Source organism: Cryptomeria japonica, chromosome 1 (genome assembly GCF_030272615.1).
Source record: "Cryptomeria japonica chromosome 1, Sugi_1.0, whole genome shotgun sequence".
Lineage (NCBI taxonomy): Eukaryota > Viridiplantae > Streptophyta > Pinopsida > Cupressales > Cupressaceae > Cryptomeria > Cryptomeria japonica.
This window is the reverse complement of record NC_081405.1, coordinates 523,303,340-523,375,428: the sequence shown is the minus strand read 5'-3', so window position 1 is coordinate 523,375,428 and position 72,089 is coordinate 523,303,340. Positions and strand designations below refer to the sequence as shown.

Here is a 72,089-nt window from a genome sequence, read left to right as displayed (position 1 = left end):
GGATTGCGAATCCTACCAAATATCAAACCTCACACTTAGCCTTTCAAATTAACAAACTACTTTGATTGAGCATGATTCAAGTACATCCAACAACCATGAAGATAACTTATGAAATTTGCAACAAAACACCATAACTTCAATATTTTATTGATTTCCAAGTCATCATATACAACAATTGCTTGAATTTCTCTTTTCAAGACTCAATCTTGCTACAAAATAAAAATTGCTTACAATTCTAATCTCTCTATTTCACTCTCAACTCTATTCTCTATTAACTGACTCTAAGTAAAATGAAAAATGGGGGTATAAATAGCATCCCCAATTACAATGAAAGGTCCAGATTGAAAGTAAATCAATGGACAAGATCATGACACCTAAACCCTAATTAGGGTTTGTTACAAATGACCTCCTTTTTACTGAACAATATTAAATACATAGCCAAATATTAAATTTGGCACAAAAATCTAGGAGGTATCAACCAATGAGAAATAAGATGTCATGTCATTTGTAACAACCTTTCATCTAGAATCTTATTCCCTTTCCAATTTTCTTTCTTAGCATATGCAATGAATTTTGTCACGATTCCTTCGATTTCTGTGATTGGAATCTCGAGAAGATTCTTGATACTCTCTTCTAAGTGGATAACCTAATCAAATGCATCTAGAAGAGCTGTGTCCCAAGTAGGTTCAAGTTCCTTTGTTCTATCAATCAGGAGCATGGTGGCATACATTTGATCATACTGCTCATCTGTAACATCTGCGTCCTTGCGAAAGATGATCGTGATTCTATCCTCAAATTCTTGTAAATCCACATCTGTCTCGACCTCGATCCCTCTGCCAAGAATGGTACGAAGTACCTCAAATACTCTGTCCTGGATCGGATTGATCACCTCCTCAACTTGACCACATCTAACACTGATGTCCTCAAAGAGAACACTCTTTATATGGAGTAAGGTTGACCACTGAAACAAACTGTGAGAATCACCTTCTAAGATCTTCTCTTGTGCTAAAATTCTTCTAGATGTATGTCTTATAACTTTCAAGACAGGGATGACAACGTCCTTGGTATGGGCAAATGCAGCTACTGTTGCCATCAATCTGTGGATTATCTCAAGAACTTGGATAGCCTGGTGGGTGATTTTCGACATCCTTGTAATAAACTCAATGGCCACCGTGTGAGATCTATCCATCCAATTACATGTACGCTGGACCATATTCCTGAATCTTTCTGCTTCATTGATTGATTGAAGGGGCAATGCCTGCAATGGTGATCTAACTGGATCCTGACGTCCCAAAGGTTCATTGATGTGACTGAAATATGTCCTCCATGCACCGACCTCTTTCTCAAGCTTTTTATTCTTTTCTACTTCTTCTCTAAACTTATCCTTCAATGCCTCAAATGTGTCGGTGGCATCATCTAAAGTCTGCTCTGCTGTGGATGGTCCTAACTCAATAGTCTGTATATGATAGTCCTCTGCTAGGATCTCACCCTCATATTTGTCTGCTGCCGGTGTAGCTATCTGCAGTTTTCTAGATCCAGTCTCATCTCGAATCATCTTGGACATCTTTATAGCCTTCTTCTTTTCTGTTGTCATATGTGAACGTCCAACAAGGCTCTCTAAATCAATTGCACTGTCCTCGTCCTCAATTGCGATCACCTTAGTCAATCTTTCCTTCAACCAATCCGGGATATTTGATCTTGTCTCTTGAACTTGAATTTCTTTGTGTACTACTTCTTCTTGTCTGGGAGGAGATGTTACTTCATTATCATTATCTAAATCATAGTCTTGGAGAGATCCATCGGATGAAACATGCTGTGCCTGTCCTTCCTCCTGCCTATCATTCTGTACCATTGATTCCATGGATTCTTCCACTCGAATTGTTCTATCCTCTGGTCTGGAAGAAGTACCTGGCGTTTGATCTTTATTAGCACCTTGCTTTTTCTTGGAAGGCTCTTTCTTTTCTGATCTTTCCTTTCTCTTTGAACCTCTCGAATGGAGGTTGCCCTCACTGGCACATCGAAGGTTACCTTCACTTGAATTCCTAGGATTAGGATTGCCTTCACTAACACTGGCTCCACCTTCGGCTGGCTTTTCTTCCAAAGTAAAAGACATGGCTATGCCTTGTTCTCTCAACTTCTGATGTTGAACATCTACCCATCTGCGAGTACAAGACAAGACTGGTGCCATCAAATCATCTAAATCCACGGCCTCGGGCTCATTCCAATTCAAACTTATTGTTTTGCTCTCTCTATCATATGAAGATTGGATGTGCCTGCCGTTGTCCTGAGCTTGGTCGGCTACTCTGTAAATCTTACATTTCCTGATAAAATCCAAAGGCAATCTAGAATGTATCTTACGTTTCACTTCAAGATCATCTAGGAGATTCATCATAAAATCTTCAATTTGGTATTCATGTCTAAATCTTCTACCGACTGTCTCCTCTAAATGTCCATGAGGGTCAAAACTATTCCTCCAAGCAAAAGATGAAAAAGGATACAAGGCTAACTCCTTCTCTGCGTCATCCATGGCCAAGACAGTAGGACATACCTCAACTGAATTACCCAAAATAATAGGTACCTGAACTCCATTCTGATGCCTGTGTCTGAATGCCTTCACATATGCTGCCAACTGCCTTGTTACTTCAAGTAACACAATCCTGTCTGTCGGGTATCTCGGCAACATGTATGGAGGTAAAGGACATCCATACACTCTGATGTAAGTGAACTTGGGAAACTGAATGAACCAAGCACCGTACCTCTTGATTAACTCCTGGGCATCCTGAGATAATCTGTTGTGAATCCCTCCTTGCAGCGTCCTGGTGATGTTCATCGTGAAAGTATCATTGATTAACTTGTAGTTCTTCCCTGGTGGATGATGCAAGTAGGTATAGGATTCACAAACTCTGACCTCGCCGGGTCCTCTTCCAGTCACTCCTCTGTGAGGTAGTCCTGCGTACTCAACGCTCCTGATTAAGGCATAGATGACGTATGAACTCATGTGGAAGGACTTAGTAGCCCTGAGTCTTCTCAACTGTACGTCTAAGCAATGGCTAATTATCCTAGCCCAATGTATTGTACCCTTTCCTTGAACAATCACCTGGATGAAATAAAACATCCATTTCTCAAAATAGAAGGCATGAGGTGCTCCTGTAACTCTGTTGAGCATGGTGATCAAATCTCTGTACTCCTCTTGGAAATCAATCCTGTGTGGTGTGTTCGGTACTTTGCTCAGACGGGGACGACTCTTAAGTAGCCAGTTCTTGTTGATTATGCTTAGGCAAGCATCTGGATCATCATCGTACACTGATCTGGCTCCTTCAATGCTCTTGTATATCATGTCCCTGTGCTCTAGAAGATGAAAGGCTTCACTTATGGCTTCCTCTGAAAGGTACGCCAAAATGTTTCCCTCATTGGACACAATTGTCCTGGACTGTGGATTGTAATGACGGGCACACTCGATCATCAACTCGTGACACTGAATGGCTGGAGGAAAACCGGCCGCCTTAATGATGCCACTTTCTATTATTCTCCGGGCGACAGGTGATGGCTTGCCGATGTAAGGGACCTCTCGGAACTTCTTCGTGCTAAAGTTCCCCAAGTTTGTATCTCCAATGTTGCTCCACTTGGACACGATCTTGGTCTCCACTTCTTCAGTCTTCTGATCTTCTTTCATGAGAGCCGAGCGACTGGTGGATGCTCCCGCCTTTGGGGTCGCCATACCTACACAACATTTCATTATGAGAAATAGATTTTTGCAATAAATAACGTAGATAAGAGAGATAAATTTTAGGAAACCTTATGATAAGTCTCTAGAGTTATCATTTCCTAAAATACAACGATTGAGCTAAGAGATTTAAAATTCAAAATTTGAAATAAGACGATGAATGAATAAAACAATAATAATTAAATCGTCATACCTCGATAGAGAGCTAACTCTAGAATGCAAAAACAAAATTTGCCTAGGCAAAATTGAGGTATAAAGATAATCTTCAATATGATCCCCTCAAATTTGATTTCGCCACCTCTGGAGAGAATGTGATCTTCAAATTCGCCCTTGGTGTGGTCTTCGAATTCATACCACCTTTGATCTTCAATGCAATTCGCACCTCTTCAAACACACTTCGCACGCCTCACACCATCTTGGGAATGTCTACGCCACCTTTGGTTTGAAGTCGCACCACCCTTGGAATGTCTAAGCGCGCCACCCTTGGTCTTCAATGCAATTCGCACCACCTTTGGAGTGTCTTCGCCACCTTGGATAATATTCGCTCTATCTTTGCTTTCCTCAATTCGCATGAAGGATAAAAAAAATGATTATGTAAAAATGATATCTTCCACCCTCAATATATAGCGCTTTCACCCTTTCATCCCTTAGGCCGACTTGGTAAATAAAACCATTTTTAAATGATTTGCAATGAAATGACAAGGCCGACCTCCTTAAATGAGCGCTCCAATTTGATTTTTCTTTATTAATTAATTAAATAATTATTTGATGCCTTGCGTTTTTTATTGCAAATTTTGATTTTAAATAAGGCAAAAATAATTAATAAATGTTAACGCCATATTAAATGCCAATAAAAAATGGATTTTTGATTTTTAAATTGATTTAGCATTTAATGAAATTCGAATTGTTTAAATTTGGCGCCAAAGATATGAAAATAAAAGGACGTACCTCATCGCTCTGGTCCCTTGGAGAGGGACGGGAGCGATCCATGATTTTGGTCTAGATTCTTGCGTTTTTGACGTTTAACTCCTTCATTTTCACCTCCCAAATCGATCATCTGGTGGTCCTTCGAATTAGAATGCCTTTCTTGTGCGAGCAAATGTATCTTATGATCATTATCGCCCTGGTCCCTTGGAGAGGGACAGGAGCGATCTCCATGTTTTTGCTTGAAATTCCTCATTTTGGTATGATCCTTTCCTTGCATTAATTTTTTGAATGTCATTTAAAACCCTGTGCGCCCTTGATTTAAAAGAATATCATGCGCTTTGTCTAACATCGCCCTTGTCCCTTGGAGAGGGACAGGAGCGATCTCCATGTCCTCACGTTCACCTTGCATTTTTGACCTTCGAACTTATCAATGCTTGTGTCCTTTGCGCACGTCCCACTTGCTTTTGCAAGGTACCTTCGATGTTATAAGGATCATCGCCCTTGTCCCTTGGAGAGGGACAGGAGCGATCCACATTTCTCCTTGGTCTTGGCGATTTTAAACTTCGATCTCCTTTGCAATGTCCTTCAAACGTTGTCCTTCGCACTTCATAACCTTGTTTCGCCTTGATCTTTGAAGGAACGGGAGTGTTCTAATAGTATCGCCTTGGTCCTTGTCCAAAGGACAGGAGCGATGGGAGACTTTTACCTTGATTAGCAATGTTTGGACGTTTAAAACCCTTGCAAATTATCTTCAAACGATGTCCTGGAGCATATGTAACCTTGTGTATCTTTGTCTTTACGTAAATCTTGCATGGATTAATCTAATATATCAATATCGCTCTAGTCCCTTCCTGAAGGACAGGAGCGAAGTTTATCATTACATGCTTGTTCTTGTTTGTACCAACTTGCAATTATCTTCATTGCGTGGAATGATATCCTTTCGACCCTTTTGGTAACTTGAAATTTGTTTGCCTTTTGAAATTTACGCCATCATGTAGATATCGCTCTGGTCCCTTGGAGAGGGACAGGAGCGATCTAGGTCTTTAGAGTGCAAATCCTTCCATGTGATGACCTTTGCAACGTTGCGCTTGATGGAAATGCCTTGAGATGTCTTCGCCACCCTTCGTCCTAACTTGGATCGGCCTTGAACCTTGGAGGGACAACCTTGAACTTTGGAGGGACGGGTCATCACCATTGTATCGCCCTGGTCCCTTGGAGAGGGACAGGAGCGATCCTTCCCTTGTGGCCTTCATCTTACTTTGCCAAGTTCCAAGTTTATATTCAACGGAATCGTCCTTCTTCACTCTATCCACCCATGCCTTTACATTATTCGTAACTTTGCAAGAAAAGCAATTATATCAAAAATCGCTCTGGTCCCTTCCTGAGGGACAGGAGCGAACTAGGCATTTAACACTGGTATGGACGTCCCAAAAATCTTCAATTTATATTCAATGTGCTCATCTCATGTTTTCCCTTGTTTTTGAACGTAAACTTGCCTCGACCCTTGTCTGGATTTTGCAAAATGAAGGAAATCGCTCTAGTCCTTGAGAGAGGGACGAGAGCTACAAGGTACCTCGCCCTGGTCCCTTGGAGAGGGACAGGAGCGATTTAGTCAATATAGGTCATTTTCCTTCGTTTTTACATCTCAAATTATATTCATTTGGCAAAGCATCTTCCCTTAGACGTCCTCAAATTGCTAAGCTTTCAAAATCTTGCAAGGACAAGACAAAATTTGAATTTGTAGCTCCGGTCCTTCACTGAGGGACAGGAGCGATTTTCTTCCTGGAGGCCTTTCTGTGCTCATGAAAATCTTCAATTTATATTCAATGGAAAGATCTTGTCGTTCTCCATTATTTCAAACGTAAAATTTGTCTGGACTCTGCAGGGACGATGAGATATTTGAAATTGAGCTCCCGTCCTTCACTGAGGGACAGGAGCGATTTTGCTCCTACAGGCCAAAATAACAAGATTTTTCACATTTTAACACTTCACGAGGCGAAAACAAATCAATTCCAATGCCCAGGATCAAACTTCAAAAAAGTCAAAATTTGGTCAAAATATTCAGTCAGACAAAAATTCATATTGACGGTCAACACTTAGACAAGTTTAAGCTCTGCATGAACATTCCAATTGAAAATTAGACCATTTTGGCGAATTCATTGCATTCAAAATTTGCATTCTAGAAAAGAAGCTTAAAAGCTCTCAAAAAATGACTGGATTTTGGCTTGAAAAGGCAAAATTTAAAACCTTAAGGCTTGGCCCTAAATCCAGACAACTAACTGACTAACAAAACCCTAAAAACGAAAGTGAAAACAAGCGAAAAACAAGCAAAAAGAGGGGGTCCCCATTTGCGATGGGGCGATGTGTGAAATGGTCACAACATCTGGCGACACCACTGAGAAATGTTGCAAAACATTTGGGAATCAATCTTTCTAAAGGAAGATCCAGAAAACCTCCCTCAACAAATCCAGGAGTTAAGAAACACTTACAAGAAGAGACCATCATATTGAGACAAAGTATCAAGTCCACAGTTACCCATGTGTGTGCAAATGCGTTAATTCCCCTCAACAAGACAATCATGATCTTCAGGTTCCCCTGTGATAAGCTACGTAGTTCGTCTAATCTCCAAAAGCATCCTGGATAGAGCCTCGCTGCCAGTCAGACGTCTATAGTCCCGACGAGGTTATCGCCGCAAGCTCACGAACATTGCTCCATTGCCAGTCAGGCGTCTATAGCCCCGATGGAGTTATTCGAAAATTCCCTTTAGCCAATTTGATATTTCCTTTTAGCTCATTTCTTTTCTTTTGATTTTTTTTTTCATTTTTTCATCTTTTCTTTTGATATTGCTTTTCAGTTCTGTCAATTCTTTGGCTCGTGAGTAGTGAAACTCACTAGGGTTTGAGGATTGCGGTGGCGCTGAAGCTAGACTTTAGATTTTTCACTGATCACAGCTTCGCCTGTAAACCATAATGACTCGGAGATTATAAGTATGTGAAAATATAATAACTGAATGGACAAAAATACGTGAGTCAATAAGCTAATCTACTTCAATGCAAATACGTCCTGACTCAAAGCTTCATTAAAAGAAACTCCCTTGGTAATTCCAAAAGACCTCATGATTTTCCAAATGCATCCAACAATCCGGCAGGAAGTCAGAGCGTTACATAACAAAATCACCCACTGTCAAATGGATACCCCTCAGGACAAAACAACTAACCTAAAAACAAAACACTTAAACTAAGAACGCAAAACAAGAGGCAAACCCACGCGAGAAAAACAAACAAACGGAAAACGACGAAAGCAAACTAAACTAGCTATGTACAAGGGAAGGCCTTGGCATTTTAGGATTGGAAATAATGTTTGAGATATCTCCCGTTGACAGGCAACGGGATGTCCTCTCCAATTAAAGTCTGCAACCTAAATGCATTTTCTCCCAATATCTCTGAAATTTGATAAGGGCCTTTCCAAAGCCTATCAAACTTATCATGTTCTCCTCTTTTCTCATGTGCTTTGTCCCAATACAGGACGAGATCTGAAATTCGGAACGCCGTGACTCTTGCTTGTCGATCAAACCATCTCTTCACCACTCCTTGGTGTTTAGCAAAGGTCTCTAGTGCTTGATCTCTTTTCTCTTCTAGGTTCATCAACTGTGTCAACCTGGCTTGCACTGCATCTGTGTCTTCCATGTACTCCTGAATGAATCTCAAGGTTGGAATCCTGAGCTGCATGGGGAAGACTGGGTCTTGGCCATAAACTAGAAAATAAGGCGAAATGCCTAATGCGTTCTTTGTTCTGATTCTGTCTGCCCATAAAGCAAATCTCAACTGGGTGTGCCATTCTCTGGGGCTTCTCTCTAATAATTTCTTGATAACACTGAGCAAATTTTTGTTTGTGGACTCTGCTAATCCATTACCCTGAGGATAATAATTTGATGAAAACTTAAGGGTTATCCCGTACTCAAAAGCCCAATTCGAGAATCTCAATGATGTGAATGCCGATCCATTGTCGCAAACCAACGCATAAGGGCATCCAAACCTCGTGATTATGTTCTCCTCTAGAAACTTGATTACAACTTCAGTGGAACAAACCTTAAGTGCCTGTGCCTCTGACCATCTGGTACAATAATCTATAGCTGTAATGATGTACTTGTGTTGTGCTGAGGATGTGGGGTTGATGACACCAATAAAGTCCATTCCCCATTTAGCAAATGGTCTGGCTTCAATCACCGGATTTAGTGGCATGGCAGGATTTCTCTCTCTTATAGCTGCGACTTGACATGTGTGGCACGTCTTAATGTGATCGAATGTATCTTTAAAAAGCGTAGGCCAGTAATATCCTACTCTTAGGATCTGGTGAGCTATGGCGAGGTTGGCTCCATGTCCGGTTCCAAACTTGGAATGGAAATGTTCAATTATCTGCTTTGCTTCGTCTTTGCCAACACATCTCAGGTACACTCCTTCATAGTTTTTCCGGTATAGGACAGATCCTTGAAGCACGTAATGTTGACACTTTAACCTTAATGCTCTCTTTTGTGTAGGTGTCATCTGAGCAGGACATCTGTGATTAAGCAAATATGTCACAATGTCTTTGTACCATTCATCAGGTGTGACATCTTCTAATTCATAAATTTGTTGGACTAATCCTGGCCCATCTATTGCTAATGTCTGTGCCAAAGCTTGTCCTCGGACAAGTTTCATGGGCTGTATCTCAATATCAAATTCTTGGATAATGGCGACCCACTTTCCTCTTCTCTCTCCTAATTCATTTTGCATGAGAAGAGTCTTGACTGCCGCGTCAGGCACTATTGCATAAATCTTGGCTCTCAGGAGGTAATGTCTGAATTTCTTAACTGCCTTTACTAATGCGTATGCTTGCTTTTCAATGTTTGGATATCTCAATTCTGCATCTTTCAACGGGGTGCTCATGAAAGCAATGGGATTTTCATCCCTCTCTTCACTTCTTTGGGTGAGAATGGCGGCACAAGTGTAATCAGAAGCGAAGGAATATAAATAAAATGGTTTGAGATAATCAGGACTAATCAAAACTGGCGCTTCCATGATTGCGGTCTTTATTTCTTCAAATACCCTTCTGGCTTGTGGAGTCCACTCGACCTTTGCATCTTTCTTTAACATTTCATTCAATGGCCTGACAATCTCGGCAAATCCGGTAATGAATTTTCGGACGAAGTTGATCTTGCCGAAAAACGATTTAAGCTCTTTCTTGCTTGCTGGCAAATTGATAGTAGATATGGCCTTCACCCTTTCAGGATCAATAGATATTCCTTTCTCTAAAATGACATGCCCTAAAAGCTTTCCTTCTGTGACTCCAAATATGCATTTCTTTGGATTGAGGGAGACACCGTACCTTCTACATCTTTGGAAGACCTTTCTCAAATCATCTACATGATCTTCTCTCTGTCTGGAAAAAACTGTGATGTCATCCATATATATAATAATGCTTTTACCAATTAAATCTCTGAAAGCGATATCCATAGCTCTCTGGAATGTGGCCCCGGCGTTTATGAGTCCAAAAGGCATTCTCTTATAGGCAAATGTTCCCCATTTGGTGGTGAAAGCAGTCTTTATTCGATCTTCAGGTTCGACTAGGACTTGATTGTATCCTGAATATCCGTCTAGGAAGGACATCATCTGCGATCCATTGACGATCTGCAGTACTTCATCTAATGATGGGAGCGGATAGTTATCTTTCTCTGACGCTCTGTTAAGATTTCTGAAATCCACACACAATCTGATCTCTCCATTTTTCTTTCTAACAGGTACCAGGTTGGCGACCCACGTCGAGTGTCTTACTGGGAAGATGATTTTAGCTGTGAGTAACTTCTTTACTTCTTGGTATATCAGCGGTTCCAACAAAGGATTGACGGGTCTTTGTCTTTGCCTGAATGGCTTGCTTCCTAGCTTCAACGGGATTGTGTGAGTGATAATCGCAGTGTCGTAGGTCTTGAGATCTTCGTAGCTCCATGCAATGACATCTGGGAAGTCCTTCATGTTCTTTAGGATTCCATCTTTTTCAGTCGCTGTGCAGGACTTTCCAATGAAAACATTTTTAACTTGTGTCTCATCACCTAGATTGATCGCGTCGCACATATTGCCTTCTATACTGTGATTCTTCTTTTCTTTCAACTTGTCAGGATCAAAAATCCTCTCTAATTCAACCATTCCTTTCGGAATAGTGTTTGTCTTTAAGTTCAGGACTCCTTCGGCATCGAACTCAGCTTCACCCACTTCATCTTCATCTATGATCTGTGTTAAGAAGACGTCCGTGCTGGTTAGGAAGTCTAAAATGTGCTTGTCGTCTTCGAAAACCTGGAAATTGGTAACGTTATCTGGGACTGAAGGGATTGATATTAACTCGATGGTAAACTTCTTTAATCCTTCCATTGCTAATGGAATCAATGAGCTCGCGGCCTGTGCAAGTGAATTGGCCACTTGATTTTGATGTCTATAAATTGAGTTGATATTGAAAGCATCAAAACTTTCAATTAGATCCCAGACTCGGTTTCTATACTTAGTTAGCCTTTTGTCATGGCAAACATATTGCTTCTTGATTTGCCTTATTGCGATTTCCGAGTCTCCGTATACTTGCAGTATCTTTGCCCCCTTTTGGATGGCTAACAGTAATCCATGAACCAAAGATTCATATTCTGCTACATTGTTGGTGCAAGGGAATTGCAATCTGTGAGCGGCAAGGTATGTTTCTCCCTTAGGACCAATTAATTCATATCCGGCTCCGGATCCTTGTTTGGACTTAGATCCGTCGAATCTTAATGTCCATATTTGATTTTCTTGATTGTCTGCTTCTGGACTTTCGGGATTTTCATTTGTTGTATCGGGCGAAACTTCATCTTCTACAGAACTCTCGGTGTCTGTAGAGCTTTCATTCTCTGAATCTTGAGCTTCCTCTCCAAGTAGTGTCTGCGGGATTCTTTTGTTTACTTGCTCCAATGCAGTCTGGCATAAAGCACAAGATAATTCTGAGTGGACGGCATTGTGAATTCTACACCAATTCGGAAGGAGCAAATCTCGGACGGATGCTAGATTGCCAAGTTGTACACTTTGCTGGATGTTTCTTTGTACAAACCTTCTGAAGTTTTCAAACATCCCTTCGTCCTCTTGGTCGGATCCTTGATCGCTTTCAATGACGATCTCCGTTGATTCCATGACCTCCTGCTGGGTATTTTCATCTTGTATGTCTTGTATCATCAAGATTTCCTCTACTTTGGGTTTATATGTTCCTAGGTCGGATTCTAAAAATAGAACTTCATTGTCCTCTCCATATTCAGTTATCATCAATCTCAACCTTGGGGTGCTATCAATTTTAATCTGGTTCGGGACTCCTCTCCATGGTAGCCACATGTGTGCGAAATCAGTCGATACATATCCATTTAATTTTCGGGACCAATCTCGACTTAGGAGCATTCCATATGAATCTGGAATATCCACTACTGATATATCTATAAAATTTTGGACTCTCGGGTCCGCGGCCAGCTGCATGTGAATGTTGTTCAATTCCCCCATGACTGGAACTTCTGTCTTGTCGAGTTGAGTGACTTTTCTCTTGGTAGGTGCAGGAGTTATTCCAAGTCTCTGACAAACGGCTAAGGGCATGACATTGCTTGAGGCTCCGGAATCATAAAGGCAATTGTGTAATAATTTTCCAAATATTCTGACTGATAGTAGGAACGGGGCCGGTTCGTCCTTTCCTTGAGAAGGCACTGAATTTTCTTCACTTGATTCTTGATGTTTGACTTGATTGATCTTTGAGTGATCATCCTTTGCTGGGCTCTCCTCTTTCGAGTGACTGGCTTTGCTTGTAGATTTATCTTTTTTAACCACATCTTTCTTGATTGCGACTTCCTTTTCGGGAAGAACCAAGTTAGTAGTGAGGTTCTCTTTGACTGTAGGTTGAGCTTTCTTTGCTTCGCCTCTTTTGAGTAATACTTTTCCTTCCAACATATCTTCCTTTTTAGCTGGGAAGGTTATAGTTTGGACCATACACTCATTTTGTTCAGGTTGTTCTTGAGAATTGGCCTCCTCTTGGGTCACATTGATAGTGGCTTGAACATTTGACCTTGTTGCACTAGGTTCACTCAAACTATTGATCACTGCCTCTTTAATTTCAGACACTTTGAGCAATTCATAGAGTGGAAGGCTTATCTTGACCTTCTTAAGTTCATCTAACACCAAGGCGGCCAATCTTTTCATTTCATTTCCCGCGGGAGGTGAAATATTTCTTTGTCTGTATTCTTGAGTGTTTTGTGGATATTCAGGGACGTTGCTAGCTTGGGGATCCGGTGGAGTTGAAAAATTGTTTGGAGGAATCGATGTTGTTAATGGTTCGGGATTTCTTTGATTCCGGTGATAAACTTTTTGGTTCCCACCTGATGATTGGTGGAATACTTCCTTGATTCCTTCTACTAAAACACTGTCGTTTAATGGTGGGAAATAGTATTCTGAATCCTCTACAGGTCCATTTGCAGATGCTGGCGGAAACTGAGATCTTGGTGGTACCATCGGTCCATTGGCCGATTCTGGAGGAAATCTCCCATTTTGCACTTGGTTAATTTCTTCTTGTGAATATCTGCAGGTTTCAACGATCATGGCTTGACCATACTGCGTGGTTGGAACAATTTCGTACCCTGTGGTGCGAGGATTTTCAGGTGGATTGGTAGTACGCATCTCTTGTTGGAAAATATCGGCCGCAATTTTGAACTCAGGACACTGCAACTCGGAATGTTGGTTCGTGTTGTGGAGTCTGCACCAACTGGACAAGGCTGCTTCGGCTAAAAACACTTTGCTTGAAGAGGGGTTCTCTTGACTTTGCGCATTTGGTGGATTGTCCAAGGGCGTCACCACATTTCCATTGTTTGGAGCCGTGTTCCATGGTCTTCTTTGGAAACCTTGATTATTATTTCCTTGATAATTGTTTCTAAATCCTTGATTATTATTTCCTTGGAAATTCTGATTGTGATTGATCCTTTGCATGCTTTGGAGCTGATTATTTTGGTTCCTCAAATGAGTTACCTCGGTTGATAACTTCTTGACTTGCTCAATTAGCTCTTTCATTTCATCTTTCTCTTCTTGTGTTCTTGATGAATTTATAGCATTTTGCAAGTACACAGGTTGAGCGGGTGGGGCTTGAGAGATTGGAGTTCCTGGGTGAAGGACCAACTGATTTGCCGGCTGTACGCTTGGATAGGTCGCTTGCGGGATTGGGTTCATGACTGGAGTATGGTTGGCCAAGGCTGTGCCAACTGCCTGCATCTGGTTAGGTGCTGCGACGGATCCCATATGTAGTAGTGGTCCAGTGATGTTTTGTCCCATGTGCTTACTCACTTCAATGGCTCTTGTATATGCCGCATTTAAATCATTCGGAGTTGGATGTGTCCTTACGAACATGGCTGTGAGATGATCTAAGGCTCCATAGTAAATTTCCCTTGGATCTGCAATAAGATAAGGGGGACGTAGCATTGTGTATGCTCGGTGAAATCTGTCGTTGAAGGAAGTAATAGGTTCATGCTCCCTTCTTCGAACCTCAACAAACTGTCTGTATAACTCTGCTGGTGTAGTTGGGATGCCAAATTTAGCAATGAATGCGTCTTTCATCGCGTCCCAAGTCCTAATGGACCCTGTAGGCAAATGAATAAACCAAAAGTATGCCTCTTCTCCCAATGAGTAGGGAAAAAGCCTACATGCTACATCTCCATATTCAATTTGTCTGTTACGAAGAAGGTCCTCGAACATCTTGATGTGATCCTCTGCCGTGCGATGGAAATCACTAACATTGAACTTGGAACAAAAGTGTTCGGGATTCTTTGGCATATCATGATAAACTGCAAATTCCAATGGTGATGGATTGTTGACTAGCCACGTCGCACCATTAAGTACATGAGGAGGAGGAGGTGGTGGTGGAGCACGATGAGCCATTGTATTCCTTGAAACTGAACTTGATGAACTAGCTTGGCTCTTTGTTTGTGAAATCGCCTGGATACTAGATTGGATCGCCGCTTGGACTTGTTCTTGGAGAACTTGTGATGACTCGGGAGATCCTTCCAATCTTAGTTCGAACTCTTTGGGAGTGTCCTCTCTCTTAACTCGCTTTGCTTTGGAAGTAAACTGAAGTTCACTTAGATCTTTGATGCCTAGTGTGGACCTCAACAACCTTTGATGTTTCTCGGGCGAGAATGAACCAATGCGATCCAGCGTGAAGTCTTGCAAGGATTATTGTGGGTTCCTTTGGTTGTGAAGATTCCTAGCTATGACCCTCTGATGTTCTTCGGCTATATCTTCCTCTTGCTCTAAGATGATTCTGACTCCGTTATATTCGACTTGACTTCTCCTTGTATTCCAAGCTACTTGATTCAATTGGGAAATGATGTCTTCTTGGGTATTGCCTACTTGCAAATTGGGTTGCACCACTTGATTCAGTCCTTCATTCGGCAACACCATTGTACTTCATGATCATGCTTGCAATATTTTTCCCTTTTCAAAATCTTCAGACTTCGAACTTCGGAAACTAAGAGCCCTCCTTCTAGCGCCAATTCTGTTGACGTGTATTTTGTACACAATCATACACAGAATAAAATACCATTAGGCATCTTATCCTCTCTTGAGAAAATAGTCTCTAACTGCTGAAGATCTGCAAAAAAGGATCAGTTAGATAGACTCCAAGGTTCTTTTAGTGGGGTCTCCACGTGTGGACAAGCTTTTAGTGGTATGATGTGATTTGCTGTTTCCTCCAAGGCGTCTTACGGATTCCAAAGGCTCGAAGATTTCACTAAACTAAAAGGAACTTTCAAAAAAAAGGGAAAAAGATAGGGCTTAAGAGGTCTAATCTAGCCTAACCCTATGAACGACTTAGCATGAATGAGATTTGGTAAGACTCAACTAACTCCAATTTTGCCATAAGATAACAACTTAATTGAAATTAGTGCGATCTTCTAAGGTAATAATAGTATTCTATGCATCAAAGACCAAGGATACTACTACGAAGGTACATATCCTAAATGCGAAAATGCTTGAAGGTTAAGGACTCAAAATGTTTTCCAGTCGACCACGCAAGGCGTTCCTACAATCAGCAAGAAGCTAGTGGTTTGGATTGCGAATCCTACCAAATATCAAACCTCACACTTAGCCTTTCAAATTAACAAACTACTTTGATTGAGCATGATTCAAGTACATCCAACAACCATGAAGATAACTTATGAAATTTGCAACAAAACACCATAACTTCAATATTTTATTGATTTCCAAGTCATCATATACAACAATTGCTTGAATTTCTCTTTTCAAGACTCAATCTTGCTACAAAATAAAAATTGCTTACAATTCTAATCTCTCTATTTCACTCTCAACTCTATTCTCTATTAACTGACTCTAAGTAAAATGAAAAATGGGGGTATAAATAGCATCCCCAATTACAATGAAAGGTCCAGATTGAAAGTAAATCAATGGACAAGATCATGACACCTAAACCCTAATTAGGGTTTGTTACAAATGACCTCCTTTTTACTGAACAATATTAAATACATAGCCAAATATTAAATTTGGCACAAAAATCTAGGAGGTATCAACCAATGAGAAATAAGATGTCATGTCATTTGTAACAACCTTTCATCTAGAATCTTATTCCCTTTCCAATTTTCTTTCTTAGCATATGCAATGAATTTTGTCACGATTCCTTCGATTTCTGTGATTGGAATCTCGAGAAGATTCTTGATACTCTCTTCTAAGTGGATAACCTGATCAAATGCATCTAGAAGAGCTGTGTCCCAAGTAGGTTCAAGTTCCTTTGTTCTATCAATCAGGAGCATGGTGGCATACATTTGATCATACTGCTCATCTGTAACATCTGCGTCCTTGCGAAAGATGATCGTGATTCTATCCTCAAATTCTTGTAAATCCACATCTGTCTCGACCTCGATCCCTCTGCCAAGAATGGTACGAAGTACCTCAAATACTCTGTCCTGGATCGGATTGATCACCTCCTCAACTTGACCACATCTAACACTGATGTCCTCAAAGAGAACACTCTTTATATGGAGTAAGGTTGACCACTGAAACAAACTGTGAGAATCACCTTCTAAGATCTTCTCTTGTGCTAAAATTCTTCTAGATGTATGTCTTATAACTTTCAAGACAGGGATGACAACGTCCTTGGTATGGGCAAATGCAGCTACTGTTGCCATCAATCTGTGGATTATCTCAAGAACTTGGATAGCCTGGTGGGTGATTTTCGACATCCTTGTAATAAACTCAATGGCCACCGTGTGAGATCTATCCATCCAATTACATGTACGCTGGACCATATTCCTGAATCTTTCTGCTTCATTGATTGATTGAAGGGGCAATGCCTGCAATGGTGATCTAACTGGATCCTGACGTCCCAAAGGTTCATTGATGTGACTGAAATATGTCCTCCATGCACCGACCTCTTTCTCAAGCTTTTTATTCTTTTCTACTTCTTCTCTAAACTTATCCTTCAATGCCTCAAATGTGTCGGTGGCATCATCTAAAGTCTGCTCTGCTGTGGATGGTCCTAACTCAATAGTCTGTATATGATAGTCCTCTGCTAGGATCTCACCCTCATATTTGTCTGCTGCCAGTGTAGCTATCTGCAGTTTTCTAGATCCAGTCTCATCTCGAATCATCTTGGACATCTTTATAGCCTTCTTCTTTTCTGTTGTCATATGTGAACGTCCAACAAGGCTCTCTAAATCAATTGCACTGTCCTCGTCCTCAATTGCGATCACCTTAGTCAATCTTTCCTTCAACCAATCCGGGATATTTGATCTTGTCTCTTGAACTTGAATTTCTTTGTGTACTACTTCTTCTTGTCTGGGAGGAGATGTTACTTCATTATCATTATCTAAATCATAGTCTTGGAGAGATCCATCGGATGAAACATGCTGTGCCTGTCCTTCCTCCTGCCTATCATTCTGTACCATTGATTCCATGGATTCTTCCACTCGAATTGTTCTATCCTCTGGTCTGGAAGAAGTACCTGGCGTTTGATCTTTATTAGCACCTTGCTTTTTCTTGGAAGGCTCTTTCTTTTCTGATCTTTCCTTTCTCTTTGAACCTCTCGAATGGAGGTTGCCCTCACTGGCACATCGAAGGTTACCTTCACTTGAATTCCTAGGATTAGGATTGCCTTCACTAACACTGGCTCCACCTTCGGCTGGCTTTTCTTCCAAAGTAAAAGACATGGCTATGCCTTGTTCTCTCAACTTCTGATGTTGAACATCTACCCATCTGCGAGTACAAGACAAGACTGGTGCCATCAAATCATCTAAATCCACGGCCTCGGGCTCATTCCAATTCAAACTTATTGTTTTGCTCTCTCTATCATATGAAGATTGGATGTGCCTGCCGTTGTCCTGAGCTTGGTCGGCTACTCTGTAAATCTTACATTTCCTGATAAAATCCAAAGGCAATCTAGAATGTATCTTACGTTTCACTTCAAGATCATCTAGGAGATTCATCATAAAATCTTCAATTTGGTATTCATGTCTAAATCTTCTACCGACTGTCTCCTCTAAATGTCCATGAGGGTCAAAACTATTCCTCCAAGCAAAAGATGAAAAAGGATACAAGGCTAACTCCTTCTCTGCGTCATCCATGGCCAAGACAGTAGGACATACCTCAACTGAATTACCCAAAATAATAGGTACCTGAACTCCATTCTGATGCCTGTGTCTGAATGCCTTCACATATGCTGCCAACTGCCTTGTTACTTCAAGTAACACAATCCTGTCTGTCGGGTATCTCGGCAACATGTATGGAGGTAAAGGACATCCATACACTCTGATGTAAGTGAACTTGGGAAACTGAATGAACCAAGCACCGTACCTCTTGATTAACTCCTGGGCATCCTGAGATAATCTGTTGTGAATCCCTCCTTGCAGCGTCCTGGTGATGTTCATCGTGAAAGTATCATTGATTAACTTGTAGTTCTTCCCTGGTGGATGATGCAAGTAGGTATAGGATTCACAAACTCTGACCTCGCCGGGTCCTCTTCCAATCACTCCTCTGTGAGGTAGTCCTGCGTACTCAACGCTCCTGATTAAGGCATAGATGACGTATGAACTCATGTGGAAGGACTTAGTAGCCCTGAGTCTTCTCAACTGTACGTCTAAGCAATGGCTAATTATCCTAGCCCAATGTATTGTACCCTTTCCTTGAACAATCACCTGGATGAAATAAAACATCCATTTCTCAAAATAGAAGGCATGAGGTGCTCCTGTAACTCTGTTGAGCATGGTGATCAAATCTCTGTACTCCTCTTGGAAATCAATCCTGTGTGGTGTGTTCGGTACTTTGCTCAGACGGGGACGACTCTTAAGTAGCCAGTTCTTGTTGATTATGCTTAGGCAAGCATCTGGATCATCATCGTACACTGATCTGGCTCCTTCAATGCTCTTGTATATCATGTCCCTGTGCTCTAGAAGATGAAAGGCTTCACTTATGGCTTCCTCTGAAAGGTACGCCAAAATGTTTCCCTCATTGGACACAATTGTCCTGGACTGTGGATTGTAATGACGGGCACACTCGATCATCAACTCGTGACACTGAATGGCTGGAGGAAAACCGGCCGCCTTAATGATGCCACTTTCTATTATTCTCCGGGCGACAGGTGATGGCTTGCCGATGTAAGGGACCTCTCGGAACTTCTTCGTGCTAAAGTTCCCCAAGTTTGTATCTCCAATGTTGCTCCACTTGGACACGATCTTGGTCTCCACTTCTTCAGTCTTCTGATCTTCTTTCATGAGAGCCGAGCGACTGGTGGATGCTCCCGCCTTTGGGGTCGCCATACCTACACAACATTTCATTATGAGAAATAGATTTTTGCAATAAATAACGTAGATAAGAGAGATAAATTTTAGGAAACCTTATGATAAGTCTCTAGAGTTATCATTTCCTAAAATACAACGATTGAGCTAAGAGATTTAAAATTCAAAATTTGAAATAAGACGATGAATGAATAAAACAATAATAATTAAATCGTCATACCTCGATAGAGAGCTAACTCTAGAATGCAAAAACAAAATTTGCCTAGGCAAAATTGAGGTATAAAGATAATCTTCAATATGATCCCCTCAAATTTGATTTCGCCACCTCTGGAGAGAATGTGATCTTCAAATTCGCCCTTGGTGTGGTCTTCGAATTCATACCACCTTTGATCTTCAATGCAATTCGCACCTCTTCAAACACACTTCGCACGCCTCACACCATCTTGGGAATGTCTACGCCACCTTTGGTTTGAAGTCGCACCACCCTTGGAATGTCTAAGCGCGCCACCCTTGGTCTTCAATGCAATTCGCACCACCTTTGGAGTGTCTTCGCCACCTTGGATAATATTCGCTCTATCTTTGCTTTCCTCAATTCGCATGAAGGATAAAAAAAATGATTATGTAAAAATGATATCTTCCACCCTCAATATATAGCGCTTTCACCCTTTCATCCCTTAGGCCGACTTGGTAAATAAAACCATTTTTAAATGATTTGCAATGAAATGACAAGGCCGACCTCCTTAAATGAGCGCTCCAATTTGATTTTTCTTTATTAATTAATTAAATAATTATTTGATGCCTTGCGTTTTTTATTGCAAATTTTGATTTTAAATAAGGCAAAAATAATTAATAAATGTTAACGCCATATTAAATGCCAATAAAAAATGGATTTTTGATTTTTAAATTGATTTAGCATTTAATGAAATTCGAATTGTTTAAATTTGGCGCCAAAGATATGAAAATAAAAGGACGTACCTCATCGCTCTGGTCCCTTGGAGAGGGACGGGAGCGATCCATGATTTTGGTCTAGATTCTTGCGTTTTTGACGTTTAACTCCTTCATTTTCACCTCCCAAATCGATCATCTGGTGGTCCTTCGAATTAGAATGCCTTTCTTGTGCGAGCAAATGTATCTTATGATCATTATCGCCCTGGTCCCTTGGAGAGGGACAGGAGCGATCTCCATGTTTTTGCTTGAAATTCCTCATTTTGGTATGATCCTTTCCTTGCATTAATTTTTTGAATGTCATTTAAAACCCTGTGCGCCCTTGATTTAAAAGAATATCATGCGCTTTGTCTAACATCGCCCTTGTCCCTTGGAGAGGGACAGGAGCGATCTCCATGTCCTCACGTTCACCTTGCATTTTTGACCTTCGAACTTATCAATGCTTGTGTCCTTTGCGCACGTCCCACTTGCTTTTGCAAGGTACCTTCGATGTTATAAGGATCATCGCCCTTGTCCCTTGGAGAGGGACAGGAGCGATCCACATTTCTCCTTGGTCTTGGCGATTTTAAACTTCGATCTCCTTTGCAATGTCCTTCAAACGTTGTCCTTCGCACTTCATAACCTTGTTTCGCCTTGATCTTTGAAGGAACGGGAGTGTTCTAATAGTATCGCCTTGGTCCTTGTCCAAAGGACAGGAGCGATGGGAGACTTTTACCTTGATTAGCAATGTTTGGACGTTTAAAACCCTTGCAAATTATCTTCAAACGATGTCCTGGAGCATATGTAACCTTGTGTATCTTTGTCTTTACGTAAATCTTGCATGGATTAATCTAATATATCAATATCGCTCTAGTCCCTTCCTGAAGGACAGGAGCGAAGTTTATCATTACATGCTTGTTCTTGTTTGTACCAACTTGCAATTATCTTCATTGCGTGGAATGATATCCTTTCGACCCTTTTGGTAACTTGAAATTTGTTTGCCTTTTGAAATTTACGCCATCATGTAGATATCGCTCTGGTCCCTTGGAGAGGGACAGGAGCGATCTAGGTCTTTAGAGTGCAAATCCTTCCATGTGATGACCTTTGCAACGTTGCGCTTGATGGAAATGCCTTGAGATGTCTTCGCCACCCTTCGTCCTAACTTGGATCGGCCTTGAACCTTGGAGGGACAACCTTGAACTTTGGAGGGACGGGTCATCACCATTGTATCGCCCTGGTCCCTTGGAGAGGGACAGGAGCGATCCTTCCCTTGTGGCCTTCATCTTACTTTGCCAAGTTCCAAGTTTATATTCAACGGAATCGTCCTTCTTCACTCTATCCACCCATGCCTTTACATTATTCGTAACTTTGCAAGAAAAGCAATTATATCAAAAATCGCTCTGGTCCCTTCCTGAGGGACAGGAGCGAACTAGGCATTTAACACTGGTATGGACGTCCCAAAAATCTTCAATTTATATTCAATGTGCTCATCTCATGTTTTCCCTTGTTTTTGAACGTAAACTTGCCTCGACCCTTGTCTGGATTTTGCAAAATGAAGGAAATCGCTCTAGTCCTTGAGAGAGGGACGAGAGCTACAAGGTACCTCGCCCTGGTCCCTTGGAGAGGGACAGGAGCGATTTAGTCAATATAGGTCATTTTCCTTCGTTTTTACATCTCAAATTATATTCATTTGGCAAAGCATCTTCCCTTAGACGTCCTCAAATTGCTAAGCTTTCAAAATCTTGCAAGGACAAGACAAAATTTGAATTTGTAGCTCCGGTCCTTCACTGAGGGACAGGAGCGATTTTCTTCCTGGAGGCCTTTCTGTGCTCATGAAAATCTTCAATTTATATTCAATGGAAAGATCTTGTCGTTCTCCATTATTTCAAACGTAAAATTTGTCTGGACTCTGCAGGGACGATGAGATATTTGAAATTGAGCTCCCGTCCTTCACTGAGGGACAGGAGCGATTTTGCTCCTACAGGCCAAAATAACAAGATTTTTCACATTTTAACACTTCACGAGGCGAAAACAAATCAATTCCAATGCCCAGGATCAAACTTCAAAAAAGTCAAAATTTGGTCAAAATATTCAGTCAGACAAAAATTCATATTGACGGTCAACACTTAGACAAGTTTAAGCTCTGCATGAACATTCCAATTGAAAATTAGACCATTTTGGCGAATTCATTGCATTCAAAATTTGCATTCTAGAAAAGAAGCTTAAAAGCTCTCAAAAAATGACTGGATTTTGGCTTGAAAAGGCAAAATTTAAAACCTTAAGGCTTGGCCCTAAATCCAGACAACTAACTGACAAACAAAACCCTAAAAACGAAAGCGAAAACAAGCGAAAAACAAGCAAAAAGAGGGGGTCCCCATTTGCGATGGGGCGATGTGTGAAATGGTCACAACAAGTAGTAATTAATGTAACTTTTTTTGTTAATATTTTAGAGCATGTAGTCGGTGGTGAGCAAGTGGAGCATGATCTGGGTACACAACCTCAAGAACGTGATGTTCCCCGCTCTGGTAAAGAGGACCACTGTTATTTCTTTAAACAAATATAATTGCAATTGGTGTTCAGCATTAATGTAACCTTTAGTATTTCAACTCCAGATGATCTAGAGGGTGTTCAGCAGGTTGAAGTTGAGGCTACACAAAATGATGTGGCCCCATCAGGTAAAGAGCACAACAATTATGTTCTCTAAATTAATGAAATACTTGTAACAATAATATAAAAAAAATTGAATTTAACCCATTTCTTTGTTATTGCAGAGGACCCCCCTTCGCTTCAGTGTCCTCATCCTCAGTATAGGACTAGGCATACATTGAGATCACAAGCAGTTGGCAGAACATCTACAGAGGGGGGGAATGATGAAGAAACCGATGTTCCACTTAGTCTTTTCATAGCTTCAAAAAAAAACAAAGAAAGAAATGATTGTAATCTAACTTATTTGATAATGACTGATTTTTATGTGTTAGTGAATGTAATTATGTGCTAATTAATGGTTATGGATGATATGTGTTAATTAATATTGATGAGTGTTGTGTGTTAATTAATGTTAATCAATGTTATGTGCTAATGAATATTATGTGATATTAATGAATGAATGCTATATTTTATTAATGGTAGAAAGAATTAATGAATGAATGTTATAAGATGTTAATGGGGAATTTAGAGTGATGTTAGGGGGGGGGGGAGGGGCCAAATGAGCTTCCACCTTCACGTGGTTGGCCCTGTTAAGTATAGAATATTAAACTATTCTCGAAACCAAGGGAAGCTCAACAAGGTAACACACTTTTCAATATTTCATTATGTTGCACAGTTAATCTTATTGAATAATGATATTGAATCTTAATTGCAAGGTGCAAGTGGAGCCAACACGAACAACAACACCACAAGTTGTTGGGTATAATGAACTCCCATATTGTCTTGTCTGTACACGAACAATATGAGTTGCTTCTAGTGTTGATATCCAAGGTAGGACTGCAAAAGTTATGAATATGCCTCATCCTTGTAAGTTTTTTTATTACTTGTAAGTCATGAATATTGCTCTTTAGTTGATTAAAATTAAATGAAAATCTTTAATGAATACACAAAACTATATACATATGCAGGCGCACCATGGTTGAGATGGTCCAACTCCCTAGTCTCACTCTACAACTAAGCTCATGCCATATCTAAATCAAAGACATCTCAAATACATGGTCGGTGGAAAGCTGCAAAATGCCATTTTCATACATAAGCAAGACATACACAATTGGGCACAATCACCAAGAGAACGGTAAAAAGTGTGTTTGAGATTGTATCATGGATGCAAAAAATCTCTTCATTAATCCTTGACTCATGATTGCTATAATACTTATTTAGACTTCTCATGTCATTTGTTGCACTTCTTCACTATTTTGGACTGAGTTTCAACTATGAATTTGCCTTGACTTAAGACTGTACCTAGCTTTGTCCTATCTTTGTAAGCTTCCTCTAAGAATTGTGGTTGTAGCTTTGATAATACCTTTTTAATGTTGCACTATTTGTAAGGAGGACAACTCCTAATGCATGTTGCAAATTGTGTTCTAGTGACTGAGACTAACCTAATGCATCTCAGAATGGCATAAATTGCCAGGATGGAGATATAGAAGATGAGTTCAAGATTGTTGTTGTAGAAATTATTCAGTTTTTGTGCTTGAAATTTATGTATATACACTATTTATAGTCTACTCTATATTTCCTACTCAGCTACTCCTATTACTTTAAAATGAAATGTGAATTGATGAATTGTATTCTATAGATGACTAGTGCCTTTCTTCGATGTTTGGGCTACAAAGTCTTAATATTTCTTTATGACTTATTGTGTAAACTTATGAGACAATTTTTAAACCCACCACCTCTCAATGAGTCTATCAGTTACATTATTACCAAGCATTGTGGCTTTTCGGCATATAACCAGTAACCAACATTTTTTGTTTAGCAAATTGGAAGATAAACAAATTGAGTATTGTCGTCTCCTCACCGATACCTATCTGGTATCCATCGATCCCTTTTTATGTCGAAGAAACCCTGGGCTTCGGTGACTTCCTTTAGTTTTCCATCGATATCACTATGCTCCTTCGATGAATGGGTCTGTTGTCTCACCGAAGCCCCTTTTATCCTCTCTTTGTCATCTTCCACCAATAAAGTTGTATCGATGAAACCATGTGTATCGGAGACATGCCTTTTAGTCTCCTCGAAACTCGCATTCTCATCGAAATCTTTTTGTTGTCCGTCGGGTTTCATGTTGAAGAGACTTTGGACTTCGATGACTTCTTTTGTCCTCCCATCGAAACTGATATCCTTATCGATATCATTCATCAATGTAGTTTTCTTCTGTTTTATTGATATCACTTTTTCGATAAGAATGCTTCTTTCAGTGAATCTTCTTTATCTTGCATCAATGATATTGTTTCTTCGAAAGCCTTTTCTCATCAGTGGGGGCCACCTCTGCTTTCTTCGATACCTTTTGTTGGTGGGACCATCTCTTTCGGTGAGTCTTTTTGCACCGATAGTGTTATATCCTCGAAGACCTTTTCTTGTCGATGAGAACCATCTCCACTTTCCTCGAAATCTTTTATGGATGGAGTTACTGTCTTTGATGAGTCCTTTCTGAAGTTGATCGGTGTTTGCTTTCTTCGATGCCCCTTTTATATTGATGAGACATCGTTGGGTCTCATCGATACTGTTTGAATTGTAGATACTTCGATAGAATGCTTTTAGACTTGTTTGATAACTTATGGGTTATTATGGTATCAATGAAAATGATGATTTCTTCCAAAGAGATGGCTTCTATGATTTAATTTCTCAAATCAATATATTTGACTTAATTCAGATTCGATGCTCAACAAAATGACTGCACTATCACCAATCTATCTTGAAGATTTGACTACTCTTTAGATTATGATTATGACTGTCATGATATTTCATGAGACTGCTCTATCCCCATATGAAACCCTTTGTTCCCACAAATCAATGCTTTGAACTTGACTGCAACTTTATAGTGATCACTGTCTTTGTACAGTAAGCTTGCTACTTTCTCAACTTTTGATATATTGGAGGCTCCTAGGATGGTTTCTATCTTATAGTCACAATACCTTGCTATAATTTGTAGCTATTGTATGTTTATTTGTTTTCCACTCTTAACTCATAGTTCAACCGAATATGGTTCATCTTGGAATCAATGCACATCAGTTATAATCAAATTATAACCAGTCTCCATGGTTGCAAGACCTGAAGAAGGATTCTTATCATCAATTAGATGCATACTTTGGGGAATATAGAAAGACAAAAAAAAAAATATTAGAACCGTATTTTTTGTTGAGTCATAATATGATGTGTTAATTTAGCTAAATAAGGGAACCAATGTTGTATTAGGTTTAATTCCATGATGACAGTTGAAGCTTGTTAGAGATAGGGGATTTGTAGCAGTTGGCTTGTTAGGTTATGTCACAATCCCATGAAGGTCCTTGTAAACCGTTAATGTCATTAGACATGAGACTGTTATGTAACAAATTGGATCAGCTAAACCTAGAAGTTCTGTAACCAATGAATCAACTGACTCAAGTGTATGTTAATTATCTTATGATGGTCATTTATGACCGTTATTCTTAGTAGACATTAAGCAATTCGCTAGATAGTTGGTTAGTAAACCAGTGAGTTAGTTGGCTCAAGTTTATGTTAGATGTGGAATATTACATGTGGTATCAGAGCAACCAAGTTCATTATTGAACCTCGGGCTTTCCACCTATAAACAAAACTATATACATATGCAGGCGCACCATGGTTGAGATAATATGCAGACGCACTATATACAAAACTATATTTCCAAGTAAATCTTTTATTCAAATCCACAATATGAAACATGGAGTTTTACTAGAAGAACACAAGTAACCTTATCTCCTTTAGATAATATCACAAGCAACTGCCTACAGAAAGATGCAATAATCCACAGCATATACACAAAGGAAAGACGACTGATTATATTATGTATGTTCACAAAATGGTACAATAGTAAGCTTGAGGCTATATTCTACTTCTTCTCTAATGATCCTTATTGTTACAAAATTTCCCTCATTTATATGAGGGTATACATTGTCACCAAGCATCGTGGCTTTTCAGCACATAACTATTAATTAGCATTTTTCTTAACAAACTGGAAGATAAACAAGTTCAGCATTCATATGTGTTGAATGCACTTATCATCTTTATACATTAGAACATCATTGTTTAGTGTCCTCATGTCACTTTCTGTTTGGAAATGATTGGATAGAATATGGTTAACACAAAGTGACAATTCTTTGTCCCGATCCAACTCTACTACTGCTCGATTATTCTCATCAATGAACTCTTGTTTCCACTATTCAAACGATACTAACTCACCATTACTGTAAAAAGAGGGCACCCTAGGGTATTCCCATCATCCAGCCTCTGAAGTTCTTTCCTTAATTGATCTGTCAATTCATCATGGGACTTCAAGTAAGCCTCAGCTTCAAATTTCTCACCTAGATTAATCAGACTGTTGTCATTCATCATGTCTTCCAACTGAGACCTGAGCCTTTCATGCTCTTTCAAAGCTCTGACTATTCCAGTGTATGTTTTCCAATAGATTTCTGCAACTTGCATCATACTTCTGAACCTATGTTCAATGATCTCCAGAATCAACTTATCCATCTTTTGTTGTACCTTTTCTACTTGTTGAGATGTCTTTTCGGCCTTGTTCCTCCAATACATAGCGTCTGTCAAGGCATCCATGGCATCTTTGTCAACACCATATGTCATCCCTGTTTGACTGGTACCTATATCAATCTGAAGCAATATTGCTTGCAGCCTCTGTTTTTCTTCATCGGTTTTCTCATATAGGCTTTTGTATGTAGAATTTTCTCGGACCAAAAACTCTATCTAATCTTGGTTCAGTTTAGCGACATCCAAATTTAGTTTGGCACTTGTTCTAGGGTCAGTCTTTCCAACTTGCTAAACCATCAAATGTCCAAAAGCTTCTTCTGTATCAACCAATATAGGTCTTTTATCTTTGGGATAGATAGCTCATTGTAGAAGAGCCTTCTGATCTGGATCATATCCTGATCCTCTAAAGAGTTTATCAATCTCTTTTGGCATCATTTGCCTACTTGGGTCCTGTTTCTTGAGGAATCCATCAAACAACATCGTAGAGTTCATGTCCCATCCAGAGTATAATAGCACACCAACTTCCTTAAGCAACTGTCTTCCCTTCTCAGGTGTCATTTCTCTCATCACAAGATCCATCTCCTCTTGTAACTTTTGAAGTTGCTGCTCTTCTTCACTATTTCTCATGTTATTCCTAATTTGAGATCCTTTATGTTGATAGAGGAATGCAGTGAACTCCTTGGAAGCAATGAAGTCACTATCAGCAATGAAATCCTCATGCTCCAGGAATCTAATGTCAGCCACTTCTCGGACATTCAGTTGTCTTGTTGCCAAGTCTATCGATGTATCCTCTTCATAACCAAGGGGTAATCCTCTCGAGGAGTGAATGGAATGATGCCAGATGTGGAAGCAAGAGAAATATGAGCCAAAGGCTCTGTATTCCTAATAGTATCAATGTAATCCCTAAAAACATGAGGCAGGACTCCCTCAAGTATTTCCAATTCATGCTCCACAAGTTTTTTGGCCAACTCCAAGGGGTCTTCAATCTTTTATAGCACGTTCTCATCCATTTTCCTTCTAAAAAGCTTCCATTTATAAGCCTGCATTGCTTTCTCAAACTTTATTCGCTTCACTCTGGCCTCTTCTCTGCCAATGTTCTTAATGAGGTCATCCGGTAGGTAAGATTTATGCTCTCCAGCCTTCAGCTTTTGTGATGACCGAGCTATCCTTATGTATCCTTCAGGATCAAAATTGGGCCTTGGATCCGCCATAGCCATGCCATAATAATCCAATTTTGTCTGCAGCAGGCCATAACTCTTTGAACTTTTCACAATAAAATCTGAAAATACTAACAACCCAGGTACAATTGATTGTTTCCCATGGCTTGTCAGATGTTCTGTACTCACTATTGACAATTGCCTCACAATTTCCAAACAAGCCACTCGGTTAGGGACTGTAAGTGGTAGTAAGTATGATCTCCCTTCGAACCCGTATACCCTGACTTGTGTACAGTCTGAAAAACAATACTAATCTCCCCAATTGTGTTCAATTGAGGGATCTTTAGCGAAATCTTTTGGTCTTAGGAATCTTTGAACATCTAGTGCAAGGGCATGATCGCACGGGCATCCCAACAATCTATATAATGGCTTGACAAAGAACTCCTAAAAATGCCAATATTGATTATTCACATACCTCTGGTCCCATGAAGAAACCCATAGTTGCACTGGTTTTCTCATCCCAGCATTGTCATATGTCCTGACACATAACTCTTCTGGCCATAACCCTTCATCTTGGCCCACATACAATAGCATATGCATAAGTAAGGAATAATGCTTGAAATGAACATTGATGGCATCCCCCTTTCACTTTTCTAACCCATGATTCAAAACCTCAACCAAATAAGTAGAAAAGTCAAAGAAGCGGGGGTCCTTAGACTGCAAATCGGCACAAATGACCATGGCTGCAATATCCATCAAAGGATGGGCTTTTATCCCTAGCACTTGGGCAACACAGTAATAGGTATACTTGAAATATGGATGGAAAGAGTTGACATCATAGGGAGCTTTGTCATCCTGACCTAGTGGCACTAAGGACCCTGCATTCCTAGGTCTATGTATAGGGAGTCTCCACGTTTTGTAAATGTGCTCTAGGTTAAAATATTCACTTGTGAACTTCTTGAGGTCAATCAATTCTTCAAATCCCCAATCCAACTTGAACACGGTGTCAATAACCCCCTTTTTTATTGCAAGAATTGGCTCACCCATGTAGTTATATATGGTCCTGGTTTTAGGGTCATAATTGTTTGCCAATGCCTTCATGAGCTCCACATTCACGAATACATTAGCCACAGCTAACCTTCCTAAGTTCAATCGCCATAAATTGTTGATAGGTTGAGGGGCAACTCTTCTATTGTACCCATATATGAATAATTCATACCCTCTCAATTTTATCCATATGTCTCCAAGATCCTCAAACCGGTCCTCCAGGCCTTCCTCATCAGCTCTAATCTTCTTGGACCTCAAACTGGATGATGGGCACTGGTCAATCAGGTCCTAGGCCAAAGAACGCCCTTCCCTTTTCTGTCTTTTAGGTTTTTCTTCTGCAGTGATAGGTTCTTTTCCCTTTCTGATCTTATTAGTTTTAGATGATGATTCCATTTGAATTTTAACAAAGAGGTCTGTGTGCAAACAACTTACTTGGAATTACTGAGCTTTATCTGTGAATTCACCCAATTCCTTCTTTCAGTTTGTCGCCTGTGAATTCCTTAATGTTGTGTGTTTTGATGTTGATCCACTACTTATGGCATATTTAATCAGTTAGTAATGGCCGTTTTGGACAACGGTCACTCGAGCACACGTTCGAATTTAATGGCGATGTGACCTTTCGTGGGATTTGTTTTTTATTTTCGCGGCAATCAATAATCATTTCGATGAGGATATGTCTTTCGATCATTTGTTTCTTTAGTCCATTGATCTCTTTGTTTCTATCGACAATACTTTTTTTTCGAATATTACTTCGATCAAGTATTTTTTCCCTTCATCGAAATACTGTATTCGGTCAATTTGGTTGTCTCCTCATCGAAACATATCTGATATCCATCAGGTCTTATGTCGAAGAAACCTTGGGCTTTGGTGTGCTCCTTTATTTTTCCTTCGAAATACTTCTTTCATTGATATCACTATGCCCTGTCGATGAATGAGTCTATTATCTCACCGATAAAGTTACATCGGCAAAACCACGCATATCGAGAACATGCCTTTTAACCTCCTCGAAACCTATATCCTCATCGATATCTTTTTTCGATATAGCTTCCTTTTGTCTAATTGATATTATTCTTTCGATGAAAACACTCCTTTTAGTGGGTCCTTTTTATGTTGCACCGATAGTATTATTTCCTCGAGAACTTTTCCCATCGATGAAGACCCTCTCTGCTTTCTTCGATATCTTTTGTCGATGAAGTTATTATCTTCGGTGAGTCCTTTTTGGAATTCATCGGTGTTTCCTTCCTTCGATGGCTCTTTTATATCGATGAGACATCGTTGGGTCTCATCGATCTGAATTCAAAAGGTATCGATGAGACCTAGCGATGTCTCATCGATATAAAAGAGCCATTGAAGGAAGGAAACGCCGACATCGATAATAATTTTATTTTTTTTGATAAAAATTATCATCGTCGGAATTACGACGACTACCAAGCTTTTGACCGACGATGTAATCGGCGGACATACAGCATCAGCAGAGTCCATTGGATTGTCGTATTTCCGACGAGTATGGCATTGTCAACCAATCTGACGTCGAGTTTTCGATGGTTGATTTTGTTGGCACTTCGATGAAAATTCATCGCAAATTTGACAAACGATCGTCGGAAATTAGCTCCGAATGTACTAGCGCAATGATATTTTTATGCTCTGGTCTGGGTACCAAAGACCATGTACCATTCTTCTCTATTTGGTCAAGTTCCTCTTCCATTGCCTTGATCCAGTCTTCATCTTTATGTGCCTCTTTGAATGATCTAGGCTCAAATTCAGAGATCATACAAGAATTCTCTCTGACCTTTCTTCTTGTAAGGATTCCTGCATCCTTATCTCATGTGATCTGCTTTGGATCATGATTTAGTTTGACATATCGAGGAATGCTCTTGACTGATTCCTCTTGCTTTTCTTCTTCATCCTCATCTTCATCAGCATCAGCATTTACCAGTGTAGGAACACTGTTATTGGTACTTGGCTGATTAGCAACTGGTTCCCAGAAGGTTACTACCGGTTCATCTCTTACTTGCTTACTGTCGGTTTCCTCAGGTTTTCCAGGGTTTTCATCAACTCTAACATTGATGCTTTCAACAATTCTCTGAGTCCTATTGTTGAAACATTTGAGAGCTTTGCTCTTTGTGGAATATCCTAGGAATATTCCTTCATCACATTTTGCATCAAACTTGTTCTGATGTTCACTCCTCTTGATATAACATTTGCTACCAAACATTCTAAAGTAGCTTACCACTGGTGTCTTACCGGTCCAATACTCATAAGGAGTCTTATCCTTTCCTTTCTTGATGAGTACCCGGTTCATTGTGTATACTGCAGTGCTCACTGCTTCTCTCCAAAAGGTGTGAGTAACTTTTCCTTGGATCAATATAGTTCTAGTTGCTTCGACCATAGTTTGGTTGTTTCTCTCTACTAAGCCATTCTGTTGTGGAGTCCGGGGGGCAGACAGTTGCCCCTTGATGCCGTTCTCTTCACAATATTTGTTGAATTCACCGGAAGTGAACTCTCCTCCTTGATCAGTTCTAAGGCATTTGATTCTTCTACCACTTTCTTTTTCTACCAGTGCTCTGAAAGCTTTGAACTTTCCAAAAGCTTCAAACTTATCTTTCAAGAATGTGACCCACATCATTCTTGAGCAATCATTAATCAGAATCATGAAATACCTATCCCTCCACACTCCTAGTTTTCATAGGACCACACAAATCAGTATGCACAAGATCAAGTAAATTGTCTGCTGTGAAAGATTTGCCTTTGAAAGTTGAGGAAGACATTTTCCCCAGTTGACATTCTCTGCACAAAGGATTTTCCGGTTTGCTCAGCATCGGCAATCCTCTGACTGCCTTGGTCTTACTGGCCTTCACAATGTTATCAAAGTTTAAATAGCAGAGTCTCCTATGCCATATCCAGCTATCATCAAATTTAGCCATAAGACATGTACTTACATTTGCATCCAGCTGAAATAAGTTACCTTTGGTCTACTTACCGGTGGCCATCAATTCACCATTCTTTCCTTTGATTTTGCACACTCCATTTTTGAATTCCAGAATAAGTCCACTATCATTCAGCTAGGCAACACTCAATAGATTGTGTTTGAGACCTTCCACCCAATACACATTGTCAGCACTGCTCTTTCCATTCAGAGAGATGGACCCTCTTCCTTTAACCATACATGGTGCATCATTACCAAAACGAACCACACCACCATCATATTCTTCCAAAGATAGAAACTTGCTTCGGTCACTAGTCATATGGTGAGAACAGCCACTGTCAATAATCTACTCATTGGAATTATCAAAGCGGGAGATAAGAGCCTTCTCTTTTGACACATCTTCATTTACTGCAACAAACACAATATCTTAATTTTCTTCATCTTCTGATTCCTCATCTGTGACACCTTCATCAACTGCAACAAAACAGTTTCTCCAGTTTCCTCCTTTGAATTTCTTGAACCTCTCTGGTTTGTCCTTGTTGTCACCATTAGAACAGTTTATAGCAATATGTCTTATCTGATTACAAGAAAAGCATTTCAAAGGGAGCTTACCTCTGCATTTACCGGTTCCTTTAGGAAGTTTCCTGGCAAGAAGAGCTTCAAATTCCATCAGGATCTTCTCATCATCCATTTCTCTGCTCTGTCTTGGTTCACCACTGGTGCTTGCTTCTTTTTCTTTTCTGGATGGTACAGCAGAAGCTCTAAAAGTTTATTCAGTCTTTTGAACACTGCCATCGAAACTATTTAGCTCATAGGCAGTCAACTTTGCAATGATGGAGTCTAGGGATACCTTAATCTTGTCTATTGATCTCAACTCCTGAATAGCAGCAACCCTTATTGCATAGACCAGTAATAAGGATCTCAAAACTTTGCTTACCACAGTGGAATCTTCTATTTTACCACCTGCACTCTTGATATCTCCAACAACAGTTTTGATTCTTATTCCATACTGTTGAATGGTCTCACCTTCAACCATCTACATGTCTTCAAACTTCCCTCTAAGGCTTTCTTCCTTAGCTTGTTTTACATGCTCATCACCGCCATAGATATTCTCAAGAGTGTCCCATACTTCTTTGGGATTGTCTTTATCCTGGACATCAATAAACTCAATGTCAAATAAGCTGCTGATTAGAGCTTCCATGACTTGCCCATTCTCCTATATTTCTCTCTTTTGATCATCGGTGAGAGTACTGGTAAGAATAACAAAAGCATTCTCAACATAGCTCCAGTGTTGAGCACCCATGCTTCTGATGTAAATCTTCATTTTGTCCTTCCATATTTTGAAGTTATCTCTGTTGAACTTTGGACCTTCCCTCTTCATCATTACAATAGGATCTTTCCCTCAAACGGTTAAGCTCACAACATAGAGGACCTGGAGGAAACTCTCATACCAATTGATAACTCAATGATGAACAATAAGTACCAAACCAGTACTGAGGGGGGGAGCGGGGGATGAATCAGTACAGTCACAAAAACTTTTCCCGAACCAGTTTGACTACAAACGCTGCAAATGTCTGACAGACAGTAACACCGGTCTGAAATAGAGTGCAATCGATAAAGCTAAGAATGACTGTGACAAGTATTAACTGGTTAATCACTTAGCTTTCCACTCGACTTAATACTATACTCCCATTTCACCTTTATGCATGAATAGTTAACCTATCATCAGAAATATAATAACAGCTAGCTCAGCATGATCTACCTTTAGACACAAATCACTTAAATCATCACATGAAAAATACTACACATGACATACAGATTTTTCACGTGGAAACCTAACTAGGAAAAACCACGGTGGGGATGAATACCCACAAGCTGCTTTTGAACTCTTTAGAAGTCCGCTCTATTAGGAGCCTAGTCCGGTTAAAGACTATTACAACAAGTTCTGCTAGGAACCGATCATGTTAGAGATCACCCGGTTAAGGGATCGCTAAATACTCGGTTAAGGGTTAAACCCTGTTAGAGGTTACCTTGTTAGAGGATTTCAAGAACTCAATGAGTTTGAGTCACCCTGTTAAAGGATTTACAGCAAGCTGATTAAAGCTACCCAGTTAAGGGATTTTCCAACTGTTGAAATGGTTAAAGATCAACAGGTATTACAATGATCTGATAATAGCACTCAATGCCTAATGTAGATCTGCTTAAGTTCCTTCCTTCTGTACACACACTAGGAATCAATCCTCTTATCTCATCTGGTCTAGCAAGAGTCACGTACCTCTACACTTAGATACACACACACCATTTGCCAACAACCTTAGCATGAAACACAACATCGACCTTATAGGAAACAGATAGGTCGGTAGCATAAACCCTAAACCCTAAACATTTAGGTTAAGCAATTCAGATGGTTCAATCATGGCCATTGAACAGTTTGCATTTGAATACAACGGTCTTGAATAGATCTCGAGACATCCTCCATCGCTCGTTCTTCACCGCTTCATAGAAGCGATAACCCATCACACGTTCTCCACCATTTACAGGGACTTCGCACATTCTCGAGGTAGATAGGATCAATCTCCTTCATGCAAGATCCTTACGCGCACAAGGCTGACATGGCACCATGATCTGATCTTCATTACAATTCTAACTCATCACACGATGTCATCGGTTGAATCACACAGGGTTAGAACACTTCAACCGGAAACCCTTAAACTAAGACTACCAACCGATAGTCATACCATATTAAACCTTCATAGAAAACATTCAATATGCCGGTTCACATTTCATCATACCAGTTCTCTTGGACAAACATACCACTTCACCTATTGCTCAATATACCGGTTTATACCACTATACCTATTCACATTTCAGCATATTGTTGGTTCACTCTCCAACATATTGACATCAATGACAACATAATATCATCATGTCAACATACTCTGCACAAATGCCAACAGTTCTATAGCAAGAGCTTGTTGTTGTTCTACAGCAGTAGCCTAGCAGTGACTTTGCAAGGTCTTCCCCGCCTGTTTTTTCTTTGAAAGTTCCTAATGATAGTGTTGCCTGGACGATTGTTTGTCGTACGCGAAAGGGAAAATATACCCCCCTTTCCCAAACCCCCCATTGTCAAATTTTGGGTATTTCTCCCCACTCTTGAGTTGGGTTGGGTTGTTACTGATTTGACAGGTTTGTTTGGCTTGATCGATTTTGTTCTTTTGGGGTTTGCACCCTTGCTTGGTCTGTTTAAAATTGATAGTCTTTGGCTATGTAAAGGGTCAGCGTCCTAGTTAACGCTGCTTGTTTAATCAAAACAAAATTCTTAATAATCTTGAGTCATCCTTCATAACATTAAGTACCTCATTTCCTCCTATTTAATTAATGCATTTATTATTATTCATTTATCAGCCCGTCTCTGAATTTAATCTAGGTTAATTGTGTCCTAGAGTCGATACATTTATAAATGTAGCGAAACTTATTTTCATTATAACAATTAATAAATCCAAAAATTCCATGAGAGAAATATTAACAATGAACATTCAAACGTAAAAGATTCATCCGGGCATGTAAGCAAAATATTATGAATCATTTGAAGTTGGCACTCACCTTCTTTGTCACAAGAAAGGCATATCATTCTACAATTCGTTTTAGCTATTAATTGTTATTCATACTATGAAGGCTTCAGCCTCTTTTGTATGTGAAAATAGTTTTTACCTAGTTCACATCTATAAATATATATCCCTAATGTTTAGTCGGGAAACATATTTTGCAGTGTCTGATTGAATACTAAAAAGCAAAATTCCACTAGGTGTAACAGGTGTGAATGAGAAATACGTATGTTTTCAACCAAACCTTGTGCACATGAGGGCAATGTAAACTCCATTAACTGAATATTAAATAAAGTCAAAGTTCCTGATAGGGAATTTATTTTGAAGATATATCCATTTTTTCTTCTTTGCAATATCTTTCTTGAAAGTTTCTGAGAATTTTCACTCCACGTCACACTTTCTTAAGATTTCTCTTAGAAACAATCATGCAGCTCCAAAGACTAACGCAAAATAAATTGTACATGCTTAACTAAATGACTTCATGTAGAGCAGTATCCGATATTCTAAGCAAGGACATCAATATATTCATATTTGTGGGAGATTATGCTAGCTCACAAATGCACCTCCAAGGACTGATTGCAAGCTTGAGGTGTGGCTCCAGGCTGCAAAATAAGAATAGCAGAATAAGATTATTATGACACCAAGTTTAGACTCTATGTGAAACTACACATATATCTCATTGATAATTCAAAATAGAATTCAACTCAATCTTCAGATTACCTGGCAAGCATGAATATCATTACAGTTACAAATTAGCCCCCCATTCAGAGTATCAACATCTTGAAATGCCCCTCCGCCATCACTTCTCTGATCAGACAACAAGAAGTTAACAATCACAGAATTTTGGGGGGTATTTTGTCTCTTCTGAATTGAGTCATCTAAAGTTGACCTCTAAGAGTAGTTATTTACACTAAAGACATTTTATTTCCTCGAGCATCTTGGTGATAATTACAAAGCAACGGGACCCCTTTACCACACAAACACCATCTAAGGAAAGTAACAGTGTCTGTTTGCTATTGTGAACTTTCACGCTCTGGCCTCTTTCTCCATTGGCTTCTTTCGGGGCATGCAGTGGCTTGTAATATAAAAATTTTAAATTTTAAAAATTCTAATTGAAAATGTCCACGAATGCTTTCAATTCTTAATAAAGGATACCTTGTAAAAATCAACTGCTAGAAAGTTTGCCCATCTATTTCCAGCAGCAGCATAGCAAGTTTTTATCATCTCAGAAAGTGGGTCAGAGTTGTCACCGCAAGAAAGAAGCTTTACTGGAATTGATCGGAAAAAATTTTCTAAAACAAGTGACTTAGAAAGATCATTTAAAGCTGATGACTCTGCACGATTAGGACAGGACCCTGCGTCCATTCCACCATCCCCATCTGCAACCATACGCATATCAGCTAGTGCTATGGATAAACCATGTTAGGATTAAAATGCAAACTCGAGAAAATTATTCTCCAAGGAAAATCTGGTATGCAAAGAAAACACATCTTACATTGATTCTCCACAATATAATTCCATTCATACGCTATCCCTTCAGTTTGCTCCTTTGAGGATATTGATGTAAATACAAGCAAACGTTGGTTATTGGCCACCATCTCACTCACAAGAGGCCAATCTCCACCATTTTTAGGCATTTTTGACAATGGAAACCAATACTTCATTAATCCAGCTGCTGTAAATACATTTGTCAGCCCATTGGGGGCATGAACATAATCTTCAAGAATAAGAGTGACAATCTCAGTAGGATTTGTGGACAAGAATGCTTCAATCTCTTTCAGAGTATCAATTGCTGGGCCCTGAAGCTCACAATGCCATAGAATGACAACTCTCAGACAAGGCATCATGTAGGATTATTCTATATTCAATTTAAACCACAAGAATTATTGTCAATTGTACTTATTAGCAGATGAAAGACAGTTAGCCATTCAATGAAAGCATCTTAGCCTGACATACAAATGCTGTAACATCATAGCACACGCCACCTGTTGAGTGACAGAGCCATACATCTCCGTTGAAGTCATATGTGTCGAGCATAAAGCCCCTTACCCCATTCTGTAATTAGAGAACTGAATGATTAGAAAAGCATCACTAAAAATCATTTAGAAGAACAAAAATATCTAGCTTTCTCCCACCAGAAGCAATATTTACTAGAAGACTATACAGGATTGACATGATGAGTAACAGATTCACATCATAAAGGGAATAATAAGTAAACGGTCAATTTTGATAGTTCCAACTACTGTTAATAAAATCTAATGCCTTAAAATCAAGTGGCTTGTGGAAAGGCAATGATGCAGGAGCATCCCTGGTTGATAGGAAATCCTCATAAAAAATGAATAAATAAATGCTAGTAAGTTCTTGAGTTTGTCTTTAGATATTTCTCTTGCAATTAATCTTGATTTCCATGATTCTAGGAGGCACTCAGTTTTTTTTTTCTGGAATCCAAAGACAGCATTAACAATTATGGATAAGAGCACCTTCAGTTAAAGGAGAGAGTGCACAAAAGAATAGAATGTTGGAGGTGATTGTATCTTTTATTTTTGGGAGAGATTTTCAAATTTGGGGAAAAAAAAGCAGGCAGCTAGGCAGCGCTGAGGTGGAGATAGTCACAAGAAGACAAAAGGCCACGAATGGAATGGACGGAGGCTGTGTTGCAAATAAAGAAAGAGAAAACAGGGGAGCTAAAATGCTCTCATTCTGATTGATTAGATTAGCACTTCAGAAAAGTAAAGTTAAAAAGGTCTGTAAGTTGGTTTGGATGGGCGATTCACGGATCTGCAGAGCAGGTATTAAAGATTATTGAATGCTATCGATTGGATTGCTTTACATGAAGCATATGTAAACAGTCTATCCTTATTAAAATTATCTACCCTAAGTGTTTGTGAAGGTTCATGATATTTCAAAAACTTTACGTTACTCTAATTTCCAGAAACTCAATTAATCTGTCATTCTTGTGTAAATAATGGTGTTACGGTTGGGTTTTCCTTGTCTTTGTTGATTATTTAGAGCTGTAGGATTGCATATTGGTACATAGTGTCTGCACTAGAGGGTATCAGAACCTATTTTTTGGCAGTGGCAAGTTGAAGAGTGAAGAAAGAGGAACTAGCTCTGTATTTCGTATAGGAAGGTAGAGAACAAGCAATTAAACAAAAAAGACTATCTATTCTTTTTGCGAGAGATTTTCAAATTCGGAAAAAGACAAGCAGGCAGCTAGGCAGCACTGAGGTCGAGATGGTCACAAAAAGACGAAAGGCCAGGATTGGAAGGGCTGGAGGCTGTGTTGGTAAATAAAGAAAGAGAAAAGGGAAGCTAAAATGCTCTCATTCTGATTGATTAGATCAGCATTTCAGAAAAAGAAAAAAAGAATCTGTATGGTTTGGAAAGGGGGATTTAAGGATCTGCATAAAGATAATTCAATGCTATTCCATTGGATTGCTCTATGTGAAGCATATGTAAACAATCTACTCTTATTAAAAGGGCTCTCATTCTGATTGATTAGATCAGCACTTCAGAAAAAGAAAAAAAGAATCTGTATGGTTTGGAAAGGGGGATTTAAGGATCTGCATAAAGATAATTCAATGCTATTCCATTGGATTGCTCTATGTGAAGCATATGTAAACAATCTACTCTTATTAAAAGGGTCTACCCGAAGTGCTTGTGAAAGTTCATGATTTTTAAAATGCTTTGTTACTTTAATTTCCAGAAACTCGACTAATCTGTGCTTCTTGTCCAGATAACGGTGTTATGGTTGGGTTTGCCTTGTCTTTGTTGATTATTTTATGATGTAGGATTATATTGGTACAAGGCTACCTGGGTTGGTTGCCTTTTCAGTTGGGCGACCCCCCAGGGTCTGCATCAGGCAGCTCCTGGTTATTAAAGTTTCTAAAGCATCAGATTTTAAATTTTAATAAACAAGAACAAGAAAAGCATAGCTTCAGCACATTATGACATCCAAAAATGGCTGTAAGTCAGTTATAAAAAATAAACCTATGTACTTTGGGGATGCATCTTGTCCTCTATTGGAAACATTTTGGGATGCAAGGACAAATAGAAAACATCCCCCAACCTTACCCAATTTGTTGAAAAAACTAGAAATGTCTCTCCAGGGAGTTAATTTTTCTAAGGAAACGCCCACATCAAGGGATAGCTAGTTTTCCCCTACAGCTCAATTAAAAAGAAAAACTTCTTTTAAAAACTCAAAAATGATATATAGTCCAGTTGCTAGGTTTTTCAGTTGTCAAAATCAGTGGGCTTGGATGTGCAAAGGCCAGTTGCTATGGTATGGATTGGCAAGTTCTGCCTTTCAAGAGTCCAAGAGCCAGTCAAGGTCATACTGCAACTTGTCCCTCCTAGTTTGCCACATTGTAGGTGGCTTAAGTCACATGCTCTACATAATGTTGCTTCTGATTCAAATGAACTGTGGTTCTTTGGGCTAAGGTCAAACCTGTGGATTTGTTTGGCAACTAGCTGCATATCATTCTCTTTCTTTCTTTTGTGCAACTATTACTGCCATCAAAGTGTTAGAATAATAATTTCTTATATTGTTAATGGCAACTTAGGTTGTTAGATTTCATTAATGTATCTACAGTATTAGGTAGATAGAGGTAGGTAACATCATTAATTTTTACAGTGTTTTGTATTTCTATAAATTGTAATCTTTACCAGTTAATATGAACTAAGATATTTTACTAGTGACTCAGATTTTCACATGGTATTAGAGCTAGGGCACGGAACCTGTTTTTTTTCAGAAAATCTGCACGTTTTTAAACTACCTAGTGTTTCTGCAACTTCGCCTAGGATTTTGACCCTCTGTTTCAAGGCAAAACGAAATTTCGATCGCAAATTCTTGGGTGGGTTTTTCGAAACCTCAACTGGGTCACCATCAAAAAAAAATTGCCTAGGGTTTTGACCCTCTATTTCAAGGCAAATTTTTTTCCGGTTGCAAAATCGTTGTGGGTTTTTCGAGAGCTCAACTGGGTTGTCGTCGGATTTTTTGGGGTGCATCATTTTTCGTGCCTCGTTTTTTGAGCCCACGGATTTCACCTTTCATTTTCAGAAAAAATATTCTGATTGCAGATTCTTTCTGGGTTTTTCGCAAGGATTTCTGGTTCTTTGCTGGTTTTTCTAAGACTCAGTTGAAAATTTTACCTTGAAAATTATGGGAGGGTTTTGAGATTATCTCCTTCGTTTCAAGTCAAAAAAAAAAATTATTTGCAAAATCTTTGTATGTTTTTCGAGATCTGAATTGGGTTGTCATCATATTTTTCCGGGTCTTCCGAAAAATTATTGCTTCAAAAACCGTGCAAGGGTTTCAATTTCTGCCTCCGAATCCAACTTGCAGAATTTGTTTCTTAAAACCCACTATTTTCATCCTCTGGTTTTTGTGCATCCGTGCCTTCACCAGTTCGACCTTGGGGTACGTGATGGCATTGCTAACGAACATTATGCTCGAAAGTAGCCAAAAGTTCAATGGACGCAACTACAACATCTGGAAGCAACGTATGTTGACGATTTTTGAGTACTGATGTTTTGATGCAGTTGTTCTAGGCACATCTCAATGTCCAGACACTATCGGAAAAGATCAAGACAAATGGGATGAACGCAACCGGGAAGCAATCATGCTCATCAAACTCTCTGTCAACAATGAGCAGTTACCTTAGGTACCATTCGGCAAAACTGCAAAGGAGATATGGGATCATTTGAAAAGTCTCCCTGAAACCTCTGACAAGAGCAAAGCCTTCTTCCTCAAGAATATGCTCTTCACGATCATGATGGATGAGAAAACATCTCTTCAAGAGCATCTGACAAAGATCAAGGATATTCGCGACCAGCTGGAAGCTATTGGTCAAAAAATGGAGGAAGAAGATATGGTGGTCATTACTCTGAAGAGTCTCCCACGTTCGTATGAGCATTTCATCGAAATGCTCAATATCACTTCCACTGACGTCGATTTGAAGTTTCCTAATCTTTGTAACAAGCTTTTACAGCAAGATCGATGGCACCAGCAGTTTGGAAGCACCTCCACCGAACAAGCGTTTTATGCCAAATCTTCTCCTAAGAACAAAGGGAAGGCTCAATCTTCTCAGACGAAAGGCTCTGGTTCTTCTCAGGATTGCAAGAAGAAGAAGATTTAGTGCAATTACTGTCACAAGTTTGGTCACATGAAGGCCGAGTGTCGAATTCAATTGGCTTTTGAACAAAAGAAGCAAGGAGGGTCTCAACAGATAGCAAATGTCGCCGAACACTCTGAGCAGAAAGAATCTGCTTTCTATGCTTTTATGGTCAAGAGAACAGCAGATCCAGTACACTCTTCTGCATGCTATATTGATTCAAGAGCTTGCGACATTTTACTCATCGTCGAGATCAGTTCATGAAATTTGAACCATTTTCGAATTCAGTAATCTTCGGAGGAGAAGAGTACACAGTTGCTGGTAAGGGCACTATCCATATTCACTCAGGAGGTAGAGATTTAATTTTTCTTGATGTCTACTATGTTCCAGGCATGGAAAATAATCTCCTCTCTGTCAATCAGATCATGAGGCATTCTCCTCAATTAGATGTTGTCTTCAGTTTGTCCATCTGCGGCATCATTGGTAGGGAGACTCGTACTACAATCGCTATGGCACTTGAAAATCATGGTTTGTATAGACTTGTTGATTCTGGTGATTCTCAAGAGCATGCTTTAGTTGCTAGGAGTACATCCATTAGAACACTTTGGCATCAGCGTTATGGGCACTTAAACGTGCACTATCTCTCTCAGTTATATCAGGAGGGTTTGGTTACTGGATTACCTGATATCCAACCTCAAAATCATGGAGTTTGTGCAACTTGTCAAGCTGGGAAGCAGCATTGGACACCATTCTCGGATGGTGATTCTTGGCGAGCCTCCAAGGTCCTTCAGTTGGTTCACACTGATGTAAGTGGGCCAATGAACACTCCATTTGTTACTGCTTGTAGGTACTTCTTGTTATTTGTTGACTATTTCGGTCATAAAATGTGGGTGTATTTTCTGAAAAATAAATCAGATGTGTTCAGTACATTTCAGCAGTTTAAGGCCTTAGTTGAGAAAGAATTTGGTTCTCGAATTGTCACTCTAAGGTTAGATAATGGGGGGGAGTTTATTCCAATGACCTATCTACATTTTGTGCTACACATGGCATTCAATGCCAACTCACCACACCATACACCCCTTAGCAGAATGGTGTAGTTAAACTGTTGTACATAGAAATTGCACCATTACTGAAATGTCTCGTTCTATGATAAAGCATTGAAATGTTCCTAAGAAATATTGGGCTGAAGCAGTTTACACTACAGTCTACCTTATGAATCGGTCACCTACATATGTCGTCAAGAAGATGACTCCTAAAGAAGCCTAGGTAAGACGCAAGCCTAAAGTGGGCCATTTGAAAGTCTTCGGTTCTACGACTCATGTATGGATTCCAAACGCTAAGCGGGCTAAGCTGGATTCAAAGAGCAAAAACACTTATGTTTACTGGTTACAGCGACAACCACAAGGCCTACAAGTTGATTGATGTAGAGACAAATTGTCTCATTTTCAGTTGCGATGTGGTTGATGAGACTACTGGTCCATTTATGCCTTCTATTACTCCTAGTCCTGCAACTTCGTCTATGCAGACTCCTAATGTTGGTGTTCGTCTTCCTCTTGGTTCCCATGATGGGAGGGCTTCAGAGCATTCTGACTCTGAAGATGAGGAATCTATTGATCCAGCACCACTTGATTTTTCACAAGATTCGCATCCAGATGACTTTGTTCCAGCAACTCCAAGGGATGTTGTTCCTCTAATGCCAAATGTTGGTACTTCTACCCTTAGGCCTAAATGGTGAGCCAAGACTATAGGAGATCTTCGTGATGATGAGCTTCTTGAGGATAGATCAATTCACCGCAAGAGAAAGTAGCAAAATACAATCAACCTTGCACTTATGGCCAACATCCACAACATCCATGAGCCCCAAACATATTCTGAGGCTAAAGGCATTCTTGAGTGGGAAAAGGCTATGGAGACAGAATACCATAGTCTTCTGAAGAATAACACTTGGGTTCTTTCTAATTTACCTCGTGGGAAGAAACCTATCAACTGTAAATGGGTTTACAAAGTCAAGTATCATGCAGATGGTACTTTGGATAAGTACAAGGCTAGATTGGTTGCTCAGGGTTTTACACGGCAGGAGGGCATTGACTACAAGGAGACTTTTGCTCCTACTGACAAGATGAGTACAATTCGTCTTCTTCTAGCCATTGCAGCTCAATTTGGATGGAAACTTCATTAGATGGATGTTAAGAGTGCATTCCTCAATGGTGACTTCCAGGAAGAAGTTTATATGACTCAACCTCTTGGCTTCAAGGTTCCTGGTAAGGAACATCAGGTTTGCAGATTGGTAAAAGCCCTTTATGGCTTGAAGCAAGCCCCTCGGGCTTGGTACTTCAAGATTGATCAGTACTTGGTTGAACATGGTTTTCAGCGCAGTTCCTCTGACACTAATTTGTATGTCAAATTGTCTGGTGATGATATCCTTTTTCTTGTTGTGTACATCGATGACTTGATCATTACTGGCAATTCAGCACATTTGATTACAGCCATCAAACAAGACTTGTGCCAAGCTTCTGACGTGACAGATTTGGGGCTTCTTCATTATTGCTTAGGTGTTGAAGTCTGGCAGACTGATGATAGTATCTTTATTTCACAGTCCAAGTATGCCCGCAGTTTGCTTGACAAGTTTCGAATGCAGGATTGTAAACCTGCTTCCACACCTATGGAGAAAGGGCTGAAGTTATCAGCCAAATCTGATTCACCTGCAGTAGATGAAACCAAATTCAGGCAACTAGTAGGCAGCCTCATCTACCTCACTACCACTAGACCTGGCATCTATTTTGCTGTCAGCTACATCTCTCGCTTCATGACGGCCCCAAAAGTTGATCATTGGATTCCAGCGAAGCGAGTACTACGATATGTGAAAGGCACTTCCAACTATGGCATTTTGTATAGCAGGTGCAATAATCCAAAGCTGATTGGTTATATTGACTCAGATTGGGCAAGATTAGTGGATGACAGAAAATCCACCTATGGGTACTGTTGACGTGTATTTTGTACACAATCATACACAGAATAAAATACCCAAGGGTACCTTATCCTCTCTTGAGTAAAGCCTCTGATTGCTGAAGATATCGCGAAAAAGGATCAATCAGGATGACTTCAAGGTTCTTGTATGTAGGGTCTCTACGTGTGGATAAGCTCTTTGTGGTATGATGTGATTTGCTGGAATCACAAGGGGACTTACATTTGATGCCTGAACTTCTGGTTTGCTTTGAATATTGCTGGAACACAGGATTTTCACTAGCTTAGATTTGAAAAAAGGAAAAAAAGATGAGGGCGAGGAAAGGATCTAATCCTAACACTAAGAATGTAAGAGCAATGAATGATCTTTGATGAAATTCTAACTAAGTCTTGTTTTGACATCATAGGAACATCTCCACAAGGTTAGTGCGATCTTCGAAGGAAAGCTTTATGATGTTTCAAATCATCACTGCAGGCATAGACACCATCAGGTTGATGCATACCGATGAAGAAGCGACAATTGAAGTTAAGCTTAAGCTGAATGATTCCAGTTGACTACGCAAGGCAAGTCTGCAATCAACAAACTGCTAGTAGTATGGATATACGAATTTCACCATCAATCAAGCACATTTCTTCCACTCATCTAATCATAAAATCAAACATGAGAAGTATAAAGACCATGCAAATTGTCGAATCGACCCATAAATTTCACCATTTCTTCAATGAAGTTACAAGTCTTTTACAACAACATCTTGGCAACAATCTTTGCCTTCTCTCTCTACTCTACTCTAATTACTATTCTATTTCTATCTTCTAACTATTTTCAACTCTCTAACTATTATCTAACTATTGCTAATTGCCTTTACAAAATGAAATGTCAGGGCTTATATCGTGCCCACAATACAATTCGATGGCCTAGATCAATTCGAGATCAATGGCCAAGATTCAACAATGAAAACCCTAATTAGGGTTTGTTACAACCATTACATAACATTTAAAGCTTGACCAATGAAATAATTGTATTGCTTGGACACATGTCCTCTCTGGAAAATTCAACCAATGGATAGTTGGGGTAGGTACATCGGAGTTTGTGCCACCTTCCATGAGTTAGGTACATTGAATCTGGACATGCTGAGGTGGACCACACTGACTGGAGGAGTGATGACTGGGATGCCACCTCATCTGACACTTGTAACTTGGTAGATATTCAACTTGATGTTGTTGAGAAGCTATCTTTAATTAACTCTTCTGAAATTATTTGCTTCTTCAACGAACCCTTGTTCTAACTTCTTGTGTCCTTGATGTGTAGGATGATTGATGTACCTCGCCTTGGAATACTGGATTGGAAGAGGTCGCCCTTATCTTGATGATGCTGGATCGAAGAAGGCCGTCCTTGTCGATGCTAGGCTGGAGGAGGTCGCCCTTGTCCTTGCTAGGCTGGATCGAAGAAGGTCGTCTTTGTCCTTGCTTGATTTTCCTTGAGGAGAGTCTTCCGACTTGTAGATCCTTCGAGTTTGGGAGTCGCCATCTTGATACCTACACAACATTTCAAAATTAGTAATATATCTTGAAATCTAAAAAAATTAAACTTTAAAAGGAAGATTCAAGATTTTAATTAGGAAACTTCATGATAAATCTTGAGTTATCATTTCCTAATTTAGGATTTTCAAAGCAAAATTTAAATCTTCAAAAATGGTGCCAAGGTGATTACGCCATACCTCCACTTGGGAATTAATTCTAAAAAAAAATGATGCAAAAATAAGATGAATTTGCTAGGCAAAGTGTAGATCAAAGCTCTCCCTTGGATAAAATTGCGCCTCCATTAGCTTGGAAAAGAACTCCATCTTCCACTAGCTTCTTCAAGATCTGGAAATTCGCCTTCAAATACCTTCAAAACATCTGGAATTTATCCTCCAATCTAGCAAGAAATACGCCTCTCCAATAGCCTTCAAGATGAATTTCGCCCTTCTTAATCTCCACTCCTGGTAGAAATTCGCTCCTCAAATTGCTCTTCCAAATCGCACTTGAAATGATGAGTGAATAATTTGAATAATGAAAAACATGCCTCAAATATATAGAGCGCTCACCATTTTATTTCCATGGGCCGACTTGGAAAAATAGGCCAAAAGATAAATGAAAATTAATAAAAGAAGAGGCCGACTTGATAAAAACATTAAATAATACCCCAAGCGCTCCCATTTTATTTTTTAATTTAATAATAATTAATTTTAAATGCCTTCATAATTAAAAAAAATCGATTTTTAGGCTCAAAATTAATTATTAAATACCATGCGCACTTATTAAATGCCAAAAATATTTCAAGGTTTTATCGAATCTGGCATTTAATGTAATTTGAAGGATATTTGGCGCCCAATCATGAAAAATAACGGCTATTAACAAGATCGCTCTGGTCCCTTGGTGAGGGACAGGAGCGATCTCATTCTAGACCTCACACTTCTTGTTTTTTACGTCCAAGACCTCATTTTTGACGTCCAAGATGGCATTTTTACTTAGAATTTTGAGTTCAATTTATTCGATCTTTGAAATGAGTGCACTTTAAAGCATTTTCGCCCTGGTCCCTTGGTGAGGGACAGGAGCTATTTTGCAAATCCAAGCTTATCCGTCCTTTGTTAGCCTTCCAAATTATATTCAATGGATAAATCATGTTTTCCTTGGTCTCTTCAAATCATAAAATTGTCTTGATCTTGCAAGAACAGTGCAAATTTGAAATTCAAGCTCTGGTCCTTCAGTGAGGGACGGGAGCACTTTTGCAATTACAAGCCAATTCGTCCTTTGCTAGCTTCGAAAATTATCTTCAACGGATCGATTGCGTCTTCCTTCACCCACCTCAAACGTAAAACTTGTTTTTCTCTTGCCCGAATCTTGTCTTGAGGGAAAATCGCTCTGGTCCCTTGGAGAGGGACAGGAGCGCCCTAGCCAGTCACCTTGGTCCCTTGGTGAGGGACAGGGGCGAACTTGTTACTTAGGCCGATTTTCTTCATTGTGACGTACTTAAGTTATATTCAACGGGCAAAACATACTTCCCTTGACCTCCTCAAATCGCGAAACCACTTAAATCTTGCAAGGATAATGCAAAATTGGAATTCAAGCTCCGGTCCTTCAGTGAGGGACAGGAGCGATTTTTGCTCTCTAGGCCAAATCGTTACAATTTTCATCAAAAAATGTCTTGGCTAAGGAAGATATCATCTTACTTCATGCTATGAATAAAAGTTAATGTCCAAAAAAGGTCTAAAATTGTGCATATAAAGAAAAGCGCTCTGGTCCTTCAGTGAGGGACAGGAGCGAATTTGACCTTCTAGGCAAAAACTTCATCATTTCATTGTTTTTGATCAAGTCTGGATGCTCTATCATGCTCATTTCGTCCTTCACCATGCTTTTGATGTCTCAATTTAACCAAACAAGGCCAGGAATGGCTCAAATAAGTATTTTCGCCCTGGTCCTTTGGTGAGGGACAGGAGCGCTTTGCCTTGGTCCCTTGGAGAAGGACAGGGGCGAAATTCGCTCTGGATCCTCAGTGAAGGACAGGAGCGAAATTTGACTTTTTGAACTCTCTATCAGGATAATTTTTATGGAATATAACATTTAAGTATAAGTGACATTTCCTTTAAGTTATATTCCATATATACTTTCAAGATGTTTGAGAGTGGTTTCAGACCTCCAGGAGTTATATTGCAAAATCTAGTTTTTTGAGGTTTTTTAGTTTCCAGACTTAGTCAAATTTCAGGATCAGGGCATTCCAGACTTAGCCAAATTTCAGGATTAGGACTTTCAGACTTAGCCGAATTTTCAGGATCAGGACTTCACTCCGACAGGACCTGCTATCCTATTGATCTTCCCGACAGCACTCAAAATGCAAAGGCTAACTAACAAAACCCTAAAAGACCTAGAAAACAAACCCTAAAAAGCAAAAAAAACATGGGTCCCCATTTGCAATGGGGCGATGTGTGAAAACGTCACAACAGGTACGTATTCAGTTTGGGTACTGGTGTCGTCACTTGGAGCAGCAAGAAGCAACAGGTCATGGTTCTTTCCTCAACCAAAGACGAATACCGAGGAATAGTCAAGGCCGCATGTGAGACAATTTGGCTCCAAAGGATTCTCTCTAACGTGTAGATGCCACAGACAGGTCCTCCCTTGTATACTGATAATCAAGGGGTGCTCAAACTAGCCAAAAATCCAGTCTTCCATGAACGTACCAAGCATGTCGAGTTTCATTGTCATTACATCCGCAAGCTAGTAGAAGACGGATCAGTTCAATTACAGAATGTTCCGACAGTGGATCAGACTACGGATATTCTCACCAAGTCTCTAAGCCCGGATAAATTTGTAAAATTCAAGGGGCAACTTGGTGTTTTTGATAGATTGACCATTAAGGGAAGGTGTTAGAATAATAATTTCTTATATTGTTAATGGTCAACTTAGGTTGTTAGATTTCATTAATGTATCTACAGTATTAGGTAGATAGAGGTAGGTAATATCATTAATTTCTACAATATTTTGTATTTCTATAAATTGTAATCTTTACCAGTTAATATGAACTAAGATATTTTACTAGTGAATCTGATTTTCACACAAAGTTCAGAACAATTTGGCCTCTTTCAAGTTGATTTTGCCTGTGTGGCCATGGAAGCAAAAATCAAGGAGCTTTGGTCCCACTTGGCATTTCTTACCATCTCACATACAACATCCCCTGTTATTACGTATATGCTTTTAGATCCTCGTGAATTAAATGGTGCCTACGTGTCTACAAGTGTGCATGACTAGAATGTGGTAGATAAGCAATTTCTTCCACTGTAGCTTTCTTTTATTTGTAGGCTAAGCATGGCCATTTTTGTTGGCAATAGTCCATTCAATGTCAAGGGGTGAACGGGCCTTATTTCATATAGTAATAAAATTCATATAGGTAGAAGATTATCTAAGTCCATACACACTCACAATTTATTTGAATTGCATAGATCCCAACAATTTGCAGCTAGAACTTGTAGTCTTTGGACATTTTGTTGTAATTTTTATATGATAAATATGTACATTGATAATAGAAGCAATGAAATTTTGTTAATTTGTGAGTGGACTCTCATATGAAATCTCAGTTCAATCAGATTATAGAATGTATATGATGAATGCTTTATCATACAAGTACTAAAAATTTATTATATTTTTAAATTTCCCCAATTTCTTAAATTGCCATCCCCTATCATCCCCGAAAAAATGGCCTTCCCAACACAATCCCAAAAACCATAGTTGAAAAACTCGGACCCGGCAATGACTCGGCTGGCCCAAAAATTTTAAAAACTCAGGGAAAAATCAGCAATAACTCGGCAACTTTATCGAACATTTGAAAATATATAATTTCTTAAAATTGGAATAGTTTCAAATTTTCAATAACTCTAGAATATCTTTCAATTATATTTTTGATTATTTATTAACTTTCACTCTTCACTCAATCAAACAAATAATATTTTTATTAATATATAATATTATAAACAATTAATAGTTTTGAATCTTTGATGAACTAAAACAATTTTTTATTAAATATTAAAATCAATCCAATTTCCAAATAATTTGTTTATAGATTATTATTTATAATATATTTTTTAAGCCACAAATAATTAAACAAGATTATTGGGAAAATATATACATATTTTAATTATTCTTTGGTTACGGGCTCAAATCCCTCGATTTGATTTTGCCCCTCCCGTTAAAGCACTCTTCCTCATCAAATTAATATTAACAATAAACTTAGCGCAGACACCAGAGTATGATGATCACTGATGATCATATGATTCGGCTAGAGTCCAAGTGCCTTTCTTGGGAGCAGTCGACTCCCATAGATCTCAGGCCCTCGAGCTACCAAACTACATTCCTAGGTACTTAGAGATTGCTTCTCGATCAAAACACCTCCGTCGTGGTTGGGAAAGGAAGCGAAATGAGTTTTTCGTTTGAGGTTTTTACGAGTTAATTTTTTTTTGTTTTTACCACCGATGTTTCACCCCAAACTGTGCGATTTTTAGCAATATTTTGTTGTTTAACTCACGGCAAATTAGGGCAAAACTCGTCCGCAAGATTTTTAGCAAGTGACTCGCCGCCAAATATGGCTCGCAAGTCCTCACAAGTCTATTAAAAAATCCACCCTGTCCACTGCAAACCCCATCCTTGAAATTTGGTGTATCATAGAAATAAACATTTTTGAAGGAAACAAATAATTGATATAAAGCTTTCAAAATCCAGTGCAGAATCCCAAGCTGACTCCCTCTTTAACATGCCTCATTTCTAATACAAAAAGGCTCCAAGGCCAATAAGCAGATTATGGTTATCCATCTGACACAGAAATATAGCTCTTGACTAAAAGTACTGTTCCAAGGACTTCAACAGCTCTCTTCTGATCCTTTAAGCACCTGACACTGTTGCATCTACGAATCAGCACAATTTATAGGAAAGAGATTACGCCAAAATCTATTATCTTAGGAATGGGAAGAACCTCAGCAAAGGTAATGAGATCCTTTCAAAAGAAAGGAAAGGACGATGAGCTTTGGAAATGGCTTTGCCTGAAGTAAAGACAGTTTTATAACCTGCGCATCTCATTAAGAAAAAAATTATTAAACTTGAATGACTTTTCCAAGTTAGATGGGGACAAAGGAGTCCTAGCTTCTAAAATCCTCAAGTTTTAGAGGGAAGCACTAGGAAAGTTTCACAGGGATATCTCAAAATGTCCAAATACAAGTCTGATTTATGCTATACAAAACAATGCCCATTATATCGGCTTGTGTTCGTCATGGAGATGGATGTTTTCTAGGGTTCAAAGCCATCATCAATGGCCTTAAGATTTCAGGTCTTCATTCTCTCTCTAGTTTCAATATTCTTCACACTGTTCAGAATGGTTGTTGCTTTCCCTTTCTTGGGTTTTCCTTAAAAGGCAAAGTTGCTTCTTTGATGAACTTTAGTGATTCCCAAAGAGTAACATCAAGGATAAGCCATTGCTTCTTCCAAACAATCTGCTAAATAAATATTCTTCTCAAAAACCTTATGGAAGGTGAACATAAGATCTCTAGAGCGATCCAAGTGAGAAATAATTTTATGAATGGTGCCTGGCACCTAAATGTGCCATCATATTATGGAAAACTGCAATCATATTAAAGTTAAGTGGTTTATAGCTCATCCCGAAAACCTTGAGTGATCAAATTTTAGGTTACAAAGATTTAAAACCTTAAGATTTTTACATAGAGGATCACTTGGTAAAAGATGTTCAAACACATGCATTGGTGGACTTCCTAATATAAAATTTCAGTGTTCCATAGACCATGCCAGAATGTTTGAGTGATGAAATTTCAGATCACGAAGATTGAAAACCTTAAATAATAGTGAACCAAATCTAGTAATGTCTTCTAATGGTACTTTTACAAGAGGGTCACCTGGTAAAAAATGTTTAAAACAATTGCAATGATAGACTTCTTCATATATAAGTTTGGGTGGTTCATGGCCAAAACAAAATTTTTGGGTGATGAAATTTCAGTTTAGAAGGATTCAAAACTTTAAATAATAGTGAAGGGTGGACTGTAATGTCCCCTTTTGAATGGATTTAATAAATTAAAATATATGTCTTCAGGCATGTAGTGTCGCGGTTCAAGTACTTCATTGGTGAAGCACCAACCAAGGTTCAATTCCCTGTTGGGCCACTGAGCTCGCACACCTTGTGCTTTCGCTGGGACATTGAGCTCTCGGGTTTGATCAAGTGAAGTGTGGGGATGAGGTCCTCTGTTTCTGGGCTCAACAATTCATAGCTCCGGGTTAAAAGCATTTTTCACGTGGAGCTGAAGGGCGTGTCATGCCAGCATCACTGCTCACGTTAAAAAGTTTACCAAACACAAAAAAAAATTAAAAAAAATTAAAATATATAAGAAATTGTGAAGTTGACACTTCTAGCTAGAAGAAAGATGTTTGGTCGATTAAAGTGGTACTTGTTTATGAATTAAATGTAAAAAAAAATTAATAGCAACCGATGGGCAGTTGTTACAATTCAGAATTTATGGCAGCCATTGGAAGCCATACAGACTTTAAAGGAGTTGGCAAAAGTTGATCTCCTCTGGCAACCTAACTTCCCTTTCTATGCTGCCCATTCCTTCAATATTAAAATGCCATTAGGAATGGTAGATTCAGTTTCTTTCCTATACTTTAACCTTTTTCTATGGTTTCCAACATTCAAAGGAAATATTCATTTATTTGACTCCTTACAACCTATGCTAAGTCCAACATGTAAGCAGCTATAATGTGGGATGTGATATATCTACCATCTTATTAAGATAATTCCTGTGATTTAGTTTTTTGGTAAAGAAATTGATCAAATTTCAAAAAGGCTGAATAATTTAGTTAGGGAGTGATGCAGGAACATGTTAACACCATTCTACAACTAGTTCCTAGTAAATTGATTTCTTTCTGCAATTAGAAATGGTTAGAAATTGTGATCATGATTTTATGTGCCTATGAAATGGTATGCTACTAATTTTGAGAGACGATGATGGCGATGGGATGGCCTTTGTCAGGCTCACGAGCTAGGGTTCTTCCCTACCCGCGGCTCCATTATTTTCTCTGCAATCATTCTTTTCTCTACTTTCGGATCTGTGTGTTGGTGCATTGGGGGGATTTTGCGGTGGTTCACTGGCAGAGAGAGGGGACGGGGTCCCTTTTTGTGTGGTCTTTTTTTTGGGGGGGTTGCTCCTACTGTAGATGAGGAGAATATGATTCTTGCATGTATTCCCTCTTTAGTCACCAATGAGATGAATGAATCCCTCATTCATCTAATCTCTTTGTCTGAATTGGAAGAAATTGTTTTTGGGATGCATAAGGGCAAAGCTCCTAGTCCAAATGGGTTTCCTATAGAATTTTTTCAAGAATTTTGGGATGTTATTAAATTCGATTTGTTGGAGGTGGTTTGGAAAAATCTCATGGTAGCAAACAAATGCTCTGGGCCTTGAATTCAACTTTTCTTGTTCTTATTCCTAAAAAGGAAGGGGCTAATTGGTTGGATTTCTTCAGGCCTGTTGATGTGTTTTTTATGCACATGCGAACACAAAATAAAATACCTAAAAGGTACCTTATCCTCTCTTGAACAAAGTTCCCGATTGCTGAAGATCTCGCCGAAGGATCAGTCGGAGTAACTCCAAGGTTTTGTTATGTAGGATCTCTACGTGTGGATAAGCTCTCCGCGGTATGATGTGATTTTCTGGAATCACAAGGGGACTTACACTCGATGACCTGAACATCTGATTCGCTGGAATCAGAAGTCTTATTAACTAACTGGAAGACAAACAAATGGCAAAAGATGCAGGGTTCAAGAAGTCTACTCTACTACCTAGAATGCGAGAAGATGGATGAACGACTAGGTGGAGTCCTACTGGGCTGGGTCTCACCATCAGGTTGAACAATTCAACACCAACTCAGTGCGATCTTCTGGGGGATGCTTCAAATATATTCAAATCGGATACCATCAGATACTGATCATCATTCAAGTTAATGCATGAACAATAGATGTGTAATGACTTGAGATTAAGCTCATTTTATGCCAGTTGACCACGCAGGGCGCACTTACAATCAGTAAGAGGCTAGTGGTATGGATTAGACGGATTCCACACAGGTGCATTCAACAATTTTCTTCATTCAATCTAACTATTTACCATCTACAATGAAGATTCAACAAGAGACCATGCGTATTGTAAAGAAATGACATTTTTCACCATATCTTCAATAAAAAAGGGGTTTCATTTACAATCAAGGCAACAATTTCTTGCCTTGTCCTCCTAATTTACTCTAATTGCTATTCTATCAGCTGACTATTCACTATTTCTAACTATTCACCTTCTAACTACTGACTAACTGTTAGCCTTTACAAATGAGGAGCCAGGGCTTATATAGTGCTCTCAGTACAATTCAATGGCTCAGATCAATGGCCGAGATTTTACAATGAAAACCCTAATTAGGGTTTGTTACAACAAACTCAATTCCGGCCAATGAAATAATTGCATTATTTGGACACATGTCTTCTCTGGAATATTCAACCAATGGATAACCGGGGTAGGTACATCAAAGTTAGTGCCATCTTTGATGAGTCGGGTACATTGAATCTGGACACGCTGAGTTGGACCAATCTGACTGGAGGAGTGATGACTGGGATGCCACCTTGTCTGACACTTGTAACTTGGTTGATGTTCAATTTGATGATGTTGAGAAGCTAGCTTTAATTAACTCTTCTGAAACTATTGGCTTCTTCAACGGACCCTTGCTTTAACCTCCTTTGTCTTTGATGCGCAGGATGGATGGTGTACCTTTCCTTCAAATGCTGGTCTGGAAGAGGTCGTCCCTGATGATGCTGGAGAAGGTCGTCCTTGATCTGGCCTGGCGAAGGTCGTCCTTGATCTAGCCTGGTCTTCTTTCATCTGCAAGACAAACCATAAGATGATTAAGGACACATAATATATTTATTCTAACATAGCATTTTATACCTTAAATCATCAACAAGAAGACATCAAAACAAAGTTTGCTCAAGATTCTTTCTAGGGACAGGCTTCATAAGAATTTTGCCCTGGACCCTCTGGAAGGGTCAGGAGTGAAATTTGCATTCCTGGCTCAAATTGTTCTCACTTTGCAACCATACTTGCTTAGATACATGCCCAAGGACGCCCTCATTCTCAACCAACACCAATCTTGATGCAAATTTGGGGCAAAAGAGAGGTTTTTAAGAATTTTGCTCTGGACCCTTTGGAAGGGTCAGGAGCGAAATTCACCTTTTAGGACAAAATCTATCATGTTTCCTCTCCAAAATACCTTCCAAGGCAAGCGCACACTAGTTTTCCTTCCTCTAGAGCCCAAGGATTCACGCCTTGACCTCCATCATGAGAAATTTGAGTGAAATTGGGAATTTCACTCTGGCCCCTCTGGAAGGGTCAGGAGCGAAATTCACCTTTTAGGTCACAACTCTTCATTTTCTTCACTTCAATTCATCTTGCAGGGCAAAGTAACATCATTTCAACCTCAACTACACCTCAAGACTCCTAGTCTTGACTTGACACAAGGAGGAAATAGGTAGATGAAGAATTTCGCTCTGGACCCTTTGGAAGGGTCAAGAGCGAAATTCATTTTTTGCTTGCTTATTCACACTCAATTTCACTTCCTTCACTTCACTTCATCTGGACTCCCTCATATTGAATCCATTCCTCAACTTGGCAACATTGGTTTGATCTTCACAAAGCCCAAAAAGGAGAATTCGCTCAAAAACCTAGCCAGGGACAGGACCTATCCAGAATTTCGCTCTGGACCCTTTAGAAGGGTCAGGAGCGAAATTCTCATTTTAGCTCAAAATTCACACTTTTGAAGGTCAAACATCTTTCCAAGGCATTCCAAATAGCTTCTCTCACCCTAGTCTAGGCCTGACTTAGCACAAAATTTGGAGGATAAGATGGTTTTTAGGATTTTCACTCTGGACCCTTTGGAAGGGTCAGGAGCGAAAATCTTATTTTAGGCTTACTTCCTCATCTTTTCAACTCCAATCCACCTCCAAGACCAAGGACACATCGCCTCACTCCTATCTAGGCCAAAAAAACCAAAACTTGACTTGATTTGCAAGGAAAAAAGGGTGATCCTAGGAATTTCGCTCTGGACCCTTTGGAAGGGTCAGGAGCGAAATTCTCATTTTGGCTCAATTCCTTCAAATTTGATAATCATTGATAGGTCAAAGTCATTCCTAAGGACCTCTCCCATCAAAACTCACCTTAGTCAGCACTAGGCTTGGCACAAAATTGGGAAAAAAGGTGGTTTTGAGAAAATTTGCTCTGGACCCTTTGGAAGGGTCAGGAGCGAAAATCTCATTCTTGACTTGATCCTTCATCTTTTCAAAGCTCCCACACATTTCCAAAGTCCAAACATGTCCACTCTTCCCCTCAAGATTCCTTGCAACTCAAAATTTGGTCGAACTAGGGAGGAAATGAGCCTTAGGAGGATTTTCGCTCTGGACCCTTTGGAAGGGTCAGGAGCGAAAATCACCATTTGGGCTTGATTGTTCACTTTTTAAACTTCAATTTTCTCCTGCAGACAAATATAGATCATTTTCCATCAAAGGAGCAAGGTTTCAAGCCAAAACAAGGGAGCAAATGAAGTATATAATGAATTTCACTCTGGACCCTTTGGAAGGGTTAGGAGCGAAATTCATCTTCTAGGCAAAAACTTGATTTTCTAAAGCATCCCACTCCCTCTCAGGGCAAGAACATACTAATTCCTCCTTCATCATGCCAACGCCTAGCCAAAACAAGGAAGAAAACAAGAGATATAAGGATTTTCGCTTTGGACCCTTTCGAAGGGTCAAGAGCGAAAATCATGTTTTGACCTTGATTCTTGATTTTTCAAACTCTAATCTTCCTTGGGAGGCAAACATAGACTACTTTCCTTTCATTTCCACCTTGGTCCTGACTTTGGCTAAAAGAAAAATGAGTGTTTTCAAGAATTTCGCTCTGGACCCTTTGGAAGGGTCAGGAGCGAAATTCCTAATCTTGGCCAAAATCCTTCACATTTTCACATCCCATCACCTCAAAACTAGAATGTTGGTCTAAACAAGGGAGAAAATGAGGTTTTCAAGAATTTCGCTCTGGACCCTTTGGAAGGGTCAGGAGCGAAATTCCTACTTTAGGCTAATTTCCATCATTTTGTCACCTCAAATCTCCTCTCAAAGACAAATGTGCATCAAAACCTTCCCATCACGCCCCAGAAGTCAACAAACTTGGTCATGTCAAAGAGCGAAGTAGAGAAAAATGAATTTCGCTCTGGACCCTTTGGAAGGGTCAGGAGCGAAAATCATCCTTGGGCTCAAATCCTGACTTCATTTTCACATTTCCTCATTCAAACAAGCGTTTTTACCTTCATTCAAGCCTAGGAATGCGTTAGTTCTAGGTTTTGGTCAAAGTAGAATGTCTTATGGAGAATTTCGCTCTGGACCCTTTGGAAGGGTCAGGAGCGAAATTCGCTTTGGACCCTCTGGAAGGGTCAGGAGTGAAATTTGACATTTTGGTCTCTCCGTCAAGATCATTTTATGGAATATAACATTGAAGTATAAGTGACATTTCCTTATATCTTTCTTCTTTCTTATACTTTAAGTTATATTCCATATATAATGTCAGGATGTTTGAGAGTGGTTTCGGACCTCTAGGAGTTATATTGCAAAATCTAGTTTTTGGAGGATTCTTCGGTTTTCCAGACTTAGTCAAATTTCAGGATCAGGACATTCCAGACAGCCAAATTTCAGGATCAGGACATTCCAGACTTAGCCAAATTTCAGGGCATTTGAAGATCAGGATGACATTCCAAACTTCATCACTCACCAACTTGACCTAGCTTGGACCTTCAAGAATGATACTCACTCACCAAGCAAGACACAATTAGCAACAAGATCAAAACCAGGCCCTAAGGAAGACTTTCAAAGAAACCCTAATTTTGGGGCTCCAAAGACTCAACCTTGGCTCAAGCAGAGCCTGCCATCCTAGTGATCCCCCTGGCGACACTCAAAAAGCAAAGGCTAACAGACAAAACTCTAAAACCTAGAAAGCAAAACCCCACAAAGCGAAAAAAGTAGGGGTCCCCATTTGCAATGGGGCGATGTGTGAATACGTCACAACAAGGCCCATTGCTCTTTGTAATGTGGTGTACAAAATCATTACTAAATTGATTGCAGAGAGGCTCAAAATTTGGCTCTCATCTTTGATCTCGGAGGAGCAAGGGGGTATTGTGGCTAGGCGACAAATTCTAGATGAGGTGGTCCTAGTTTCGGAAGTCATTCACTCTATGGCCATGTCTAAGGGGACATTTATGTTCATCAAAATGGATGTGGCCAAAGCATATTATAGAGTTAAGTGGCACTTTTTGCAAATAAATCGCATAGCCTTTGGTTTTAGTCAGGCATGGGTCAGTTGGATGATGAGTTGTGTTACTTCTTCGTCCTAATCTGTTATTATTAATGGCGAGCCTTTTGAGTTATTTGCAGTGTTCCACGAGGATGCGTCCCCCCCTTTTGGCCGCGTCTCGAAGACAAGGACTTCTTTAGGACGAGGGGACGGGGACGCAACGTCCCCCACCGTACGGCCACCACCACCAAAGCGTTGCCGGAGACAAAGAGACGTGGAGACGCGGAGACATCCTCAAGTCTCTTTGGGACACGTGGGAGCATTTCTCGAGGGGCAGGGAGATGCCCAGACGTCTCCCGTTGCCCCACGTGAAATGTAGGTTTTAAAGTTAAAATTTATAAAAAAGTAACATTTTTCATTTTGGGGGGTTGGGGGGTAACCCTAATTGGACGTGGGCCCCACCCTTTCCCTAGCTACATTTTGAGTTTTGTCATTTTGTCTTTGACTCTAGTCTCTTTTGTAATGCTATTGCTATTAGTATTTGTATTTGGCTATTCATTGTAATGATGAATCATGTAATCATCTTTATAGACTTTGCAATGGCATTAGATATTCATATTTTCCTTTTTCGATATAATAGAAATCTCCAATTTGACAATTTCATTTGTCAAATTTTATTTAGCAATTAGCAATTAGCATTGAAGAAATCTTGGTATTTAGATTTAGTATTTCAAATTTCCTATAGTTTCATTTGAAATGTAATTCTTATACTGTTATACTGTCCCCCTGTCCCGTCAACTTGTCCCCCCGTCCCCAACGCCGGTGGAACACTAGCTATTTGGAGCTTTTAGGGGTCTTCACCAAGGGTATTATTATCGCTGAAGGCTTGGGCAGATTTATTAAGTCTCGAGTCTCCCAAGGCTTCATTCAAGGTTGGAGCTGGGGTAATGGGTTGCCTAAGCTTTCTCATCTCCAGTTTGTGGATGATACTCCTCTTATGGGGGCTTCTCATCTTCATGAAGTTGAATCTTCCAGGCGGGCGTTGGATATTTATTTAGCTGCTTCAGGTCAAAAAGTCAATTATCACAAATCTTCTATTTATTTTTTTAACAATCCTGAACCTATTCAAATAAGGACTACAAATATTTTGAGGTTTCAAATTGGTTCTCTTCCCTTGCTCTATTTGGGTATTCCTCTAGTTGTTGGAAGGCAACTTAGGCCTTACTGGTAGGACTTGCTTGATAAGTTGCATCGAAAGGTTAATCATTAGACTCCTCGATCGCCATCCATTGCTGCTAGGGTGACTCTTCTTCAATTTGTGATTCAGGCTCTTCCTATTTACAGGTTTTTGTTCTAGCAGCTCCTATGTATTTCCTCAAAGAATTTGATGCTCTCTTGCATCAATTCCTTTGGAGTGGTAATTTGCTTGCTTCTAAGTGGATTTAGTTAAGTGGGAGTCTGTGTGTAGACCGAAGGAGGGGGGCCTTGGTCTTCGTTCTACCATCTTGAATGGACAAGTTCTTGTAACCAAATAATATTGGCGATGGTGTACTAGTCAGAATCAGGTTTGGGCTTGCGTTCTCACGCATAAATATTTAAAAGGAGTTAACATTTTGGATGTTCCTCGTTATTGTTAGGAGGGAAGGGGATCTATGATTTGGCACTCTCTAAAAACAGGGGCTCAACTTATTAAGCAGGGGATTTTTTGGATCTGCAATAAGGGCTCAAAATATCTTTTTTGGCTTGATTCATAGGATGGTAATCCTCCTATTCTCTCCATATATTTGGACTTACAGCCACTATGTGATAGTTATACTATAGTTGGTTAGACTATGGTTGTGAATTATAAGACTGTTCGAAATTTGGGGATGGCAGCTAGTTACATATGGAAGGAATCCTGTGAATGGACGCCAGGTGCGTTGGAGGAGGCTCGTACCGAGTGGGCTCAGATTCTTGCTTCTTGTGAGTGCAGCTCCTTGGTGGGGCAAGACATTCTTGCCTGGGGTAGCACTTCATCTAGTAAGTACTTTGCTTCTGTGAGGTACTTGGAGCTTAATAGACAACTTTTTGGAGGTTTAGAGGTTCCTTGGTAGAAATAGGTGTGGAACAAATTTTCATGGCCCAAATGCAACTTCTTTATGTGGCTCGTGGTTGAGAATCGTTGTCTTACTTGGGATAACTTGTGCAAGAGGGGCTTCCTTGGTCCCTCTATGTGTGTTCTGTGTCGTAACAATGAGGAGAGTGTTTTTCATCTTTTCTGTAAATGCTCTTTCTCTAAGAAAATTTGGCACTTCTGTTGGAGAGTTTGGAATCAAGCTTGTTGGCACGTCTCTTGTTTGGCTGAGTTTTGGGATTGCTGGGGTAAGCCCACAACTATGACTCACTTTCTTCAGGTTGCGTGGGCTTTAGGACCCACTTTCATTATTTGGAATATTTGGTTAATGAGGAATTGCAGAATTTTTCATGCTGCTAGGATGTTGTTCAACATTTGTGATGGAAAATTATTAATTCTCTTCGTGAGACTGTCTTGGCAAGGTGTGACTTTGCTGCAGGTGTGGCTCCTGAAGATGTTGATATCTACACTTGGCTAAATTTTCCTCTCCAAGGAGGTGATCCTTCTCTTGGGGTGAGGAATGGTAGGTAGATCATGAGGAATAGATGCAAACATCCTTTGCGGAAGATAAATTGGGATGGTCAGTGGATCTCTCCTCAAGGAGTTTTTAAAGTTAACACTGATGGCTCTTCTCAGGGGAATCCTGATCATGCTGGAATTGGCAAAGTAGGCCGTGACAGCACTGAAGAAGTTCAATTTATTTTTTCTATCTATAAGGGTCTTCAAACAAATAATTACATGGAGGCTCTTACCACTTTGTATGTTGTGGATTGTATTCTTGGTTGGACAAGGACTATTTGTGAATCTGATTCTCGAGTGGTGGTGACTCTGCTGAATGAGCACCGACTAGATGATGTCAGTTGGCACTTAGCTTTGGTTATTAGACAGATTCAGAGGTTGTGTGGCTCGTTGGAATCTGTTAATTTTATTCACATTCCTCGGGAGTGGAATGGAGTTGTAAATTGTTTGGCCAAATGGGCTTCTGATCAAATGCAAGGTTGGAATATAGTGGATAGGGGACATTTACCTTTGGAATTGTCTCACATTTTGGACCAGTTAGTGGATAACGACAAGGTTGTGCAGTGCTCTTTTTTTTTGCTAGGTGGCTGGCCCTTCTTGCTTTGTACTTCTCTTTGTGTTGTATATATTTTTATCCCTCTTTTAGTTTTGAAATGGTTAGAAACTGTAACCAGTAGTTTAAAAACAGTCTAGTGCAAAATGGTGTATTTTGATGACCTCTATTCAAACTTGTTGGGCAAAGTTGGACATTCATGAAAATATGGTGCTAATTTAGGCCTAGAAAAGGCTGTAGTTACATTTTATTATGGATACTTTATAGAAGGGATTAGAGAGATTGGTGGGAGAAGAGCAGAAGTTTGTATTTGTTGCTTTAACTCTTGATTTATGAACTGTATTTGTACTTATTTGAATCAAGCATATTGCTTCTGCACTTTTCAATAATGTATTATGTTTTGGAATCACTCGTCAGTGTTATTTTTTCTGAATTTAACATTGTTGTTTATTTTTATGTAACATTTTTGTATTACTGACAACTTAAAGCTTCCATAGTCTATATTGTTTTAAAGAAAGGATTCTGGATAAGACTGTCTATAAGGAAGATGGTTTTGATTGCCATGCGCATACAACAAAGTTTTTGTATGGTTTATTGCCAAAAGAACATAACTCGACCTTAAAAATTTGAAATTTCCTACATATAATCAAATGCTGTGGAGACTTCGGGAGCCTTTAGATGAGGATCATCTTAAGGTTTTACCACATTGGATTTTGACCACTGAAGAAATTCTTTAATACTATTGAATTTAGAGCTTTAAAAAAACTGCAATTCAGTATTTCCATCATGGAGGGAAAGCGGGTATGAAAGGCCATACAACTAAAATGGCTAAATGAAAAATCACGAAAAGTATTGGTTGTGGAACTATGAGCAATCCTTATTCAAAAAAATTCAAACCATAAAATAAATGCAAAAAACGACTCTGGTCAATTACTCAGAATGGTATGACAGTTTTAGTTACAGAATTAATTTGTTAGAGGAGCCTAAATATAAATTACAGGGATTTTAGTAGATTCCAATTTCACATTCAGAAGGAAATTAGTTTCATGAACTTTGCTAGTTTAGAGGGAGTATATTGGATGGAATTAAAAAAAGAACTAGAACTGCTGTTTGTATAGACTGTCTTAAAAAGGAAGATTATCTAATTGAATTTTGTTGTCATTATGCTTTCAGTTTAAATGAAAAAGCTTTACAACTAGATGTCATTTAATGCCTTCTAGAGCCAAGACATTGTGTTCATCAGAAAGTCAGCATCTTTGAGTTTTGTATTGTTACATCAATAAAAAGGAGAAAACAATTATCCGACAAAAAGATATCCTCACTGAACTATTTATAAAATCATATATGAAAAAATTTCATGGATTGCTTCTTGCATGATTAATATTTTTCAAATAGAAAATAGCTGTTCTTTTATCAATTTGGTGGCATAAATTTATAACAAATGAAGCTAGGTGATCCTAGGCCTAATGGAGACCATCGAAATTTGTCAAAATGAGGGTTATTATCCATTTGGAAAAAACTCAAAAAGAATACAATCAGAAAGAATTCCAGGTTTATCTGAAATAAATTACGTTCAAAGCAAAGAAAATGAGAGAAATAAGTTGAATGCATACATTCAATTGCTGTGTGATGGTGTCTTCTTGATTGGTGAAGGTGAGCCGGGGAGTACCATCGTCAATTGCATATGAGTTGTGTGTAGTCAGAAATGAGTACTTGTTGAATGGAAGTGAACCGTTCTAAAGACCCAAAAAAAGAAATTGAATAAATCCTTATGAGCAACATCAAAACCAAATCTTGCTTGAATGATGATACAAGAAAAAAATTTAAGATTTCAAAGGAAAGCATGATAATCCTTTTTCTTTTAGCTGCATTTAACTTTGTGAGCATTTTTATCACCACAATGGAATCCAGATAAAAGCAAATAAAAATATAAGAAAGGGTCAAAAGAAGATATGCTTGTTTTAAATGATCTCTCTGGTAGACTAGTCTTTATCTTTGATTCCTAATAATATTAACAATGTTTTCCAGGGCAGTTTGTTAAATCAAATAACACCTAAAGCAAGGAAAACAATTACCACAATTTGAAATGGATTTGTTGCTTGATCACGAACACACCTCAAATCGATATCGTCGCATGATGAGCAATAAAGTCCAGATGCACAATCACTGTCACTTGAGCAAGGATCTAGAAGCTGAAAAATTGTCCCCAAATTTCACAAAATTAAAAAAGTGAGTTCAATTTCAATTCCTAGTGAAGTCTACAATATATGACCAACAAATACCCTGTTTTCAGCACCTGCACTGAGAATAAAATAAAATTCTAGTAAATTCCTATGATTTGTGAACATCAGATATCTTGATCACATACTAGCTCATCATTTAAGCAATGCAAATAAAATGAATAAGCCCACTCATTTAATTCTTATCCACTTCAAAAACTTATCAGTTCTATCTTTTTTGAAATTCCTAAATGACTGGCATGAAGATGTTCAATTCAGAGCATTGAGACTGTAAGAACTCTGAAAGCTGATTTTTCACTCCAACTGAGACTTGATAAAAAACGCTGTCAAAACTCAATTTTTAAAAACAATACATATAGTATATATGATATCCTCTAATTTGTATTATTGTTTTTTGGTTTTTTCCCTTCGTTATTTTAAGCAAACTCAGACACCACTTCCTAGTTGAAGTCACAACACCATGATTCCAATTTTCAAAAAAAATATTCCCAGAAAATGACTTTCCATCACAATTGTCCTCCGAACTCATCAATATAGTTTTTCCTCACTCCCCGACTCTACTACTGAGCTACCAGCCCCTTACCTACTATATTTTTCCTGCAGTGTCGATTGACCTCTCAGCAAGCTAACTAATCTAAAACAGTTAGAAGAATGGAATTGAATAGATATACTCACCTGGCAAGTGCCATCAGAACAAGCATGAGTGCCACCTGACAAAACTGCGACTGTTATCAGACAGAGTAAATACAGAGGTTTTACAGTAATCATCCCCATGCCTGCAATTCGCCTAAGAAATTCAGCGCACAGGCAACGAGAATGTTAAGAGATCAGTTTTAAATTAAATTATTTTCAACGTCCGATGATCCTAATATATGTCTTTACATGGATTGTCTTTTTCCACCCAAAAAAATCATAAAAGTCGTCTTGAATAATTAAAAAAGTTATGAAGCATAGGATCAACCGATAAGATTCGGTATTTTGGGATGTTAACCCTGTTTTCTTCTCCTTGCCCATCGGGTAGGTGTACTAGTTTTCTGTAGTATTGCTGTTTCACAGCTGTATGATCTTTGCTGGTGTTTCTTGTTGATTTCTGAGTATCCTTGAATTCTTTCATAGACTAGGTAAAAGGGTGGGACCCTTTCAAAATCACCATAATCAAGGAAATTATAAGTCATTTTGTTCTTGGATATTCCATATACCTTAAGGATGAGTCACTTTGTTCTTGGAAACTCCATATACCTTAAGGATCAGTCACTCTGTTCTTGGAAACTCCGTATGCCTTAGGGCAAATCATCCAAAAGATTTCGATTTGCTGCAGTTTTATTGCAAAAGGTCTTCCCAACTCAAATTATTTAGAAATTTTCAGAAAATTTCCAACTACGATAAAAATCTGGGAATATTTTAAGAAACTGTCTCCTCTTTTTATCCTAAATTAAAGTAGGGAAGAAACCATTTCACCAATCATTTTTTATCTTCCATTCAATAACCTAGTGAGTCCATGAAAGACTCTATACAAATATCTCTTTGCAGGAACTGTTCAATGATTTTCGAAAATATTTGTAATTAAATAGTCCATAAGGAAACGGCATTTTCCTTTCTGCTAGGGATTTGTAGGATTCTAGCCCCCAACCTTCAATATATTCACCTGGAAATTAAAACATTGAGCTCTAGAAAAAATCTGCTTCTGCACGAAAAGAAATTTCTGCACAGCGAAATACAAGTGTGGACTCCATTTGAAACACAGTAAAGCTCACCAGACAGAAACTTCCCTAGCCGCACTAATTGAGGGCGATAAGGCATGATTTTGTACCGAAACTGTAGAAAATGGGCACGTCATTAAAATTCTTTCATTCACCCATTTAATCACTTGAAAAAAATTATTCCTTCTATAATAATTACTTGGAAAGTGCTCCCCTGTACGAAAAGGACCGATCTGGTTTGGCGAATCAACTGCTGAGGCTGGTCCTTTTAAAGGTGTAAGAGATCGAAATCATCTTGACCATTCCCTGCACCTTCGTCATCGATGTCGCTTTCAGCACCTCCCCCATTGTTCACACGGCCTGGCCAAACAGGCTGTTCCGATGTAGAAATATCTCGAGGGATTAATGTCATGACTCGGGCAAATCGTCTGCAAGGAATATATATCATACTCGCCGAAAAATTCGTCTATGCTGTCAGATCGCCACTGTTTGTTCTCCATTGAAAGCTACGTGAATGAACTGAATATAGGGGAGGGGAGATGCGCAACCTAATTTCGGGGTCTACGTGGAGTGTCACGTGGACTTCCAAGTTCCAACCTTTTTTTCCGTTGAGTGGATTAACAGAAAATTTTGGTCAATTCGTCACGTGTTGACGATGATTCGTCCAAGGTGTCAAATTTTATTTTGCAATTTTAGTGTGGTGATTAAAAGCTGTCATGGTCCAACGTGCGTGATTTTCCTTCCTAAATGGACATGGCCACCCTTTATCCCACGGCTGTAGCTATTCTCGCTCCAAAACGCCATGCCTCGATATGATGTCGAAAGCATACCATTCAAGTACGTTAGGTCCATGAGAGCGACGTTCCTGGGACCCACAGATGACATGGAGGAATTCGCGGCTGCGATGACATGGATGATGTTGTCGTTCTGCATTTGACGGAAAAGCTTGCTCGCGGTTAACACTTTCCCGGCCGTTGTCACTGCGATGTGACGATTACGGTTACATCGGGCGAGGCGGTTAACATACCGCCAAGCAAGCGTTTTACATTTTCAGTGACCGCCAATTTAGATTTTGCGTCGACTAACATGACTAACATCAGGTGGCGGCCACGTGTTATGGGCATAGTTTTCAATTCATTTTTTTTTTAATTTTGAATGAAAACTCCATTTCGCGAAAATTGAAAATATATTTCATCTGGTAGCTGCATGCAGAACGCGCTGGTGGAGGCGAAACAAAATATTCGACCCTGGAAATTCAGGCTGTAAATTCATGTGCCCGGTTGAATCACTAAGCGAAGGAGCTACGCTTCAATTGTAGTTATAGATATGCATTCTTAAAATATGTGTGGCTTCGAAGGGAAGGAGAAAAGCCAACCGCATGCATAACCCAAGTTGTCTAGGTATATTGTTAGTCGTATACCCTTCTCATCTGTTAAGACGCGGGTTTTTTTTCATGTGCAAGGAGGAGGTATCGTAGCGTACAGGGGGTGGTACGATTGAAGATTGTTGTTTAGGGTTATGGTGGCATCGGTAAATTCAAACCCTAACAGATAAAGATAGTTTTATGATTCCTTCGTCAACCCAGTGTTTGAAATTGTAAATTTTTATATCATTTTTGTATCGCAGAGGTGGTTGTGAGTGTGCCCTCAAGAGGTGTCAAGAGAACAACGATTTGGGTGGAGGCTTAGGCGGTTGCGGTAATTTGAAACCCTAAGACATTCAATATTTATTTATTTTATTTCCTGTGTCATTTTGTGTTCTATCTGTGAAAATTAGGCATCATTTTGCAACATGGTCGTGTCAAGATACCAAGGTTCCCTTTTTGATTGTTGACGGCTGATTTTTGGGATTTTGTTGAAAACCGTCAGGGTTTGGATTGTTTGTTTGTGGTTTGGTGTGTGTTAGTATATATATATATATATGTCAATATGAAGCAATACACACACACACAGACACTCGCAGAGACACACACACACAAACATGTCCTCTACAATACAAATGAAAACAATAGAATAAAACATAGATAAAAGAAACTATGGAAATATTATGCTCTGTTTCCATTATTCTCAGGTGCTCATTAGATAAAAAAAAGAAAACCTATAGTCCCATAAATCCCCCTTCAACAATGAGCCAGAATAGACGGAGGCTACTTCAACAAGGAGCCCTTCAACAATAATGTTTTCGTTCGCGCATTAGTCTTACTTTTTCCATGTTAAGCAAATGAAAAAGGCGTCATGTTTGCTATCATCAAACAAACAACATATCAACTCCTAATTGTCAGCAAACAACAGATCAACTCCTAAACAAGAGCAGGTCACACACAGTCAAGGAATGGTTGCATCAATGAGTCAACAACCTAATTTTGAGGAGTCTGTTTGCATCAAAAGGCAAACCATAGCATGTAAACGAGGTCAAGACCACGTAGAAGAAGCTCAATTTGAAACAAAACATTTTATCTCACTGTGTCTTTCATGTAGCTATTAGGTGTCTGCCACTTGTATTTGCATATATATATTTATTCTCGGACATGTATGTTGATGCATGTCATTGGTACGATATGTCATTTTTGGAGCCAGAATAGACGTGTGTCATGTATGTCGATTCATGTCGTTGTTACAATCTCATTTTGAAGCCAGAATAGACATGTCTGACACAAGTTGGAAGCACCTAATCACACTCGAAAAGTGTAGAATAAACATAAATGCATATATATGTGGGAGGCTATGTGTATTGTGGCTCGACAATGGACGTATCGTACCAACAACATGCATCGACATATATTTCCAAGACATGCATACCATGCCAACTTCTCGTGGTGCTCCGACCCATGGTATGTGATGTGGAGTTATTGTCGACTTCTCGGTTTCAGTCCTCGGTGCCCACGCAAAATTATGTGGAAATGTCGGAGGATGGCTACGGCATGCTTCATGGTTACTGCCGGTTTATTGTGCATAACATGCACATTAAAAGCTTGTGAATGAAGGAATCGCATTTGGAGGGCATCCTGGCAGGAAGAAGAGGCCGTGAATTGCAAAAACTTGGTACTTTTGTCAGAGAAAACACTAGCACGAAACTCAAGTTACTCTCACAGTGGGATGCCTCTATTGTAGCTACAAAAAACAAAATGGGGGGACTAACACCCCATGTTTGTGGCAGGTTTTTAATCGTAGGTTTTGCATTTGATGGTTGCTTCTATCTAACACAAGGTTGTTAGTCTGTATGATTTTTCTATTTTGGAACCAGAAGAGACACAACCTCACGGACCATTGTTCATGTACGAGTTGTGATTTGATGCAGCTAACAGCGATAAAGCCAAAGGCTAACACACGATGCAATTTACCATAGTAGATGGAGTTAGTCAATAACAAGGCTTGAGAATAGACAAATGGTACTGCGTGTTAGTGACATGTTATCCAATTACATCCATTGAATGTAAAATATAGTGTAAAACGTGTGACTAAGTTGCATGTTAGTCAGACCATAGCATTGATTTCGAGTTGGAATAGAGGTGTCTGTCCTTGAGCGCACAACAATAGTATGAAAATAGGTGGTTGATATAGACAACTCTGGTACAGCTCTGGTACTATGGCAAATTGACATATATAATTTAGGTGATATAAATTACTTAGTGGTAGTTTATATTGGATGTTAAACTGCAATTTCATATATGAACATTTAGGTTCGTTTTTTGTCTTTTGAAATGCATGTACTTCCCAATGTAGATTACCAGTAACATGAGTTATCCATGCGGGTTGTTGATTTTCAAGGACTATTGAGTAGTCCCCTAGCAAACGTCCAGACATTCTCAGGTTGTTGCTCTGTCTCCCTTGTTTAAGACTACTTGCACTGTAATGTCCACTTATTAATAATCTTTGGGCTTGTGCAACTTTTTGAAAGGCGCTCGTTATATATATATATAGTTTTTTGTATATAATTTTTTTTATGCGGCACCAATGTATGTATAAATTTCAGTTCTTGATCATGTAATATTAATGTCCTTACTTTTACTGAATTTGATAATAATGAAAATGAACAATGCAATTCGTTGATGCGTTTTATTATATGCTATAGATGCATCATATTAGACAATAAGATATAATTTTCGAACTTGAATGCCTTAATATTGTTATTTATGGATCTTCGAGTCATGAAACCAGTGTTGAATATATGAAGCAGAAATCCTGATTCTTGCGAACTATGTGTTATAAATTTGTATATATTATGTTGATTTGCATGAGAGTGTTAATGTTCATCGTAGTGTATTTGTATTTCTAGATTATTGATGTTCGTGATGTTTGAGAAGTACATGTGTTTGATGATCCAACTCCAATCTGAAATGTTATTTGGGCTTCTGTTTGAGGTGTCTCGGGTTGGCACGACGAACTCCTCATGTGTCTATCCTTCAGAGTGTTTTTTTCTTTTTCTTTTCGTAAATTAAGAGTACATTTTTAATAAATAATACTATTCCCATGTCAACAAAGAGATGGAAGCTTTAGACTATGCACTCGTTTCAAAAGACTTGTGTCTTTCAAAAAATGAATTGGAGGTCTCTGTACCCATTAATTATCGTGAAAGACTTTGTTAATGGTAATGAATCGCTGTTTATTCTCTAACATAGATTGACCATCTTAATTGTTGCACACTCGTTTTAAGCGGCTGCGATTGACTAACCAGTCGGTAACACATTGAAGGAAAGGTCCGTTTTGGAGCCGAAATAGACACAGCCGATCCGTTAAGCGTGTTTTGCATCCTTGTTTATCAATCCTTAAGAAAGTCTAGTTTTTGTGTTGTATTTTGGATGGGGAGAACACAGTTAGCCTTTTAAACAACGTTGGTGATGTATCATAGTCATTATTTCGTTGCAATTGCAACCAAATATGTTCTAGAGAGGAATGTCATGGATAGTTTATGGCTAAACTGTTAGCTGGGTTATACATAACACAGCGACACGCTGACTTTGTATTGGAATGTGGGCATAACCGATCGTGTGTTGGCTGTGTCATTTGTAGTGAATGTGTGGTGTTATTGATAGTGTGACGAATATGAATTGCATTTTTTTTTATGTTTCAATTCAATCATGTCAATTGCGTTGCGAAAAAGGTTGAGGAAAAATGTTGATCTTGATTATGGGTTGTTGGAGCTAAAGGCAGATGATCTCCTGGGAGTTGGTCGCGTTCGCTTCCCAATGACACGTGACATCGGCCTTCCTATAAGCTAAGTAGTTTTAATGGATTATGTAACATGTAGTATTGCTTGGTGTTGTAACTGTTTAATGCTTGTGACTGGAGAGCTAATTTGTATACCCAGGAGAGAGGTGGGCTCTCATATGCGGGAAGAGTTCGGTATTCATATCTGAAAGATTTAGGTGTTGGGCTTTCACATCTGGGAGTAGTTGAGGATTTGAATCCGAAAGAGTCGGGAGTTGGGCTTTTAGATGCGCGACCAGTTGGAGATTCAAATCTTAAAGTTTCAGAAGTCGGGCTTTCGTATCTAGGACTAGTTGAGGATTCAAATTTGAAAGGGTCAGGAGTTGGGCTTTCAGATGCACGACAAGTTGGGGATTCAATTCTGAAAGATTCAGGAGCTGGACTTTCACATCCACGAGTAGTTGAGGATTCAAATCTGAAAGACTCAGGAGTTGGGCTTTCAGATGCACAA

General features: G+C 39.2%; 1 protein-coding gene across 5 annotated transcripts; it reads right to left on the bottom strand.

Annotated features, from left to right (window-relative positions):
• Window positions 1-36,590: 36,590 nt before the first annotated feature.
• LOC131060066 (PI-PLC X domain-containing protein At5g67130) lies at window positions 36,591-66,922 on the bottom strand. 5 transcript variants are annotated; one of them, XM_057993176.2, is made up of 9 exons: window positions 66,631-66,922; window positions 66,486-66,546; window positions 64,607-64,683; window positions 64,105-64,227; window positions 38,288-38,386; window positions 37,827-38,130; window positions 37,487-37,710; window positions 37,052-37,138; window positions 36,591-36,933 (listed from the first exon to the last, which is right to left on the bottom strand). In XM_057993176.2, exons 3-9 carry the CDS (start codon window positions 64,625-64,627, stop codon window positions 36,883-36,885), a joined length of 909 nt encoding a protein of 302 aa, XP_057849159.2. In that variant the 5' UTR covers window positions 64,628-64,683; window positions 66,486-66,546; window positions 66,631-66,922; the 3' UTR covers window positions 36,591-36,882. The 5 variants fall into 5 exon arrangements, with proteins under 5 accessions (XP_057849159.2, XP_057849154.2, XP_057849178.2 ...); XM_057993171.2 differs by having other exon boundaries at window positions 64,567-64,683; window positions 65,407-66,546; window positions 66,631-66,921; XM_057993195.2 differs by lacking the exon at window positions 66,486-66,546.
• Between the last annotated feature and the right edge of the window lie 5,167 nt (window positions 66,923-72,089).

Bases quoted from the DNA above. Each gene is read 5' to 3' on its own strand.
- LOC131060066 (XM_057993171.2), bottom strand. From the start codon at position 65,505: ATGGGGATGATTACTGTAAAACCTCTGTATTTACTCTGTCTGATAACA. The intron at 38,387-64,104 runs GTATGCATTCAA...CTCTAATTACAG, and splicing joins CCATCACACAGCAATTGAAT to AATGGGGTAAGGGGCTTTAT. The intron at 36,934-37,051 runs GTAATCTGAAGA...CTTATTTTGCAG, and splicing joins ATGATATTCATGCTTGCCAG to CCTGGAGCCACACCTCAAGC.